Raw genomic sequence first — 72,089 nt, 5'->3', positions numbered from 1 at the left:
CACCACTTCCAAATGGGATCAAATTTGGTGTCGTCTATGGGAACACTACAACTGATTTGTGTTGGTGCGGTTAGCACTAACGGTCTAGCTCAGGTTTTGATGAATGACAAAGTAGGTTAAGTTAGTTTTGTTGTAATCTAACACTTTAACTGAGAGTGCAGGAGAAATCCAGCTAGGTTGACGAGCCGACCAGATAGCTGGTGCGAAGCCCAGCTAGATCGACGGGCCGACCAAATAGCTGGCACGAAGTCCAGCTAGGTCGATGGACCGACCGGATAGTTAGCACGAAGTCTAGCTAGGTCGACGGGTCGACCGGATAGCTGGCACGAAGTCCAACTAGGTCAACGGGCCGACCGGATAATTGGCACGAAGTCCAGACCGGTCAACAGGTTGACCAGATGTCTGGCAAACGATAAGTGAAGGTAAGTCACTAGAGGAGAGTGATTGTAAGAACATGTCTCAATTGAGGGACAGAATGCGTCGGTCCAGTTTAAGTTCATTTGGGATCCCTAAACTGAGACCTTGATTAGTTCATGATCTTGAGAGGATAGAAACTAATTACTCTATTTATTATATTTGTGCTAACACTTGTCTTGCAGGGTATTTAGACTAACACATTTGTTGCAGGGCAAGAAAGCAAACAAGTAAATAAAGCTGTCTTCGAGTGAACAGTACTCGAGAGCGCCCTCTGTGGCTATGGAAGACACCTCGGTACTGTTCATGGAAGCCGCTTTCCATGGCTATGGAAGGCGGCCTCTGCGGATAAAATTTTATCGGTTCACAAAAAAGGAGCAGCAAATAAATTTTAAAATTATTTTAACTTAAAAATTATTTTAACTTAAAAATATTTTAAAATTTGTTTTAACCGAACAATATTTTAAAATTTATTTTAACTTAAAAGTTATTTTAAAAATTATTTTAAATTAAAAATATTTTAAAATTTGTTTTAACTTTAAAATATTTTAAAATTTATTTTAACTTAAAAATAATTTAAAATTAATTTTAACTTAAAAATATTTTAAAATTTATTTTAAATTTTAAAATATTTTAAAAAATTATTTTAACTTAAAAATATTTTTAAAATTATTTTAACTTAAAAATATTTTTAAAATTATTTTAACTTAAAAATTATATTAAAATTTGTTTTAAATAAAAAATATTTTAAAATTTATTTTAACTTAAAAAATATTTTGAAATTTATTTTAACTTTTAAATAAATTTTAAAATATTTTTAATTTAAAATATTTTTAAAAAATAATTTTTAAGTTAAAATATTTTAAAATTTATTTTAACTTAAAGATATTTTAAAATTTATTTTAACTTAAAAAATAGTTTAAAATTTATTTTAACTTAAAAATATTTTAAAATTTATTTTAACTTAAAAATTATTTTAACTTAAAAATTAGTTTAAAAACTATTTTAACTTAAAAATTATCTTAACTTAAAAAATTATATTAAAATTTATTTTAACTTAAAAAATAATTAACTTACAAATTTTTTTTAAAAATTATTTTTTAAAAGAAAAATTAAACTTAAATTTTTTATTTTAAAAATTATTTTAATTTACTTAAATTAAAAAATAATAATTTAATGCCGAAGGCGCCCCAAAGGGCGCCTCCCGAAGGCGACTCCAACATCGATAGAAGACGCCCTCGGGAGTGGCGAAAAAAATCCCGCCAAAGCGATGGAAGACACCTTCCACCGATAAAAGGCGCCTTCCATGAGTTTTGGAAGGCGCCCTCCATATGGATAGAAGGATCCCTCAGGTTGGATTCTTCCAGCGAACATAGAACTCTGTTCATATTTCTTTACGAAACAAGCCACACCAAGGCGCCTTCCAGCCCCGTCTTTTCATCATCATCCCCTCTACAATCTCCAAGATGCCTCCTAGGTATACTTTAGCTTAGTATATTGCTTTAATGCTTAGATTATATGCATTTTTCTTGTATTTTTGTACTTATCTTCTTGTAAAAAAAAAATAGGAAACGATGACATATTGCCCCTACTCTTAGTAATGCCCCATCTACTGACGCTAGATTTCCTACTGAGCGGTATATGATAGATTTTACTAGGCATTCATATGTTCCATTAAAATGTAGATATTTGAGTAGACCCTTCTTTACTCAGTATTGTACCCCCATTACACAAGTGATTGAGCATTACCAGTTAGACAGACTGGTTTACTGCAGTCATGCAAAAAATCATGATTTGTGTGCTTAATTTTATAATAACTTAGAAAAAATAGATGACCTGACTTACTCCACCAGAGTTGGTGAAAAGGATTTTTAGTTTTCTCCTACCCTACTACGTATCACTCTAGGACTCAGGACATCTGCATGTCCATTTTTGTGTTACCCTAGTAGGGATCGGTCATTTTACGAGCCCTACTCCCATATTATATTAGATACCATCTACATGTATTTTTTTTTGGAGGAGATACCACATGTAGTGACTGACTTCAGGTCACTCTCTCTTAGGGTCTAGAACTATATCCTGTATCGAGTTGTGACTACCTGTATTTTACCGATCACATCTCGCAACGTTGCGATGATGCGTCCTTCACACTCTTTCTTTTTGTATGCTCTATGGCAGCATCTAGATATAGACATTGCATTACATATGTTCCATAATATCATTCATGCATCCGGTCTTGTCACTATACTTGAGGTCCACATGCCTTATTGTCATATTTTGACATATCTCTTTTTGACCTTAGAGATAGACACAACCCAGGGGAGGATCACCTCCCTTAGTGCATATGATGAGATCGGTCAATGTCAACTAGCGTTAGTACATATAGACATTACCTCTCAGGGGAGGGGATCCTAGCCTGGAGAGGTGGGGCACAGCCAGCTGCTCCAGTCGAGGATGACTTTTTTGTTCTAGCCAAGGGAGAGGAGTGGCTAGAGTTCACGGCTGAGAAGATCTTTGAACATTCTCTTTCTCCGACACAACCCTCGACTTCGACCCAGCCCTCGACTTCACTGTTCGTCGAGGATCGACTCGCTCATCTCGAGGAGTCTTCCACACAGATTTGACAGTCAGTCTCGGATGGTTTCAGCGCACTCTGGGGGAGATGACCTCTGGATTCACTTCTCTCCGTGATAACATGACCACCATATTTGAGTAGATTCTTCAGGCTCTGCGAGCTCCTGAGCGACCACTACCATCACCTGCTGACGATGATCAGACCTGATTGTGTTACCTACATTCTTATGTATTGTATATGACTTGACTCACTATTTCCAGTTAGCTCTTCCTTTTTAGTCTTATTGTTAAAATTAGGAATATGCTAAATAGACTAGGACCTTTATTTTCAAAATTTTCTTTAAAATTCTAGGGTAATTTTTTTTATATTTATCAAAATTCTCTATATTTAGAATTTTCAAAATCAGTTTTAGCCTTTGTCTAGATCAAATCCTTAGAATGCATGCTCCTATAGGTCTAGAACTTGAGCATCTCACCAATACACTAGGACTACCTTGTTTGTGTATTGCTAAACTTAGAAAGGGGTGAGATGGATAGGCGGGTTGCCTGGACTTAAGATGCTTATCTCAATGCATCAACATAAGTCTGGACATTAAATATCAAACCAATATTAATCAGGTTAAGTTGTTCATCTTAGTCAAATACTAACTGGATAAATTAACTTAACCTGACCAACCAAGTGAAAGTTGTTATCTTCTGATAGTTAGTAAGTAACTAATGGTTAGACAGTTAAGGGCACTTTCTTGTTGTGTTATTTTAAAATACTATCAGGTTCAGGAGGAGTATTAACATTTTATATTTTTGCAAACTGCTTTCATTTTTCTTAAATATTTTTTAAATATGCTTCTTATTTTCTACTAAACTACTATCTTTAAACTTTTTGTTTACTTTCTTCGCCTTAAAAGTTTTAAAGATAGGTTTTAAAAATCAATTTGACAAATGTCTAAATTTTTGAAAACGTCTTGACATAGTCTTCAAAAGGTTTTCTTACTTAAAATTTTATCATTTTTGAAAACCTTAGATTTTTGAAAAGACATTTTTTAAATCTTTTTCAAAACTCAATTTTCAAAAATGTTTTGAAAGTTATATTAAAAATTCAATTTTTAAAATGTCTTCTAAATTTTTTATTTTGAAAATGTTGTTTCTTTAATCTTCTAACTCTGTTCTAGCATTTTTAAATTTCATATATTTTGGAAATCTAATAAAAAGTTAGTAAATTTTGCAAGTTTTGCGAAGTTAGTAGACTTTGAAAACTATTTCAACTTTATTTTTAAAAATTCTGACATGAAGATTTAAAACTTATTTGATTTTTTTTTTAAACTTCTTTATGATTTTTTTTAACTTTGAAAATTTTGCAAATTTTATTTTTTATTGTAAGGTTAATTTCTCCCAGTAAACCTGAAAAGTTTCTATTAAATTTTTCTCTCCTTTACTTAGTCACTTTTCTTAAACTTGTCTATGCTTATTATTTTTGATGAATGTCAAAGGGGGAGGGTTAGGTGGATTAAGTTAGCAAAATATTAGACAAAACACCAATCAAACTAAATCAAAATCATCTCATTGGTTTAGTTATTTTTGCATATTTTTCACTAACTTAACCCAGGTTGTCATTACATCAAAAAGGGAGAGATTGTTGGTACGGTTAGCACTAACGGTCCAACTCAGATTTTAATGAATGACAAAGTAAGTTAAGTTAGTTTTATTGTGATCTAACACTTTGACTGAGAGTACAGGAGAAATCCAGCTAGGTCAACGGGTCGACCGGATAGTTGGTACGAAACTCAGCTAGATCGACGGGCCGACCGGATAGCACGCAAGAAGTCCAGCTAAGTCGACAGACCGATCGGATAGCTGACACGAAGTCCAACTAGGTCGACGGGCCAATCGGATAGCTGACACGAAGTTCATCTTAGTCAACAGGCCGACCGGATAGCTGGCACGAAGTCTAGACTGATTGGCAGGCTGACCGGATGTCTGGTAAACAGTAAGTGAAGGTAAGTCACTGGAGGAGAGTAACTATGAGGGCATACCCCAGTTGAGGGACAGTAGGCGTCGGTCCAGTTTAGGTCCATTTATGATCCCTGCACTGAGACCTTAACTAGTTCCTGGTCGACGGGTTGACCGGATGTCTAGCAAATGATAAGTGAAGGTAAATCACTGGAGGAGAGTAACTGTGAGGACACACCCCAGTTGAGGGACAGTAAGTGTCGGTCCAGTTTAGGTTCATTTGGGATCCCAACATGAGACCTTAACTAGTTACTGGTCCTGGGAGGACAGGAACTAATTACTCTATTTATTATATTTGTGCTAACACTTATCTTGTAGGGTATTTGGACTAACACATTTGTTGCAGGGAAAGAAAGCAAGCAATGAAGCAAAGCTGCCTTCGGGTGAATACTGCCCGAGGGCGCCTTCCATGACTATGAAGGGTGCCTCGATACTGTTCATGAAATGCGCTCTCCGCAGATAAAATTTGACCGACTCATAGATAAGGCAGAGCAAAGTTTGGATAAATTTTATCCCATTGGAGGTGTCTTCCATGCTTATAGGAGGCGCACTCCAAGCCTTTTATAAGGTTGTCTCGAGGAGGCATTGGAAGAACAACGATATACGAGCTACTACGTATCCATTTGAGCTTCCGACTGCTCCAGGCTTCTGCTGCAAAGCTAATGCGCCCGAGGACTATTCCGAGGACTTCCAATCGTGGCCGGTAGATCGACACCGACACACAAACACTTCCACTTAGATCCTTAAGTGTCGGTAACCTTTTTCTTGTAATTAATTGTTGCAAAAGAACAAGTGCAGTATGTTGCATTTGTTCAATCTTCTTGTACTTGACTCTCTCTTCCGGGGGTACTGAAAGAGGTTTTAGTTGATTGCCCATCAATAGGTCCGCGGGACCTGCGTCTTAGAGTAGAAGTCATCGAAGGCTCCGAACCAAGTAAAAATCGTCTGTGTTTTCTTGTGTCTTGGTTCTTACTTTCTTACTTTTCGCTGCGTACTTGAGTTTTAAAAACTGAAAAAGAAGAGTTTTTAAAAACCACGTGATTCCCTCCCTCTCACGTGCGTCACGATCCAATAATTTGGAACGTGAAGATAAATTACATCAAAAAATTTACCACCGTCACTTTGTCACAAGAAAACCTCGACTTACTAGTGAAGGCTAAAGCACAAGCACTGACACGTAAGCAACAAGTTAGAAAAGTTTCTAAAAACTATATACCTCCTAAGTTCTTAATTAATCTAATAGGAAGGAACCTTTACTGGGTTCCAAAATCATTTTTAGACTAAATATTTTTTTTAAGTTAGAGCTTACAGCGAGAATATTAAATAATGAGTTTTTTATGAGGTTTTGTCTAAGGAAGTGGTTGTTGCTCCAATAACCAAGAAGGCCTAGTGCCTCGCCACGACCTTGAAGCCAAAATATTGAAATAAAATATTTAATTAATTTTCTGGGAAAACATTAAAATTGGAATTAAGTAATGCTTTAGAAAGTTTTTCTTTAACATTTTTTTAATTCAACAAAAAAAAGTTTAAACTTAGAAAAATATTTCTTGCATAAAATTTTTATTTAGGAAATTCTTAAATAATATTTTTTGGCTAAGTTAAAATTTCTTCTGAAATTAGAACTAAATTAGATTTTTTTTCTCTTACCGAAGTTTTAACTTAGAAAATTCTTAAATTGTTTTTAACTTAGAAATTCTTTCAAAAGTCTTAAAAATTTGTTTTAAAAGACTTAGAATTTAGTTTGAACATGTTCTATACCCCGTTTTTGCTATGATCAAAGGGGAAGAGATAGGCACAAGTTAAGGGGGGAGTTCGAAATATTTTCACATTCTGTTTAAATTTTTTGTAAAATGATATTCTTTTATGTTGCAATTTATTTTAATTACAAATTTATGCTTAAACTAGTAGTTTAATAATTTCTTTAAATTATTACTTATTTTTTTTACCCTAACTAGAATTTGGGTTGATGCACATCAAAAGGGGGAGATTGTTGGACCCCGTGGGTGTTTTGATGTGATCAATCAAGTTAGGTTAGATCCTGTTAGTTATCTCATCCCTGTGTCTAAGTGTGCAGGAACTTATGAGTGCAGGAAGTCGAGCAGAAGACGCAGATAGCGAGAAGGACGGCATAGGAAGGGAGCCGACGGACTCGATGCATCCGAAGGACGAGAGAGCTGTGGAAGAGTACTCCAGTGGACGAGAAGAACGTGCACGATGTTCGAGGGACGAGAAGCCGGGATGAAAGTTTGCTCGAGGAAAAGGCAGGGAATTGGGTTCAGGTGAGCCCTATTCCGGGTGGCCGCAATCACCCAATCAATCGGAGCTTCGGAAGATGAAAAGGAGCCAAAAGGAGCTGAAGAAGCTAGCTGGAGGCGCCTTCAATGAAGAGCTAACGGCGCCTGCGCTGCCTGCAAGCTTTGAGGCGCCCCCATTCCCTTTGAGGCACCTCAAACAGTCCGAGGCGTCCTCAAGGGCAATGGATGCGCCTCAAACCCAGTCAAGATGAACGTTTGCAATCGGATAAAGTTTTATCCGGTCAAACTCCTTGGAGGCGCTCTCAACCCTCTTGGAGGCGCCTTCAACACTTGAGATAGAATTTCCAGGAGCTATATAAAGACCCCTGGAGCTATGAATCAAGTATTCAACTCTGTATTAAGTTCCTAGCAACCTCTGAGCATTCTAAGTGTGTAAAGAAGGCTTCTCCGCCTACAGTAAAGGAGATATTCTTGTAAAGTTGTTCGACCACCTTGGATTAACAACCATCTTGGTTGTAACAAAGTCAAAATTCTATCTCCTGTTTTTTTTTTGTTTTTTTTTTTATTAGTGTTGCATTTTTTTGTTGAAATACTTGAGAAGGGTATACTTTATTTTTTCAGGCAATTCACCACCTTCTTGTCGGCCCCGCTGCACCAACAGATAATACCTCAAATGGTCATGCTCAATACACTCATAGTGTACTAGTGTAATTTATTAGTCAAAATAAATTAATACCTAATTACACTACAACCACTCCAATAGTTTGTCCCATTCCATCTTGGTTGTGAATAACTATTTATAATTTATAAGGAACTGATGACATGAACTTCTGTGTGTCTCCTCACACCATGTTATCTTCAATATAAATTCAATGGACAACTATACTTCGCATAAATGTAGACATTTGACTAATGTGATTCTTAAATGTTTATACAAAAAACTAGACTTTTAGTATACACTATAACAAATTAGACTTAACCTAAATATGTAGAGAACACCCTCTTGGAGCAGTTTGTGGATGTCTAACTTCAGGCCAGCTAATGCTCCCAACGCTAAAATAAAAGCGGGCTCCCAACGGTAGTCACCTAACTCCAGGATGGGAGGACGATCCATTTGCTAGCCGATCAGCCAAAATACTGGCAAGTTCAAGTGGACAAAAAAAATAATGAAATTACCATCCCTTGTTGAAAAAGACATTTTGTCAAAGAAGACATCCTTTGGTTTGTCTTGAAAAATAAAAACCTGTGCATCTAATTTATTGGGGTAATAGAAGTAGTGAAAAACATGAAAATAAAGGAATGCAATATAATCAAAAAAGGATGACAACTCCATATAGTAGTCGAAAAGAATTTTAGGCTAACTGTTAGAGAGGAATGTGGAAATATTGGAATATTTGAGAAAAGAAACTGGGAATGGGAAAGTGAAGGTCTCATAGAAATTGATCCTTGAAAAAACTAATATAACCTGGGGGAAGATGGGGTTGATCGAGAATGTTGGGGATGATTATGTAATATTCCTTGAGAATCTCGAAGGTGAGCATGATCTGGTCTAGGTCCCCATCGTTGATATCAGAAAGGGTGGAGGTATACCACAAGTGGGAATATGTATAGGGATGTCGAGGGTCATGGTTTAAAAAAATGGAAAGATCATGTAATGTAAGGGAGAAACTTACAGATAAAGAAAGTCAAAACCTAAGGAAAAATCATTGGTGACTATGAATGACAAACATTGGAGAAGAAGAACGCGTGAGTGACGCACCTATGCTAGTGACATTTATTAACCGTAAGGGTTTTGAAGCACAATAGTTCAATCTCAAGGACAAAAAGATGGGCTAATTGCCATAGTCATCTGATCAAATGGTCTAAACAGCCAGATGCCTAACCATCAGTTGTTGCCTTGAAAAAAAATCAAACTAGGCAAAGGTGGGCAACGTGGTAGCATCATGGGAAAATATATTTATGATGAATGTGGCAAGCAAATCATCACCCTGATATACTATCACGCATATTACTGTGTATTACCGTGTGTTTATGACGCCTGCCATGCCTCTTTTTAAGGTGGGTAACACCAACGATAAGCTTAACGGAGTAATATCCTCCTGGGTAAGTGAGCCGATTGGAAAACTAAAACCTATGGAGGTCTAGTCAGTCAGTCTAAAGCCTCCTTCGACTACACATAAAGGGAAGACTTGTGATATGACGGATGATCATGAACCCCCAGGTGGGGACCAAAGGTCAACAGGCCAGAGTATGTGCAGTCAAAGTCCAAGGTAGGTCAGCCCGAGCAACCTAGCTGGTGAACCCTTCCCATGTCGATCGGCTAGAGCCGATCGGACATCTCAGGAGCTAACTCCCCACTCGCATGCAATTAGGGCCTAGCTCCCCACTCAACTACTTACGGAGCTTTACTCCTCATGATACTCTGATCGACTAGAGTCAATCAGACATCCCAGGGGCCTAGCTCCTCACTCGGATGTCATTGGGGCTATCTCCTTACTCAAATACTCATGAGGCTCTGCTCCTCATCACACTCTGATAGGCTAATGTCGATTGGACATCCCAGGGGTCCAACTCTCCACTCGGATAACTATTAAGGCCCAGCTCCCCACTCAACTATTGGATTCGGAGCGCGACGGAATACATAGATTAAAATCATTTTTTTTTTGAATCATGGATCTCTTCATAGTACATATAGTTTTAAATAAAATAACATAAAAACATATCTCGAGTCCTCAATAGGCGTGAATGATATCACAAACAAAGAGCCCCACGTATGACTCCTATAGCGATATCCATGGGCACTAGATCACGAACTTGATACGATATGTTATGTGCTACCCTCTTGGATTGACAAACTTTTTGGAAGCACTATCAATCCTTTTAATGGAAGAAAGAGAGAAGTGAAAAAGAACTCATGCTTCCAACCTTTCTAAGGGTGGGTATTTATAGCCTCCAAGAAAATTGAAGAGTTAAGGTCTCCATTAATTATTCATTTAAGTAGAATTATGTCCTCTATTAATTAGGAAGATAAAGAGTTATGACCTCATTAATTCTTTATTTAAGTAAAATTATGATCTTCATTAATTCTTCAAGGAAGATAAAGAGTTATAACTCTTTAAATTTTCCAAGGATCGTTGTGATTGTGTCTATCCAAATTCTTTACTCACTCTTCTTTGAATCAAATAAAATCATATTTGATCTTGACCCGTATTAGCTTCTAATATTTCAGAATTAATTAATAATTTAATTAATTCTTATTGATTAGTTTTAGTATCCACTAAAATATTCAATCATAGATAATGTTCATGTCTACGTGCTATGTATGCAATCATTTAGGCTTTATACACGAATGCAGTGTAAATCCATACATAGACTAAGGTAACCATCTAGCAATAATTTGTAATCACTCAGCGTGATAAAATTAATTAGTCTTAAACTATAAAGCACCATGAATTGATTACTGTGTAATTCAATTTCTTCATCTAGCCTACATCCTAATTAATTCGGTACATTATGCATCATCATCAAATTAATTGTTTTATTTTCAAGATATAATAAACTTCTCTTGAATGATAAAATCATTCCTCCTATGACCATGGATTTCAAGTACTAATATCTCTATCAAGTATCCAGGAAGTTAACTCCTAATTCAAGCGAGCGATAAATCCTTTATTGACTCAACACTATTCTCTATATACTTTGTCATACATCCAACTACCGCATTAATCACAATATGATTAAAGACTGCTTTTAATGACGTCAAAGTGCATAACTCTATGCATAGAATAAATAAAAGTCTCAAGTCAAAAGATCAGTTACACTAATTCATAAGAGGAATGACCAATGATATTTAATATGTGATTTTCTCTTAAACGGATCATGTCCAATATACCTCTAAACTCAAGGCACCCTTAAATCAACTTGGATATTCATCCATCGGTCTATTTCGACCTAATTATACTTAGCGTTGATCTAAATATCCATGTCCCCTCTAAATATCTATTCGATCAAGGACTGTTTTAAGATTAATATACTCATCAATCCATGGAACTTTATTATTAATCATATATGTACATGCAGAAAAGTAAATGATTAACGACAAATACTTGCCTTTATAAAATAATTATCCATAAAATATTTAAGGAGTATTTTGTCACATAAGTGCACACACTAACATCAACTACTTACAGGGCTCCACTCCCCATCACACTCCGATATTCTAATGTTGATCGGTCATCCCAGGAGCCCAGCTCCCCACTCGGATGTCATCCGGGCCCAACTCCTTACTCAACTACTTACGAGGCTCTGTTCCCTGTCACACTCTGATCGACTAATGCCAATCAGACATCCTGGTGCCCAACTCTCTACTCAACTATTTACGGGGCTCTATGCCCCATAACACTCAGATTGGCTAGAGCCGATCGGACATCTCAAGGGCCCAACTCCCCACTTGAATGTCATTGGAGCCTAACTCCCCACTCAACTACTTACAGGGCTCTGCTCCCCATTATACTCCAATCGTCCAATGTCAATCGGACATCCCGAGGGTCCAGTTCTCCACTCGAATGCCATCGGGTCCAACTCCCCACTTAACTACTTACGGGGATCCTTGTCCTCGACCTATCTCTCTATTAGTGGGATAGACGACAAGTGGCCTATTAGGCTTTCTTGCCCACGAACACACTTAGTCATTAATATTTCACATGAATTTGTCAGAAAGTCAGAGAGACTATATCTTTGCATGGATAAAGGATATTCCTCTCATACCTACTGATACGGTGATAAAGAGGGGTCCCACTAAAGATAGGTCAAAGCAAGGAAGATAGGCTGATGTGGAAGTCAAAGTCAAAGTCGGCTAAGCGGGCCAATTACGGCTGAGCGAACGGCATGCCCGAGTGGACGAGCAAGGCCAAATGGATAACTCGAGGTTAAGAGACAAACATGTAGTGCATCCCCCGACCGACCACCCTATCGAGCGGGAGGCGTGTCCGTCCTGATGAGAGGTAGCCCTTTGACAATGGAAAAGCTACGTGAAGGGAGATTGCTCGGTGCAGTACAATCGAGCGGGCGTGTTTCGACCGAGTGGCTACCAGTCGACCTACAACGAGGCCCACTTGTAAATCTCCTCGTACTCTTTTAGATGTTTGTGTCATTGATAACAGAGCATGTTCCGCAGACAAATCGTATAATAAAAGTTTCTAGATTGTTATACCAGAGATATACATGCTCATTTAAAGAAAGGTATCAGAGACACTTTTTGACTTATCTTTTCATAGGATAATTGGGAAAGCGTGTGCACGCTTTGACATACGTGCACAAACACTATATTAGTACTATAAAAGGGGTTTCCATCTACAAGAAGAGGTATGCGCAACTTATTATTCTACACGTTTTAGCTACAGTTTTTCACTATTCTCTTACTCACCGGAAATTGACTCGAGCATCGGAGGGTCAACGTCAGGAACCCCTTCCCGGTCTGACACACGATTTTGTGCTGCAGAATTACGTGAAGTCTTCATTTCGTCAAACTTCCAGTCACATTCCCAACTTGTCATCTTCTCCATTTTCATACAAGAACAACTACGATGAGACTGTTGGATATACTGGAAGCATACCGATTAGACACGCTGTCTAGCAATAATGTGATGCCCCGTTAATGCGAGGATTATAGATGCTTTATAAAAAGAGTCCCTCTCCGCTATTGCAGGTACACTAATTGATGAATTCACTTTCCATTTCAGTGTTCTTCTTCCCTCCAATATATTAACTTGACTGTTAGAGTAGACGTGTCAAGGATCCCTTTACCTGCTTCCTAACGATCTTTCTACTTGTGGTTGCAAGCATTCCCAGCTCAAAGTCTTTTTCTAATTAATCATCAAACCAGTTCACCTCTCATCGCTTCCCGAGGTAACGATCACGATCACGTTACAAGAAGAAAACCTCTTCCACAATTTCAAAAGCATCATCAACGTCTCTATCCCTCGTCATTATCACTCTTAGATGAGGCAGCAGATTAAATGAGACGGCAGATTCCCGCCGCATCATATACTATTCTTGTTTTTTTTTAAAAAAAAAAAAACAATATTCCTTAAATTTTCTATTCAGTTAATAAAATACACTCATTACTTGGTTTAATTAAGTAGGACAGGTAAATTCAACCCAACTTACAAACCCGCAACTTCCACACTATTCAATTTATATGAATTTTTTTTTTGTTCCACCTTTAAAACAGGTAATTAACTAATATTATCAAAACTGTTACAAAAGGGAGAAAAAAAGAAAAGAAAAAATTAAGACATTTGATACATGCTACTCTCAAGTAAATGATTTACAAACTCTAAATTGGTATGCTCGTTACAATCTTCAGTGAATTGCTGCTTGAAGCTCCTGTATTCACATTTACTTGGGAGAACCCTCATGGTTCCTTCAAGGTAGGTTCCAGGCAGCCACAGAGTAAAGCTAAAGAGAGTAGAGCAACCTTTCCTTGCCGATCGATCGATCGATCTAGCGCCGCCGAGGTAATGTACAAGTGTGCCATGCTGAGAGGTATCAGTCAGACACTGATGTTTGCTTGCAATGTCTGATGGTGGTGCCTCATTCATTCAATCAGTGTACCTAAGTATTGTCCTCTTGGAAAGCTCTGTATACAAAATCTCGAAAACGCCTCGAGTACTGCTTTGGATCGACAGCGGATATCGAGGATGGATCATGCTGAATGGACTTGTACGCGTGCTCGAGCTTTTTACTGATATCGTAGTCTTGTAGTATGTCGATAATGCCGAAGATCAAGACTACGTCGAAGAATTCCCCCGTGGGTTCTCCGATCAGTTGGGGCTCGCCGTCGGTCCTCCTGGCAGTTAATTCAGCCTTCGCGGACATGTTCAGGCCTAGCCGAACGTTTCTCGACCTACGACGTTGACAACAAGAGATGAACAATGGTGACACTTGAGCTACTCATCATTCAACAATGTGATTGGCAGTACAGACATGGTTTTATTACCTATTGGAATCAGAAAGGAATTGATCCTTTTCTAGTTTTGAAAGCTGAATTGTTGCTTCTCTTTTGTTATCACCACCTTTCAACGAAACAAAGTCTAATCAGAGAACAGAGATTGATAGTTTGATGTCGTTGTGAAATTAGATTGAACCTTCAGATGAAGAGGTCTCTCTCGAGTATCGAAAATGGACACCGACCAGGAGACTGTAATCCATGATCCTTTCTTGCTCAAGAAATTCACAATCCCTGTCAATTTGCCTATAGAAAAGATGTAAATGATCTCTTATCTTCATACACAAGAAGGTACTATAAAGTTGATGATACCTTTGGAACTCTTGAAACCAAGAACGGTGTAGTCGGAAAATGAAGTTAAGATCGAGATCTTTTAAGGTGGTGTTTTCGTTGATCTCCGACTCCGGCTTACTGGTCATGCGGCCATGGGATGATCCTTTGAGGTCGAAGCGCCTATGAATGGCAAACTCGGAGCAAAACAAGTTCTCCATGATAACGAAACGGACCTAGATGGCCATTACAGAAGGAACAATAGGCCTTAATTACATGCCATGAAACATAAAATCTTTGTAATGGGGAAGTTGTGGAAGCTACTGACCTTCTTCTGTGCAGCCCCAGTTAACTTCACACAGTGAAGGCCAAAAAACTTGGTCACCAAACTCTTCTCGAATTTCCTCACGTAGCTGTAGTACGCCGGGAGCATTCTCAAAAGGACCTAGAGCAACAATTGTTTGGTAGAAGGCTCGATCAGGAAAAAGAAGAAGAAGAAGATGATGATGAGTTCTCTCACTTTTACTTCAGATTTCTTCATTGTCTTGATCATGTATTTGTCATCGTTAGTCAAGTAGAAGAAACTTCCACTCTTCCCGGGAGATGAGAGTTCTCTGAGTGCATCGTTTCCGCAGAGAGACAACATATAATCAGCTGGATCTACTTTGAACAGCCTGCAAAGTGTCCTGGACATTCAATTTAAGTAATAATGGATCAACAAATCTGAAGTAGGGATGAGTAAAAGGTCCAAAAGATGTATGTATACAATAGAATTCTTGCAGTAACCTGAACACCAAAGGGCAGTAGTCTTTCCACTTGAATTCACAAGATTGATGTGGAGGTGTGTGCTTTGATCCTTCAGATGGAAACTTGGTCCACACTTTCTCTTTCGGATCGAAGGCCGACGATTTCAGCTCGGCTTGAGTGTGGCCTTGTTTGCCTACTGCATGTCTGTAACATCGACACTTGGTTGATGATCATCAATCAAATGAAGGCTAGAAACACAGAGCAAGCATTAGCAAGACACAAGGTTGTACCTGATGCCGAGTTGGAGATTGAGCATGAGCTCGTAGTTCTTGTGGCCTTTGGTGATGGTCTCTCCTTGCTTCTTCGGCGGCCTCGGCGGCGCCCACGACCTGCGCGGCGGCCGGGAAGCTAGTTTGGCCTCTGTCTCATGCAGCCGGGAGCTGGCAATGTCATCCTTCGCGACGTCCAACGGGATCTCCCCGATGACGGTATGGGTCCTCCCGTTGGACCTTCTGGGCGCCCCGCCGTGGCCGCTGATGTCCACTGACGCCCGCCTTTGCGGGCGGTCCGACGACGAGGACGACGGCCGCCACATCTCGACGTCCGACCAGTTGAGGACCTTCTGTGAGGGGAGCACGGACACGCTCTCCCCCGGAGCGATCTTGCACTCGCGGAGGTCGGCCGAGAAGGCTTCCTGTGGGTCCCGGGCGGTGGGGGTGGTCGCCATCGACGATGGGTGGTACACGCCCTGCTGGATTCCGGCGTCGTCCTTGGTCCATACTCCGACGTAGAGGCTGCCATCTGGCCACCGGTAGCTGCCGTTGCCCTTGGGACACCCGTCTTCCCACCCGCCGTCGTACCGGCTGCCATTGGCGGAGATGAGGGTACCGCGGTTGTGGATGAGGCCGGCCACCCACTGCCCTACGTACTCCGCCCCGCTGCTCCACACGTACCGGCCGTGGCCGTCCTGGAGGCCGGAGCGCCACTCGCCGTCGTAGTAGTCCCCATTGGAATAGGATTTCTTGCCGTGTCCGTGCTTGAGGTTCATGGACCAGTTGCCCCAGTAGGTGTCGCTGCTGGCGCCGGTGAAGATGCCGAAGCCGTCCATGAATCCGGCCTTGAACTCCCCCTCGTAGGTCGACCCCGACGGCCAGGAGAACTTCCCGCGGCCGGTGATTTTCCCGCGCCGCCACTCGCCCTCGTACATACACCCGTCGGTCCAGAGGAGCTTGCCAGCGCCGTGGGGGACGCCGCCGGACCACTGGCCGGAGTAGTAGTCGCCGCTGGGGAGGACGAGCTCGGCTCGGTAGAGCTCCTCCTCCTCCGTCTCCGTCGACGCCGCAATCGAGGAGTCATCGCCCCAGCCGCGGGAGGAGGTGGAAGCAGAGTCGTCGTCGGCGGACATGGGGGACACCTGGCAGACCCGGCGCCGGCTGCCGGCGTGGTACACCTGCTGCGCTTTGCGGACCGCTGACTCCCACGACTTGGCGATGTTCTGCTGCCGCCGGTGCTCTTTGTACATTCTACTCCTTTGCCGTCGCCGTCTCTCCCCCTCCCTTCTACTCCTTCCCCGTCGCGACGACCGCCATTGCCGGAATCACTTACAGAAATTATGCAAACGAGTTTTCCACAAATTTACGTAGAAAAAAAATAAAGAAAGATTGCGATAAAAGACCAAGAAAGCCAAAATTGGGCTGTCTGTTATCACAACCAAAAAACTCTTTTCGCTTCATTATTGTTCTTGATTAGCCATTCTTCTAATTTGAGCCATCCAATCCGCCCTAACAAATGGAAGGCGAGCCTAATTGTCGCCCCGAACAAATCTCGTTTTCTTTTTCGGGCACACAAACAAAGTTCGGTAAATTGCCAAATCCCTAGCATCAAATTCAACTTTCTCTTCGATCGTAAAAAAAAAAAAAATTGTTCAACTCAAAAAAATCATGTTAAATTGGATAGAAAATATAAAATACTATACAAATAAAAAACATAAAAAAATATTATAGATTCTAATTTAATTAAGTTAAATTTAAGATAAATTATATCAACTTTTTATTTTATTTTTCTAATGTCAGGACTCAGGAGAAAATTAGTCGAGTTGACTGTTAAAGTGTTTAGGATTATTTATCCACATAAATATCACCAAAAAACAAAGACAAAATTACAATAATGTGGCGAATGGCGGTAGTCTCGTCACAGTCTGTTGACTATTTCAGGTATCCAGTTCAGCGTCCGTAACAATAACGAAGTTGGTCAACGGAATCTATTAATGGATTGATTTGGGTACACGTGCGTGTTTTTTTCGCCGTGTTGCTTTGGGTCGTCCATGCCAGCTTGCTTTTTTTTGACTGCTAGATTTTGTGGCGCCATCTCGCCGACACGTCACTCATATTCAATTAAATGGCAGGGACCCAAAGTGAGAGTCTCTCTTTCCCTCTACTTGTTTACTTGGGAGGTTAAAAATAAAAACTACAGATCTCAATTTACCTTTTTTTTTAAAGTATAAATTATATTCATTTCTCTTATTTACGAGTTATTTTCCCAGAGTCCATTCATTTAGAGGTAATAGCTCAAGAAGAATTCGGAGACTTTGGTAAACAGTGTGCATGACTTGCTTATCTAGAGTAGAATTCAAATCAAGGATATTGAGGACACAATTTTATTATTTATTCTTTTATTCTTCTTGCAACTCTCACAATTTTATTTTTCTCCGTATCCCATTTTTCACGAGTTCTTCATCAAGCCACAGTCCACAGCCCGCTTTATTGAGGACACAAAGATGAATAGTTTGGCCCACTATGCGATCGCCTACCATCGACCAAATAATATCGATATCAATTCTCAAGTAGTCAAGTGAAGAACGGCTTCTTCCATGATTTCCTATTTGCATTATATTAATCACCTACAAGGAGAAAAAGATGTATAGATTTGACCTCCAAATTAAAAACTACAAAATCTCAACATTATTTAATTTCCCAACTCACCTCTTCCCACCATTTTTATTAATATATTTCTTAGAGGAAAAAATAATATTATTAGCCTTAAATCTATCATTTGACTACAACTTAATTATCTCCTTAGGATAGGGGCAAAGGCTCCCTATGCACCGTTACATTAATAATTAATAGTCAATATCCAATATAATTTTTTAAAAGGTTTGTAAAATTGAAAAAACTCAAAAAAAAAAAAAAAAATTGAATGAGTGTGGAGGTGAAGTTTGGGGTTTTTAGTCCAAGAACAAGTTTGATTTTTCAAAATTATTTTTTTGGAGATGAAGCTAATAATCATTGAAAAAAATAATATTACATGTTTAACTTTTTAAATAATTAAAAAAATTCATAAATAGTCAAAGTTGCATATTTTTTTTTTAAAAAAAATAAATATATTTGATATGTTAAAAAATACAAATGAATATAATCAAATTAAAATTCATGTTAATTAAATATTAAATAAAGATTATAAATTAAATTAAATTAGAAATCATAAATTTATTAATTAAAAATTATCAATGAATTAAATTAAAGATCACAATTAATTAAAATATTAAGTAAAAATTATATAAAAATATTAAATGAAAAAATAATACATAAAGTTATGTGATTTAGAATCGAAGTGAGATTTTTCAATTGGGGAAAGAATAGTAATTTTTTTAAATTTTTTATATGATATTAGTATGACGTATTAGAAACTATAATAAAAAAAAATTATAAAGAAATTTAACTATTAAAGATGCTCCTTAGCGTAAGGATAAATTGACGAAACTCTAAAAACAAATAAATCACCATTTTTACCGTTAGACAGGGGCAAAGGCCATTAGACCAGAGTCGCCATCAAAATTATGCTAGCGTAATTGATTTGAAATGAATATTCCAAAACCAACACAGCATTGCTACCCATGATCGTTCTTTCACGCATGTGACTTATTTTGTCCAAAGTTTCAGGTGCCAACCAGACAGTAGGTACACCGCGGAGTACACCTTGATGAAACTGCTTGCCAGAATCCCACGCATGCATTACTCTTCCTTCCCTAATCCGACGTCATTCCAGACGTCTAGCTTTCTAGTCAACTCATAATAAGATATAGGTAGAGCGGTTGCCATTTTTGTCTAATTCTTTATCGGCTTAGCGTTCTCAACTTGAGTTCCCGAGTATTTTATGGCAAAATTTCGTCAACACCCTCGTTGTTTTTTATAAACCTTTTAATTTATCTCCCTCGTCTGGATTCTAGAATCTGAATCGACTGTCCTGAGATTATGATATCACGATAGGACATTTAAATTGTCACTCAGATATTCACGATTCAAACCTTAACTATAACGTATTTGTAGAAATTTTTCCTTCAAATAAGAGGCGTAATCAAAAGATGCTAAGCTTCTGGGTTGATCATCACGTGAGCTTCTCGATTAGGCCGGTAAAAAGCTTTCATAGGACCGAACCGACCACTCCTAGGGATAATTAATGAGACTAACTATCATATTTTATTTTATTTTATTTTTTAGGAATTGAAACCTATCAAAAGTGCATTCAAAATTTAAAGCATACAATAATTATTATGATATAATTTTTAAAAATTAACATCATAATTTAATTATATTAGTTTTTTTTGGTGATTAATCTAGAGACTCCAACTATATTTTAGCTAAATTTTTAATAATATTTTAACATTTTTAGATAGATCGAAATAAATAATAAAATATATCATTGGACTTCTTATTATATCAAAATTCTATAAATTTAAAAATTAATTTAATCATATTTATTTATGTCCATTAATGAATTTTTGATAAAAAACTACTTATGAGTATAAATAAATATGGTCGAATTCTATTAAGACTCTCCATTATTTATTTCAGTCTTTTTAGAGATATTAAAATGTTATTATAAGAATTAGTTAGAATAAGATCCTATTCTCTCAAAAAATCTGGTCCACGTAGTAATACAAACTAGCACGAGTGCTAATGCAATTAAGTTTAAAAATCAGAGCACCATAATAATTATGTATATATGTAAAAAAAAAAAAATAGAGGAGTGCAGAGAGTAAGAGAAATAATCCTATTTGATAAAGGAATAAAATGAAAAAAAATACGCATTTTCAAATTTTGAGGCATTTTTTTGGATAAATCTAAATGTTAGGTGCGTTGTTTAGGCAATTCCCGTTTTAAAATTATTACCAAATGCGGTGTATTTTTGTAAGGGCCGAACCGAAAAGTCGGTCCAGCGCAGCGTGCAAAAAGGAATTTTTAATAATACACTTGTAATTTATGTAAGGGAGTCGGATTCGGGTCGCATCATGGAGGTGGCACGGCCAGCGTGACGATCTCCTTCGCTGCATCTCTTCCCTCCCTCTCTCCTTGCCAGTGGGGCGATTCGAGGTGGCGGTTCGAGGTCAACCAGAGCAAGGGTTTTGTATTTTTGCCTGCGCAGCCACAAGTCTTTATTGGACGCCCCGATTCCTTCCCCGGCCCCGAGCCCATTCCCTGTCGTTTCCTCCTCCATTCGCCACCTCCGCGGAGAGAGACGTGAGGGGGAGCCTTTTTTCCTCTTCTCCGACCTCTCTCTCGCTATCCTCTCCCCTTCCACACACTCGCTCCTCCATCCTCATCTTATTGCCTCCACACGATCCCTCCCTCCCTTGTCTCCCCCTCCTTCCCCTCTCTCTCTCTCTCTCTTCGCCTCGCACCCGGCGAGTGGTTTAGTCGGCGGTGAGTGGAGGGTTTGCGAGATTTCTCGATCGCGAATGGCGATTCCCGCCGGTCACTTGGCCGCGCCGTCCGAGATCCTCCTCCGCTCCTCGCACTCGAACCCGCTCTTTCTCTCCTCCACCCGGAACTTGGTCTTCCGCGGTGACTCGGCTCATCTCGGGCAGCGCCAGCGGCGCCGCCGGGCCGCGGCGCTCCGATCGGGTGCCGGTGGCAGGGGGTGGTCGTCTTCGTACGCGGTTAGGGCGGTGCTCGAGCGCCAAGGAGCTGCGCTCGCGGCGTCGGAGGTGAAGCGTAGCCGGTCGGATGATCGGCCTAAGGTAAATGCTTTCTTTCGTTATGTGGAGGTGAGATTCAATGATTCGTGGTTGACTGGGTGATCCGTGCTTCTCTACTAATAATCTTTTCGTTTTTTTATTTATTGTTGTTGAACTACTGTACATCGACGTTCGAATGACCATGAGTTAGCTCTTATGTGAATGGATTAATGGATTTGATTGCTTAAGGTCTGTTGAGTTTTCCTTCTTTGGTTGATTAGGAAAACTATTTTAGATTAATACACGTACTGATTCTGCTCTGCGGACAGCGAGTGTTTGTGCATAAGCTTTGTGCTTGGCTCACAATGAATTGATGCTGAAGTATTGGCTATCTTGTATGGAGCTTTGCTTTGACTCTGTTAGTTTTTGTTCTCTATAGAATGATGGAGGGTATTTGGTAGACTGCAGCTCAGATAATAATTGACACCCCCTTTTAAGGAAAATCATTTCCAATTTGCACTTGTTTTTGATCATTAAAGGACTTCTCTGAACTTTTTAAGGAATCTGTGGCCATTTACTCATATTCATTTACTAAAAGGGATCTTAATTTATAGATTAAATTGATTACATCAAGGATTAAATCAAATTTTAAATTGCAATTACATTAAATCAGATTTTAGCTTGATTAAATTAATTTAATTCATCAGATTTTTAAATCATAGATTAATTTAATAAATCAAAATTCTTTTAATTAATCTAACTAATTTGAATTAAATTAGTAATTTTTTAAATTGATTAAAATTATTATTTAATTCTTTCCATAATTATTTTTGTGTTTTTAAATTTTGTATATTTTTTTATCTATTTCAATCCTACTGACCCTAGCAATTCAGTTTGGCTGGTTCTTAATTTTTTGAAATTTTTGATACTGATATTGATATCACCAGCCCTGACAGATGGTTATCTAGTTATTGCCTTACCTTACCATAGATTATGACGATACAACACAATACTCATCTACGAACAACTTAACCCACATCATCTCAGAAACTTATGAGTATTGCTTAGTCCTTATCTTTCACACTCATATGATCTATCTCATTTTGCTTTCTAAAAATTTCAAGTAACCCAATGTTCACCAACAAATGCATATTCTGATGTCAATCTGTGGCCATTGACTAAGCTATAATCTGCATCAAGATAGGTCTATATTAGGAAGTTCTTCTCTTCTCATGCTAAATACATTCTCTCAGTTACTTTGCCTGGGGTTCTGCATATTATTAACAAGCCTCTCCCTCATCGATGTAGTCCTTGGAGGACCTTCATCAGTGATTTCCAGGGTGTGAGGCTATCAGAAGAGGAGGTTGTGGAGGATCGGGCTGAATTGTAGAAGTGAGGGGGGAGGGGATGGTAAACAACGAACAACTGTGTGGTTTGGATCTCCAGTGTTGTGGGGGGAGAGAACATGGGTTAAGGAAGGTGGGCTAGGCTGTGGAGAGAATCTGTGGTTGGGTAGGTTAGGTTTTAAGATTAGAAAGTTGTGTGATTGGGAGGAGGTGGCGGGGTGAAGCAGCTAAGTTTTTTTCCTGATGGGAGGATTAAGTGTGCCTACTCAACAAGAATTGTTGCGAACAACAATTTTTTTTTTTCATTTCTATATTTTTTATTTGCTTTTCCTTTTTCCATATAATTCAATGCCTTGACAGCCCGACACTAAGTTTGTTGCCTCCTTTGGTTTCTTTTATCATAAGTTACATCACTTTCTGCTTTTCTTCACGTGGAACTTTAGAAATTTACTTGTAGTGCTAACAGATAGATAAATCTCAAGCATAAAGAATTGATTTAGTTTCCTAGAATATTATCTCCTGAAAATATGCACAGAAGTTTCTTTTTTTCATGAAAGATAACAAATTATATTTTGAATTTTGTATTATGTATGGAGATTGTAGCGGGAATATGTTCAAAAATATGTGTTCTTATATTCTTATATATGATTTTGTAATGAACTTGTAAAATTTTATCTCGAAAAAATCAAATATATATTGTTAAGTAATAGATAACTAGTTTTATTATGAATATTGCATATGACTTGGAAGAATTTTAGACAAAGACATTACAACTTCTGTTGTCTAACCGTTCAGATACAAGAAAGATGAAAAATCATTTTTGAATCTTGTATTACATTTGGAGATTGTAGTGGGCATATGTTGAAAAATATCCATTCTTATAAGATCAAATATCCATTAAATAATAAATAACTAATTCGACATAAATGTGTCATATGACTTGGAAAAATTTTGGACTATGACATTACAACTTCTGTTGTCTAATTTTAAATTGAATCCATTCAAAAACAAGTAATTGTATTAAAAAGTTTTAGCAAGCATTTAAAGCGGCAATTGTTTTAAATAGGTTCATTTAAAATTACAATAACCACATAACGAAGTAATATATCTCCCTGACCAACATAGAAATTCATCAAGTTTTTGAGATTGATATTGCTATAAAAGGAAACTCGTATTTGCATAAAATCTCAGCATCCCAAGATCACCTGGGAGGGTTTTGTACTTCCACAGTTCCACTTATTTCTATGTATAGAATTCGACTATTCTACTGAATAGGTCTACAAAACATTGGGTTTTGGACACTCCCACAAAATCCCGTGCCACAAAAATCAAAATCCACTAACCAAATATTACTTTAAGCATTTTAGTTAGGTCTTCACTTTTCAGGTAGATGAATCATGAGAATAGTGTGTTCGAACCTGTATCGCATTTACTTCTCAAATGTTTATCCTTAGAGAACCATAAGGCATTGCCAATGTTCCACTTCTGATATTCCTTTTGCAATAAACCACTGGTTTGCTATCAGGTTGCGAGTTTGAATGATATCATCTCAGAAAGAGGAGCTTGTGGTGTTGGTTTCATTGCAAACTTGAAAAATGAACCTTCTCATAAGATTGTGAATGATGCCCTTATAGCGCTTGGCTGCATGGAACATCGTGGAGGCTGTGGGGCTGATAATGACTCTGGTGATGGGGCTGGTCTAATGACATCTATTCCCTGGGATTTGTATAACAACTGGGCTGTGAAGCAAGGACTTGCTTCTTTGGATAGGTCAAAAACTGGTGTTGGAATGATTTTTCTCCCAAAAGATGAAAATTTTGAGAAAGGAGCCAAGTCAGGTATTTCTACAGAAAATGTTTTATTTCTTCTTTGTGGCTTATCCTTTTAATGTTGCTTCAAGTATGTAAGTAGAGAAGTTACTGTTATTTCTGTAGCTTATCAGTGTATTATAGCTATATTTTTTTGGCTACCTTACTTGATTTTGTTGCTTATATACATGGATTCTTTAATATAGTGCTGAAATATGTTATGTGATAAATACTGGTAATTTAACTGCATCACAAGTTATATCCACTTCTTCAATTAGGTAATTTGTTGTTTTTTGTCGCCTTTAAGTTAAACCTAGATGAATTTCTTAATTGTTATTTTGATTTTCTCTTCATGCTGTTGAATTTTTTTCCGCTTCTGTTCTCTTCAATTTTCTTTATATGAACTATATTCTTTTAAATTTTGTGATATTTTTTCATTGCAGTTATAACAAAGATATTCTTAGAGGAGGGTTTGGAGGTCATTGGTTGGAGACCTGTTCCTGTAAACACATCAGTGGTTGGCTACTATGCCAAGGAAACAATGCCCAACATACAACAAGTGTTTGTCAAAGTCCTTAAAGAGGAAAAGGTTGATGATATTGAGAGGGAATTGTATATTTGTAGAAAGCTGATTGAAAGGGCTGCAAAATCTGAAGAATGGGAAGATGATCTATACTTTTGCTCTTTGTCAAATCGGACTGTAGTTTATAAGGGGATGCTTCGCTCAGAAGCTCTTGGACAATTTTATTTGGATGTTCAGAATGAACTTTACACATCTTCGTTTGCAATCTACCATCGAAGGTACAGCACTAATACTAGCCCTAGATGGCCTCTTGCACAACCAATGAGGATACTTGGACATAATGGAGAGATCAATACTATACAGGTTATTTTGTCTCTAAATTAGCTGCTGAGTATTTAGCATCCATAACAGTGATTTCCTGATTATTTAAATTTTTCTGGTTGAAGGGAAATTTGAATTGGATGCAATCTCGGGAAGCAACACTCAAGTCCCCTGTTTGGAGAGGCCGTGAGAATGAAATTCGGCCATTTGGGAATCCAAAAGCATCTGATTCAGCAAATCTTGATAGTACAGCTGAAGTATGTCTTCTCATTTAGATTAGCTTCCTTCAACTTTGCAATAAGTGTTATCCATCATAAGCTTGGTTATATTTATTGTAATTTTTTTTGGCTTTGTATGTTTTCTCATTTATATTAGCTTCCTTCAACTTTGCATTAACTGTTATCCATCATAAGCTTGGTTATATTTATTGTTTTTTTTGGCTTTGTATTCTATTGAGTGCTCTAGACAGACATGTTTCCTTCTGAGCTAAATTAGCTACCATTGGTTTCACTTTAAGAACATGGTATCTTGGCATACATAGGCACTGTGATTTTGGATCTTTTCAATATTATTCTTCACTGAATATGTTAACTGATTATCTTTATTGAAATTTTCAAAAAGGTGTTTTTTTTCCCTTCAATCATAAAGAATTGAGCTGGTGCATGTATTTTAAGTTTATATCAATATCATGCTTACAATGCTATGCAGTCACTCTTCACACACATCATAGTTGAAGATGGAATTTTAGATAATATGAAGAATAATTTCAAATTTATGTTGATTAGAAATGTGACAATTTGCAGACTACTCGAATTAATTATGTTGTTTAAGATATTATATATCATGCTTGATGAAGCTGATCTTGATTTTGGAGATTTATGATTTACTGAGCTAATAATAAGGCAGCAAAAACATTTTTTGAGAGGATTTTATTTCAAATATCTGTGGATATATCTCAACTTTTATAAATTAGGTTGGCTTGAATTGAATTCTGTATTTTTCATGTTGATCTTGGTTCTTAACAACATCTTCAAAGTCAAAGCACTTGAACAAATATTTCTGCTCTGATGCCTCATAATATCAAACCCATCCTCAAAAACTGGAACATTAGCTGAATTACTTTTCCAACATATTGATGGCATTAAAATCCCTTATTTTGTTCAACTTGATTTACTTATAAGATGTTTCAGAAATATGTTTTGTAAAGTATTTAAACATTGCAAATTCTAGTTTATTGCCTAATAATGCCAAATTTTTCCTAAAAAAACTGGAACATAAGGTGAATTACTTTTCCAACACAGTGATGACATTCAAATCCCTTAATTTTGTTCAATTTAATTTACTTAGTTTTTTTAGAAATATTTTTTTAAGGATTTAAACTTTTCAAATTTTATTTTGTTGAAACTGATCTTATAATTTGGTCCTTTGGAATGGTTTGTGACAGCATTCAGAATTATTTTGGATAGTTCACAAACAACTTGAACTGGAATCTACCAATCTGTTCTAGTTTATGTTTAGTACAGCTTGATTTATGAGTTGATTTGACTGACTTTATATACATGCTCATGCTCGTCTTTACACGACAATTGGATTGACCTATATTTTAAGTCACTGCTGGAATATCAGATTTATCAGCATGATAATTTTTTATACTGAAATGTTAGTTAAGGCAAATTTACAGTCAAATACGAGTTTTTGTTATGTATTCACTTAAGGCATATTAGTTATCATATATGAGTTTCTATCATGCATCGGCTGGAAGATTATTAACTTTAATAATCATATGCTACCGACATGACTTGGTAGTTGGTACCAGTATTCAAAATTTCGTTTCGTGCTGGGCGGAACAGGCAAAACTTACCCTTTTTCCCGCACACCGAAACCGGCACCGGAAGAACGACGATTTCGTTGTGCGTCATTGAGAGCGTCACGCGACAAAGGAAGGAATCGCGCGCGCTTGTCGTCCCAGACGCCTCGCACGCCTTGTAGGCAGCGCCGGAGGAGTTGTGGGACTCCTTTGGCTCTGCTAGATAGTCTCGGGCTCCTCGCAGGTGTTGCAGGAGTCGCGAGACTCCTCCGGCGTCGCGGAACTCTTCCGACGGCGCGGGATTCCTCCGGTGGCGCCTAGAGGTTTGTCATGCGCGCTCCGTGAAATCACTGTTAGAAATTAAATATTTTAATTTAATTAATTCAAACATTTTGCAACTTAAATGTGATATCTCGAAGAGGATTTTAATAAACCCTATTAAATTATCCTAATAAAATATAAATATATTTAAAATTTTAAAAATAATAACTTTTATTAATTTATATTTTTAAAAATTAATTTTACTGATTTAAATTTTATTTAAAAATTCTAACAAAATTTTAAAAATTAAAAATCTCTAATAAATCAGATTAATAATCTGATTTTTTAAAATTAATTTTACTGTAAATATATTTAAAATTTTAAAAAAATTATTAAATTTTATTAATTAACATTTTAAAAATTAATTTTACTGATTTAAATTTTATTTAAAAATTCTAAACAAAATTTAAAAATTCTAATAAATCAGATTAATAATCTGTTATTTTTTAAATTATTTTATATTTGTTCATGGTAAATATATCTAAATTTTTTTAAAAATTAATATTTTGAAAATTAATTTTACTGATTTAAATTTTAGTTAAAAATTTTAAAAAATTCTAAAATTTTTTTAAAACAATTCTAATAAATCAATAAAAATATATCTTATTTTTAAATTATACATAATAAACATATTTATCTAATAATTACTATATATAAATAAAAAAAATACCGATATCGTATCGGCACGGCACGATACAATACCGAAACTGTATCGTTCCGGTCTAGGACCGAAACCTTGGCACAGGTCGAGATTTTAAACCTTGGTGGTACCATATAAAACATTTGTCTTCCACGTAAATACCCCATTCTTGTACCAAAAGGAACATTTTTCTTTATTCAGAGCTACTTGTTCTTGGAGGCAACACCATCTAGAACCTAGAATAATAGTGTTTCTCCGCATCCATATTTGTAAAAGTCGTGGTTGGTATCAGTTTGATTTACGAGGAACAATGTTCATTGAGTTTTAACATGTATAAGCTACTTGTGGTAACCGTTAACAATTGTCATGTTGGCTGTTAAGAACTAGTATTCTAGCATTCATACTGTCATACCAAATTCCGCCCTTTGACATCCATCCATGTCAGCTATTATTAGAATTTACAAACTCAATTCATTCAAATATAGCTTTGCATAAAACTCAATGGAGGAAAAGATTTATGTACCTATCCCAAATAATTGGTACAAACATGCCTTGATGACTGTTACATGACAATTCATTCAACTAGGTTATATGGATATCTCAGAACATGAGTATCAACAAAACAATTACTTTGCATGCTAAGCAGTATAAGTTGGTGGCAAACCATTCTGTCTTGTAGCAGTGCTGTTGTAACTAGCACACACACGCAGTTGGTGGAATGTGGTTATTGGTAGGATTTTGGGACATTAAAGTTTGACCACCACTTGCAGCCAAACAAATTTTGGATTTCCAGATTCACAACCACGGACATTCTTCAAGCTTTTCTTTTTATTATCATAGGAGAATTTACCTTTTTGACATTTTGCTGCAACATTGCAACTCGTGGGTCTTGGGATCTTGACTATCCTAAGATACTTTTTTCCCTGTCTTTTGGTTGATTATTCAGTGAGAAAGTTCTCTGTATGTTCCACTGCAGCAATTTGTTGCCTATAGCAGCAGGAATACCAATTCCTCATTTTTTTGAACTATATGTGATTTTTTTCCTTGTAATTTGATCCATAACATTCATGTTTTCCTTGATCAGTTATTGTTGAGAAGTGGTCGGACTCCAGCAGAAGCTCTTATGATTCTTGTTCCTGAGGCGTATAAGAATCATCCAACATTGACCATAAAATACCCAGAGGTGATTTTTTGCGCAAACTATATCATCAGGAAACATTCGTGAGTTTGTTCCTTCTTTGGTTTCAGTATGAATGCCTCTCTTTGAATAAAATAGTTTTCTGCTTTTGCCTTCCCTTTTGCATCCTTATCTAAAATAGAATAGTTTATACTCGTGTTAGGTTGTTAATTTTTATGACTACTACAAGGGACAAATGGAAGCTTGGGATGGACCTGCATTGCTTTTATTCAGGTATCATATATCAACTTTATCAGTGTTGTAGGCATATACATTCTAAATGTGGCTTTTTGACTCCATTAGTGGTTTTGAAGTTATTTAATGCTTAGTTAGGGTTCAACTCTTTTTCATATATACATACAATACATGGTGTAATTTTTTATTTCTCGATCAATTTGTTTTCAGAACTTTGTATCCATCTTTCTTAAATATTCCACAACTATGTTTGTCTCTCTCCATCATTAGTTCCTCTATGTTAGCAAGCAAACCTAATGTGAGTTGACATCCTATCAGCTGGCCAAACACTAGTAGTCTTTTAGCATATTAGTATTGCTTAAGTTACATATTGGAATTTTGATTGGCACATCATGGTTGTATCATATTGGTCAATCTAGTAACCACTAGTTTTGGAAGAGTTTGGTGTGTGCACATGTACTGCTATTTAGAGTCTAGGACTGATTTATTATAGGACAAAGTTATTCTTTGAGTAGCAACTGCTTGACAAATTCTTTGGAATTGTTCTTGTTACAGTGCACCCATATGCATTAACCAGGAGTTTTACAGATGAAAATTTGTTTAGTAGTGAATTAGGTAATTTACCTAGAATTTCCAAAACTTTAGCTATAATCATTATGTATTTGTCATGTTCCTCAAGCCTCTTGATTCTTTAGAAAAACAGATAATAAAATGTCACTGATCAAGAATATCTTCCAAGTACTCTTATAGATATTTTCCACTCTAAATTAAGTGCTTATTTTAATTGCCATAGTGATGGAACGACTGTTGGAGCTTGTCTGGATCGAAATGGTCTTCGACCTGCTCGATATTGGAGAACAGTGGATGACATGGTTTATGTTGCATCTGAGGTACCTGATATTTAATTCAAGAAGGATGAGTTTTTATGATACACAGTATTTGTAATTTACATTGTCACCATTAATATATCTATCATTTGGATCTTGAGAAGATAATAAATTGAGTCAGCACAGACAATTATGAAGACCAGAAGCACTATACAATTTGTAATAATTTAGCTATTTGTTCTAGAAATATTTCATTTGATGTAGTGGACTTCAAATAATGGTGTAACACAAGGGAAAATGAGGTTGTCTCTCAGCTTACTTCACGACAATTTCATTTGTCACTTAGGTCTATAGCATAGTTTAAAAAGGTTGTCTGTGTGGAGGGCCTGGAGGCATATGGAACCACGTATATCCTTCAGCATGTCACATCCCTGCATATGTATATATGACAATGTTTTTTTTTTCAGCTTCAGTTGATACATCATTTTATTTTTCTTATTTGGTTCAATTGAATTTTAATCTATTCAAGAATAAACTTGAGGAGACATGATGGATTTAGTATTTCTTTAGTTTACTATATATATAGAGAACCTATGAATGAGAATGGAAGCCCCTTTAAAGGAATTATTATTTGATAGTGGTTATAATTTATGATCACACTAACATAACACTTTGTTGGGTGCAAGTTTTTATTTCCAAAGTCTACATAGAAAATCACATTTTGTTTCAAACGATGGTAGAAAGGAATACTATGATTACAAGCAACATGGTAATGATTTTCTTTTGTTAAAATGGTTTCCAACATTTCCATATCAATTTTAAATTTTTTTCATCATGAGCATTATGCATAAATAGTTTTTTATTTATCATTATGACCTGGATGCAAAATGTTTTCAATGGCTTGTTTATTTTGATAAAGTTCTTAGTAACTGCTATTTATTTATTTAATTTTTTTTTTTGTGTGATCACACTTAAATCTTAAAAAAAAGTTCATGGAAACTACATAAATTTGGTTTGTAATTTGTCCCTGAATGATAACTTCATGGCCTTCAGACTGATCTTGACTAGTAAACAAGCTGCTAAGGTATATATATATATTTTTGTGAGTCGAGGAAGGAATTATTTCAAAATTTCAAAGTATCTAAAAAATCGGCATCAAGAGAAATCCATTATAGAAATATTCAAGTTCTAGTTAAAATCCACAAGCCAATCCATTTTTTAAAAAGAGCAGACTATATCTTATCATTTAGAAATGATATATATTTTAGTTATTTATCTTTATTGTTCAATCTATCAGTTCTTCACTCAGAGTAAATCTGGAAATTATTGAATGCTGTTAACCATTTTCACTTTTCTCACTAAATATTAGACACTGTCTAATAGTAGATACTTTTGGTTCTACATGAGGGGATAACTAATAATGCTTCTTTATCACTTTCTATGACTCTGTATTAACAATGAATAGCATGGATCTTACAATGGAATTGTTTATAACTTTATATGTGAATTTCCTGAGTTATCAGATCTTACATGTCAAATTTAGTTGGTTTTTGCAAATTGAAGGACAACCTGCACATTCTGGGGCAACTTAAGTGAAAGCATAGTATTTCATGTGGGATTTTCTTTGCTGGATGATGGAATTTTGTTTGAGCGTACGCACATTTGAGAATATATAAACAGACATGTCTCATCTTCCATGTTTATGTTGAAGATAGAATTCAAAGAGATTCATAAAATAAGAAAACAAAAGAAGCCAACAAGATAACCTATCCAACCAGGTCCTATTTGATCATGTATCATAGATTCTGATCTTATTAGGAATTTTTAATATTTTCTTAACTTGACATGATTTTAGTAGATGTTTCATCTTTTTTCATGCAGAAATAGGAAGTATCTAATTTGTAAAATGTAAAATAATAAGACAGATGCAGAAAGACCCAAAAAATAAAAGGAAAACTGGAGGCTACAAAAGACAAAATGGTGCATGTATGGAAATTGCAACAGTTATAGATGAAGTCTAGAGTCTATAAGGAATTTAAGTTCGTGATGGGTCCTTTGGCTAGAAGATAGAAGCTGGAAGATAGTGTTGTTTATATCTAGCTAGATCCTCCACATGAATAACTTGACAAAAGAAAGTTGCCATAGCCAGTGGGCTGTGCCGCCTGTTCATAATCTTTCCAGTTGGTGCATGTAGTGGGTGGAATTTGATGTGAGAGTTTAAAACACACAGAATTGTGGCAAGTGTTTAGAATACGAGTCTCATTTCAATCTCAGTGAGTTTTAGGATTGGTACTTACTGGGTACTGGACTAGTCTGACTGTATTGACCATAAACATAGAAATGGATCACAGGCAATTATTTTATAGTATACATCTGTAAGGTGTTGTGCTTGCTTGCAGTAGCAATATAGAAAATATTGTTTACTGTAGTCCACTAACAATCCTTGTCTATTTCATAAATATTGGCCATACTAGTAGGTGGAACCAATATTTCAAACCCTAGTGCTGATTTAACTCCAGAATGGATGTCCTTAGTTTTCTGGCCTGACTTTTCAAAAAGCACATCGAGTAGAAATTTGAAGTCCCATAGCAAGACAAGCGCATCATTGTGGGTAATGGTTGACTTGAGACTATTGGAATTTCTAAATTGAATTAGCCTACAGAACACTAATGCCCTTTCCAAAGGATGAGGGTGAATATGAAGACCCTTGTGGTCATCTGGGTAATTGTTTGCTTGAAAACTTCAAAGTATGTTTTGTTTATCATTGTTGCTGCTAACTGTTTGCAGGTAGGGGTTCTGCCGATGGATGACTCAAAGGTTATATCAAAAGGCCGATTAGGTCCAGGAATGATGATAACTGTAGATCTACAGAGTGGTGAGGTGAGCACGCCTTTTCCTTTCCTTTCCTCATTTCTTATAGCTAGAGTATGTTATAAAAGGAATTAATATCTTTTTATGATTATAGTTGAACACATGCAATATGATTTGTCATCATATGCCTATTTATTTGGGCAAGTCTATTCTGATTTAACATGAAAAACTGATATGTAATTAGAAACTGTATGTACATAGCTAGAACCTAGTTTCACTGAAATTTTGTGACTAACTTTCAAATTGTAAGACTAGTGTCACACAGCATCAACTTGTTCTGATAAGTACCAGTTAATGGTCTCAGTATGATGTTGCTTGATTAGTATTCAATTTTGAGATTAGGTTACTTTAATCTGTCTAGTTGATAACCAAGTTTAATTGTTTTAATAAGTGTTGTTAAGGAATGGAATATAAATGGATTCTTATTTGAAATGGCATGTCAAACAGAACAGTAATACAAACATTGGGTATCTATTTAGAAATTATTGGGAGCTTTGTATACATCATCATTTTCTTCACCATTGTCATGCCGTGTTGGTCTGAAGAACTATTTTGGAACATTTACATAGGTCTTATTTTTCTACAAAATTTGATGTGAGGCTATAGCATTAGTAATATTTGCACAATCAAATTACTTTTTATTTCTCAATTAGAGTTTTCTGTAGTCTTCTTTTACCTCTTCTATTTTCAACTTTAATGATTCACCTTGGCTACCTATAGAATGTATTGGTTCCTTTCAAAATGTAGATATCATCTCAATATTTTTTTTTATATGAGTTGTTTCCTACCTATTCATCAGGTACACCACAATTTCAATAAAATTTCCTGGTCTAAAGGGCTCATGACAATCACATAAGATTTGAAAAGCTTCTCCCATTTCAACCATCCACTTTATCGTGAATGTTTCTTTTTTTTTGAATGGTAGATTCAACTCTATCACTCTTATAGAAATCTCATGTCTATCCATGTTAACTAGTCCTTTGATTCTTTCTTAGTAAAAGTCTGTTTCATTATTATTCAGTTTTTATTATGTCCTGTTTAATCAATCTACCGGCGTGAGATTGCTTGGATGCACTCTTAATTTCGACTCCAATTATTATTGCTAGAGCATACATGTTAAGTGACCATACCTTCGGTTGTAACCACTAATTTGAAAACCTAGGGCAATCAACCAACATTTTTTGCTGAAATAAGAGGTAACGAGGGTCATAGTAAAATACAATGCAAGAAATAAACAAATCTGAATGCATTTGAGGAATCCAATAGTCATGAGTACTAAGAACATTCCTCATATGAGCACTAAGAGCACTCCGACCATGATCTACTATTTTGTCTATCCAATCAGTGTGTGTTTGGATTTTGGTCCAGGTTGGGTTTCCTTGCACATTACGTTGCCAATCAGTGTGTGTTCAACATGGATGCCAATCAACATTACGTTGGTTACTTAGTATGATATAACAGCAGTAATCATTGTTTTCAACATTAATCACACAATTGATATCATCTAGTTATATGATTTCAACTATACAGTGATAATAATAATTTAAATTTGCATGTGTAAAACTAAACATCAGCAATATCTCTAGTATGCCAATGATGACGACTGAAGCATAAAAAAAGCTAAAAACATATAATACGATTGAAGAAAGCATCAGGAGTTTCAGAGGGAGGAGAGTGGTGCAAATCAAGTGGTGTTTGAAACAAGTTGCATGGATCTTTAAATATTAGAGGAAGAGGGATAGGATCCTATGTCCAATTGCAGTACTTTCACTAGAATGGAAGCACATCTTTGATCCAAACATAATTTGTTGTCACTTATCACTCTCATTTGCACAGCTCAATGCAGTTCAGTTTGACAATAGGCCAATCCACAATATAAATGAATCATTTTTAATCACATGAAAAGGGAAAATCTTACTTTAGATATATCAAGTTCAAATTGATTGCCTCAGCATTTTCACCTGTCGTCAGCTAGCATCATTTAGCTTAGAAAAATTCATTAAAACTATGAATTTAAATTTTAGATCAAACTGAAGCTCAATTCATTTCAATTAGACCAGTCTAGTTAAATTCCAAGTCATACTAAATTCCCTATTTTTTTTTTATTTTTTATTTTTTTTTATTATGGGTGATAAAGTTCTATGACCAAATAGTTGAATTGTGTCGCATTTTAGCTTCTTCCAACTTTTAATGCATGTTTTTATTGCTATTCTTGTTTATTACTTTTTTTAGGTTTATGAGAATACTGAAGTTAAGAAGAGAGTTGCTTCAACTCACCCTTATGGTGACTGGTTACGTGAAAAAATGCGCATTATGAAACCAGGGAACTTCCTTTCTTCTGTTATCATGGATAATGAAACAACCTTGAGACATCAGCAGTAAGGCTCTATCACCTTTTACCTAATTTTCTGTTATGTATGGACTTCATAATGTAAGTCTGGGAAGCGTTAGTTATTGAAATTCTGACTTAGTTTAACAAAATCAGAATGTTTGCTCTTTTAACTTTCGCCTTGTGTTGCAGCATTTCTGGCAACCACCCAACTTAGTTGTAGTAACTTGACATTGCCTCTCAGCTGCATATTTTATATTCGTCAAGATGGTTGTCCTTGATGATTTCCAAGGTTTTCCATGTATAAATTACAGATTGTGGAATTATTTTTATTGTGATTTGTGCAAAGTTTAAAATATTTTTCTGGCTCAAAGTTTCGATCATTGACTGAAATATTATAGGTTTAATACCTTGTCATGCCAACACTTAGCACACTGCCATTCTTCAAAGTGTACTGAGATCAACTTAAAGGTGCTGCAAGACTATATTCTTTCCACTTAACTTGTTTTCCTCCAAATATAACCTTATCACAATTAAAAAGTCTATTTAATTAAAATTTTAGAGCATCACGTGCAAACATATAATAAGCGTTTTGACTAATGATATTACCGTATTAATAACTACATGAGTATTGTGTATTGGATGAGGGCATAAGTTTTTTAAAATCCTAGAGATCAATCATAATTTTTTAAGATTTAGATGAGATAATGCTCTTAGAACATTTGATATTAAAATTGGTTTCTCGGCATGTCTATAAATATATCCTGGTTAATTAGTGGTAATGAGACTTGAACTAACACAATTAAAACTAAATATAGACACATACAAAATTTGAACTCATCTCAATTTCTTCTAATTTTAGCATCACTCCTTTGTTGCTATTAGTGCTTCTCCTCTCCCCCGGACCCTTTCCTATTCTTTTTAGTGTACCTAGATCATGTTTGTTGGAATTCCATTATGGTTGGTATGATGGTTTCACTTGTAGCGTTGGACCAGTATACATGGTAATATGGTAAAACATTATCACTGTTAACATTATAACATAATCAAACCAAAACACTGAACATTTATTGAAAGAAATTGTTGAAGCCAGAGTGCTTCATGTCCTTAGTACCACATGATCTGGCATTTTGGTAAATGCATGGTTTTAAATGTCATTTGATGTCAATAAGCATGACTGAAGTGATGTTAATACTAAGACGTGTAAATGCACCTGTGCTACTCATGTTGACATGATTTTCATTGCTCGCAACCAAGACAAGACACGTCTGAACCTGTTTCACAGCAGGTTTTTGATGGTGCTTACCAAGAATGTGCTTTCTTGGTTAGTTTAGTTTGGAACTAGCTGTTACTGCACCCATAACTCATCTTTGATTTGATTCCTTCTGGTGATCCAAGGTTGGAGTACTAGAAGGAGAGTGGATGAGAAGAGAGAGTGGGGAAGAGACAATAAGATTCTACTCATGATTCATGCCTCAATTTCATCTACTGGTCATGAAAAATTGAAGTGGAAGGGACAAGGAGATGCACCAATCGGAGCACTTTTGTTGCAAAGAAATTGAGATGAATCTCCTTCAGTTTTAATTGAGACAATTGAAGTCTTCCTATATCCTATGTTTTAGGACCATTATTTAATATGAATCTACTTATATTGAGAAATGAATTCCTATATCCTGTCTTAGGACCATTATTTAATATGAACCTTAGAAATTATCAAATTGATCCTACTAGGTTACTACAAGAACTAATCCTCCCATGCAATACTCAATACTCATTTTGGTTTTAGGAAGCTATAATCATTACTCAAAATGCTTTTATATTTTTGATAATTTATTGCTTCATAATAATCCAATTAATTTTATAATTAGTATGGCTTAGAGGTATAAGTGATGAGGATTATAGGGTTAAAATTGAGTTGATCACAGAATGCTTTGAGGTGTATCGAGAGTCATCTCAGCACTGTATTGAAGTTGTTTGCAGTTGAAAGACTAAGGGCGTGTTTGGTTCAGGGATATCACTGATAACCAAGGTTGTCCGCTTACGATAATCTAGGATACCCGTGTTTGGTATGAGGTTTTTCTGGATTTCAAAGTTTTTCTCGATTCCAAAACGTTAGCAAACATCATCAATCTCAGCATCGAACCTGGAATAAGAAAACCATGGGTCACCCAAGGTTTTTCTCGATTCCGGAGGTTAAGCAATTTTTTTTTCCTGAAGTTACCCTTGGAAGGATCAGAGCCGTCGAGCGAGCTGGGCGGTGCCGGATCGGCAACAGGATGGTGCGGAGATGGCAACAAGCAGATCGCCGTGAAGCTTCATGTGGCGTGTGGAGGAGCGGTGGCCAAAGGTGGCAGTAGTGGGCTGTGCTGGATCAGCAACGGGGTGGTGTGGAGGTGGCAACATGCAGCGGCAGCAGCGCAACATTCCTTCACGCGTGCAGATTGCCATGAAGCTTCCTATGGTGGCCAGAGGTGGCAGCAGGCAGCAGCAGCAGCGCAACATTCCTTTACGCGTGTAGATTGCCGTGAAGCTTCCTGTGGTGGCCGGAGGTGGCAGCAGCATGCAGCGGTAGGCAGCGGCGGTAGCGCGGCGGCAAGCGGCAATATGTGGCAGGCAGTGGGCGGCGGCAGCGGAGGAATATGACGATGGTTTTTTTTTTTTAACTTAGGTATTTGATTAAAACTTTGGTTAATTAAATCAATCAACTCCTAGCTATAGTTGGAATAAATTAAATAGACAATCTAAAGCCCAATAAAATTATCTAAAAAATTCTAAAATAATAAAAAAAATTATCCAATTTTATTTATTTATATATATATCACTATTAATAATAATATTATCATTATTAAACCAAGGATAATAAGGTAAAGTTATGTTTCATTCCCTATAATCTTGGTTATGTGATTGCTAGCTAAGGTTATGTATGATAACTTAAACCAAACACACCCTAAAAGTTTAGCATGAAACAGTTTTTTAAACTGTGAAATGATGTGTAATAAATTCAAATGAGGATGAATAGCTCCATTGTGAAATCAAATTGGATAAGGATAAAATTGTTAAGATTGGATGGTTAGCATTGATTTTGTTAAACTAGTAACATTTTGTAACTGACTGTACTAGTTAATAACTAGCTTATGTAGATTATAACGTATGTGAGATCCATGATGTCAAATGTGTTTTATAATCTCGTTCCACACTGAGATATGGGTGCTAACAAGATGGCTCCTATACCTATTGATTTACCTCAAAGCTGTGTTGATTCCAGTCATTTATCAGAATGGTTTTCTCCCCGCTTTGAGCAGTATTGAATGATATTTTAAACTATGGTACCAAGTTATTAAAAATCCATTTTCTTGCACAGCAGTTTTTTTTAATTCTTAATTTTTAATTTTGAATATTTTCATCTTTTATTCTAATATAAATATTTCCATAGGAAATTATGGATCTATGCTATAATTCTGATATATGATGATTATGGTAAGAGATGTTTTATTTGTTTTTTTTTTCAAAATGTTGTTCCTTGCTTCTGTTTGGATCAGGGCATTTGGCTATTCAAGTGAAGATGTCCAAATGGTCATTGAAACAATGGCTTCACAAGGAAAGGAGCCAACATTTTGCATGGGAGATGACATTCCATTGGCAGTATTATCTCGGAAGCCACATATGCTTTTTGACTACTTCAAACAACGCTTTGCTCAGGTTGGTTGGTCTAAGTTGTAAGTTTGGTGTAAATGTAATGTGATTATCTTTCTTATTTGGGAAATTAGTTATAAAGTAGCAAGTTACTCATGCATCTGCAACATGGCATTTTATGATTCGTTTATTATATATTTCTATTAAGTGATCACATACCTTTAACTTGATAAATATTTAAAATCTTTAGAAATTTTATTTATTGAAAACTGAATTATTTATCCCTTTAAATCATTTAAAAACCCAAAATTGACACCACAAATCAATTTCTTTCATTTTTGATCCTTTTAGATCATATATATTGTTATGGTTAAATATTTTGTTTCATGAGATTTATGTTATTTTCAGAGATATTATATTGAGGTATTAGATTCTAGATACTGCATTATACTCCTTTCTTAGAAAAATTTAATATCGTTCAATATCATTAATAAAATATTAAGGCTTGCGAACTATTGAACAATATAATTTGGGCTCGAGTTCAGCTCGAAAAAAAGTTTGAACATATTCGAGTTCGGCTCCAATTCGATAAATTCGAATACGAATCAAATATTTTTCGAGCGGGCTCGAAAAGCTCACAAGCCGGCTCAAAAAGCTCGCGAGTGGGCTAGATTCGTTTGCACCCCTAGGATCAACTGTTGGCCAAATACTAAATAATTTACTGATGTAATCCTATGAACCCCTTAATTTCTCCACAATCTACATATGAGCCTAAACTTAAGTGCCATAAGCTATGTGCTTCAACTCAGGCTGCTTCAGCTTATGTATGTCATATCTAGGTATAGGTTCTATTTGGTGCTTTTGTATTAGTTTTAGCCAGTGTCAAATGAATTATTATGTTTAATAAGAAATTAGAAATTTCTGCAGAAAATTCAGACTAATGAGGCTGTGAGTCTTCTCATTCATGTTCTTCTGTTTTACACATTTGTAAATTTTGAGCTACGTAATGCTCATATTGCTGAATTTTGAGATGGATGACATTTGATCCTTGGTTACTAAATTACTTAAGTTTCCAAGTAGACATTTATTCAAATTTAATTAAGCCTGCAAATAATCCTTTTTGATGAACATTTTATATTAGGAATTTCAGCATAGCTCTCAACAAATTGTTTCTGTATTCATCTATAGTTCAATAGTCCTCTGTGTAGAGTGTAAACATTCATCTTGAAGTTCCATCCACTGCATGTTATCTAAACATGATTAGATGCTAGATTATGCTTAACATTCGTTTTTTCTTCAACACCTAAAATATATTAGGCACTCTCACAAACAAGCTTTGTAAACTGTTTTATGCCATCTAAAATGGTGACTATCCTTCTACATTCATTTAGTCTGTAGAATAGTTGCATCATTTCCATTTTCCATATGTTGAATTTCTGTCATCTGAACTCCTATCAACACGAATTCAGATGATTGTTTTGTTTTGACTAGCTCAGTTCGATGTGTCCTCATCCCTGTTTTCTTCTTCATACATTGACTTCAAATTTATGTTGATTCAGTAGCTGTTTTTCCTTCTTTGTATGTTGCTGATCATGGTCGTTTCCACAGGTCACAAATCCTGCAATTGATCCACTTAGAGAAGGCCTAGTGATGTCTCTTGAGGTCAATCTTGGCAAGCGTAGAAACATTTTAGAAGTTGGTCCAGAAAATGCATCTCAGGTCTGTGTTATTGATTCATCTTTTGTAAACTTTGTAAGCTATTTGGAATTTATTAATACCTCTTTTCCCAGGTTATTTTGTCAAATCCTGTTCTGAATGAAGGAGAACTTGATTCACTGATGAAGGACCCAAATTTAAATGCTCAAGTATTGTCCACATATTTTGATATTCGAAAAGGTTTGGATGGTTCAATGGAGAAAACATTGCAGAAGCTCTGTGAAGAAGCTGATGAAGCAGTTCGGGATGGTTGCCAACTTCTTGTTCTTTCTGACCGTTCAGAGGAGCTGGTGAGTATTTGGTTACTGCATCTTTCTTCTTTGTTAACATAAGTCTTAGGTTATTACATTAATTCTTTCAATAAACAAGCATGAAATAAAATGTTTTATTGTATCTTATTGTTTCAATATCTAAAGGTGTTCTATATCTTTGATCTCATGTGTTCCTAATCATACCACAATGAAATGGATAAGTACAGGAATAAATTTGCCAAACCATTCTCTTGAAGATTATTTCAATCTATAAAAGACTTCTTTAATTTGCACACAACAGGAGCAACAAACTTAGGTTACTCCATTTGACCTCCACCTCCAGATTACCATAGAAGAAAACATACTCGATACTTAATTGATGTAGAGTCCACTAAAAGATGTAGAGTCCACTAAAATACAACTGCTATTGTAAGGAAGAAGCAAACTAATGCAAGCTTAGTCACTAGTGACAATGTGGTCCGTCCCATATGCTTTTTCCTTCACCATTTATTGAGCTTCAAATTTGTCAATAGAGCCATCATAAGATATCTTAATTTGAAGCCAATAGTAGACTTACCAAAGGAAGGAGTGCCAAGGTTCTTGTATTCTTAGAATGTAATGTAGTCAGCTGATTGTTATTGTCTGTCTTGACTTTGAATAAATAGAACTTCTGGGATAGTCTGAGGAGTCATTACAGAATCTAAAGCAGAGATAAAAGAATACTGTGGAGACAAGCAAGCATAAAAGATGTAACGATAAAGAGGATGTATAATTGTTGCACTTTCAGCTACTCTTTGGGAAATAGGAAGGTCATTGTCTGAGGTAGTATCCAGATCCAAAGAAGTTTATGGTTGGGCAGTGGAGTCTGCCAAAGCAGCTACAACTTGCTCAGTACGTGGTTGTCTGTTGTTTGTCTATACTAGTTGAGTCTCTGGTATCATTTGCTCTTTAGTAAAGGATGGTTGAATAGATGAAGCACACATAAAAGAAGATGGTGGAATCTACTAAGTAGTAGGCATAAGAAACACCTGAGCTTGTCTCATGTATGGTAGGAGGGATGAAGTATATTAGCAGAAACAAGAGCTTGATGTTAACTTATGATAATAACAAAAATAGTCTTTCCCATATTTAGAACATCCAAGAAAATACACAATAAATTGGGGTGAAATAACATCATCCCAAAATTGCAAGCGAACCAAGCAACAAGGTTCTTGCTGTCTCAATTGAATGCCCACTCTTCCTTTTTACATTACCATCCTATTACGCGTATGGAAACTAGATGACTGATGAAGAATATCCTAACTAGAGAAGAAAGATTGAAAGACACTAAAGAAGTATTCTTTGGCATTGTCATTTCTAAGTACAATAGTAGGGATTCCAAATTAAAGACAATGGGGAAAGCTTCAAAACTTTCTTCTTTTTCAAAAAAGTCATGCATGACTAATCAACAACAAAGGTTCTAAACTACTTAAAAAGCAAGTTTTGAAGGGATGGCTAGGGTCCCAATTATCAATATGGACTAAAGAAAAAGGTGCAAAAGTATGGTCATGGACATCGTAGAAGTGACAATCAGACATGCTCTCCTAAATGACACTGCACACATTCAGGAACATGTTTGATTGAGCAAGTTAAGAACTATCTTTTGGAACTTTTTTTACAGACATAGATGCCTCAGACAACTGTGGGTTTGAAGTGGAGAAATATCGGCCACTAGACTAGATGTATGTATAGTCATTGTCAGTTTATATATTTCTTCAAATTCGTAAATCTTGAATGTTTACAAGTCAACATTAAAGGTTACTGAGAATTTAGCAACTCAGTAAGTTTTTACTTACAGTACATTTGAAGGAAATTTAGGCAATTGAAAACTGATGAAAGTGGTATAGATGCTGTAGGAATGATCTGAGCAACACCCTTGACAGATGAGAGGGGCCTATCTACTAGAGTGACATGAATAGGATGAGATGTTGGTGTAAGGCCGGACAAGAGAGAAAGCTCTTGAATTTGTCATCCAAGTGTTGGACTTAGATACATGTGTCATACAAGAACTAGAGACATTGTCTTCATGGACTAAAAATGTCAAGAGAGTGAGATTATGCACTCTGAAATGCACCACTTAAGGTGATTATACTTCTCAGTTCGTATATCAATAATAGAGAGCTGCCATGAATATCTTCTTGATAATTTTTCTTATAATTCGTTCGACTGTAGTTATTCTTGACACAAATTGAATACACAGCACTCACGCTACTAATATTTTTCTTGTTTTTGCTTTTGGGTGAGGTTAACTCCACCTATGATGAATAAACTCCGCAATGGCCGGTCCTAAGCTTGGAAAAAAGAGGAGGGTTGCGTTATTTTGTCGGTCAATGTCAAACAAAGGCAAATGTTATGTCTGGATCCATCCAACTGTTATTTGTTGTGTGAGGTTCAAATTGATTTGGGTGCACCATCCTCTCCTACTCTTTAACCGAACCTTCCACATGCAATTCTAACAGAAAATTCTGCCATACCCTTGTTCACACACATTAAATAAATAATACCATCAGTGTGAAAATATGGATGATAGATGTGAGAATCTCATTATCAATTACTTTGATACATAGATCAATAAGAGCTAAAATTGACAGTTTAGTTGGGTTGGAATGTCTACTGATAGACTACTACCTGATTTACTTGAAAAGAGTTCAGCACAAGCAAATTACCATCAAGAATATTACCAACTCACAACATGCATATTAACTCATTTCATTTCATCCCATGTTTAGAAGGTCTATGCCAATTTAGGATCATGATGAAAGTACAAGTTAAATCTACAAGTGCCTAGGACCGAATTGTATGACATGACAAAACTTGATAGTTCAAGTTCCTTATTTTTAACTGTCAATTAGATCCAAACTTATTCTTTAACTTTTAGCTGATAGGAATATTTGGACTTGTATGTCATGACAATCACTAACAAGCACAATTTGCCTAAATGAAGCTTGTCGGAGCCCCTTTGAAATTCTAGCAAAGTGTCCAATTCAACTTAGAGTGATTATTTGAGCCACATGTTGAAAATGACATGAGGTTTGGATTGAAATAAAACTTGTTCCCTTGTGATTTAAGGATTAATTGTACATCGTGGATAAAATTTTAAAGACTGGTCATCACTGTCAGAAAATATAGATGCTAGTTTGTGCAATCTACAAATGCATTGTGAGGGTAAGAACCTGCACTTAATCTTATAGATTGGTTAATGTTCATATATATAGAATCAAATGTTTCAAGTTGTTTGCATTTGATTCACTGAAGATGTCTATGGTAAGGTGGTATAGATGGGACAAAATATTTCCAGGTTCTCTACATTCAAGTGCACATTCCCTAAGAATGAAAATAGTCTACCATAGTTTCAAATGTGGTAGACCAATTGACACCGCTGCTCCTGTATTCTTTGTCTAATTAGATGCGAACTCCCATGTTGTCACATAGAATTTAAATAAGTACAGAAATTGCTAACTTTATCCCAACTGAAGGCCATAACATTTGATGTTTTTATTGTTGCAGTGTCTAGTCTTAAAATGTCAACATCGAGTATTAGGCTTGTAGCCATTGAACTCAAACATAGAGATTCTGAGAATCCATAGGGTAAACAAGTGGTTAAACCTTTAAACGAACCACTAGAAGAGGAGGAAGATAAACAAGAAATAATGAGACTTCATGTGGTATGTATTTCATCTACACCGACACTAGATGATATGTGTATGTGTGTGCACACACATGCATGTGTGCATGTTTGTGTGTGTATTATTGAAAAAATAGGTATAAAAATCCATAAGCACTCACATTTTGGTGAAGGTGTTTTTTGAACCCAAGACCTTTGACAATAAACCCTCACCATTCTTGGTAGTTGGCACCCTCAACAGTAGATGATATATGGAAACACAATAATGTTTCTGATAGATTGTGAGGCATAGATATAAAGTATGCAAGATTGTCTTAGATTGTAGAAATTGTTTGAATGTAATCCCCCCAACACAAGAAATAACTCCCATTTAAGTCTATCTTACCCATATAAAGATGCTGGTGCAAATCTCTTCAAACTTCTTCATTAGTCAAAGAGGTGTTTAATCCCCTCCAAATCTGAGACCACAGCATAAATGTAGTTTATTTTGTGTCTAACACAGCATTCTGAAACTGATATTTGCCATTAACCTTTCCTTTTTCTTTTCCTTATAATTTTGAATAGATACCTACTCGTCCTGCCATTCCTATACTGTTAGCTGTTGGTGCTGTCCACCAACATCTGATACAAAATGGGTTGAGGATGTCCGCTTCAATTGTTGCTGATACTGCTCAATGTTTCAGCACCCATCATTTTGCATGTCTAGTTGGATATGGAGCAAGGTATGATTCATCTTGTTAGTCATGCATATGTTCTTGTCTAAAACTTCATACTTACAATCTGTTCTGCTATCCAGATTGTTCAGTTTCTTAAGTTATTTCAATGAGGCTTGCATTCTTTTATTTTATACCACTTGAAGTCTGTGAGCTAGAAATCAATGGACATCATGATGAATATCCATATGTGACCCAATTACATGCTGCCCTACTGTATCTTCCCCTTTGGCCAGTCATACCGACATGTCAGGGTGCACCAATCTGAGGATTTGCTAGCTGTTGATTGTTTTAAGCATGGAGCCACTATTATCATTATAAACCATAGGTTTTTGGATCCATTCATTGAGTACTATATTGATAATTGGACTCGATCAGAATCTTGTGATTGTATTTCCTACTGCCTGCAGTTTGGTAATCTTTGATGGACTCTCACTACTTGTTGATCATAGATTCTAATTTTTTTTACTCCTAAGCATAATTTTTAGTCGATACAATACAAATTTTAGTAAGAAGTGGGGCATGTGCGAGTGTCTCTATTGTTCAATGCATGCATATACAACAATTTTCACATTGAAGTTGCACAAGTCTGACGGGAGTAATATTATATGACTAACAACGCTCTCTTTTTTTCAACTAAGCCTATCACTTCTCCCATATGATGCTGCGGAACCAAACCATTTAGTATTTTACTATTTGATACTCCTTTATATTGGAATGAGTTAAAAATGTTTTGACGTTTTCACCATTTAGTATTTTACTATTTGATACTCATTTATATTGGAATGAGTTAAAAATGTTTTGACGTTTTCTTGTGGGGGATAAAGAAATATAATTTAGCTTTTAAGGTTTATCCTTTGTAGTAATCATATCTCTCAGATTATGATGATAACTTGGGGTATCAACATGATGATCTCTCAAGGTGGTTTTGTATTATTGAACCATAGCAATTTTGTAGCTTGCTATACTGTTGAAAAGATCTGCGATGATGTGATTAAAAATAAAAAATCTATTAATTAAGTTGTGATGTACTGTTATTGTGTCCTACCATCATTATCAAGTTTGTCGTAACTATTTAATGTCTGCTAAATAAACCTTATCCCTCCATTGAGCACTATGCATGGCTATATTGCTAGAAAATTTCAAATTCTAGGTTTTAGCTACAGAAGTTGTACCAACTATATCATTTTTCATTGTTGTCTCATAAAGTTGTAAATTCTGGGTATCAAGTTGATACCATTAAAAATGTGCTTCTCAGTGCGATATGCCCCTATTTGGCACTAGAGACGTGTCGCCAATGGAGACTCAGTACCAAAGTTGTTAACTTGATGCGAACTGGAAAGATGCCTACTGTGACGATAGAGCAAGCACAAAGGAATTTCTGCAAGGTACACATTTATTGCAGCTATCATACTTATTGGGGTAGTGTAAGTTTCATTTTGGACCACATTTAGCTTGGTCAATGGATATAATACGTCTGTGAATTCTCAAGTATCTTTCTTAAGCATCCTGATTATAGCATTTGAAGCAGGTATTGAAATTTGCAAGTTTACATGTTAATTCGAATGATACATTTACGCTCAGGTATATCTATGGCTTGTAATCAAGTTGGTCAAAACTTCCATAAAGCTTAAACTCGTCGTATCCTGTATATAATGTCGTCAAGACAACTCGATATTCACAAGTTTCAAAATCCTTGAATACCTAGACATTGCAAACCTCAAATAACTTTGGGCTGCTCATTTTGGAATATGAAATATAAGCAATAGTTAAATGTTACCACAAGTTCTGCATCAAATTATTTCAATGTTACGCAGTAGGGTGAGTGCTCACCCTTACGTCTGAACTATTATTAAAAGGCTATATCGGTATCAGTATCTTGATTGGGCTTATTGGAGAACTTATTATCGTCTTGTTACATTCATCTAGGGTAAACCTACAGTGCACGTACACACATAACCTTGATCTGCACAATTACTGCCTGTGTCAAATAAGACATAAATTAAATATCTCAGTAACAATTTGTTTTTTTTAAAAAAAAACTTCTATCAAGTGCTCGCAACACGTCTCGAAAATCTAGCATAATGAATTTGATATATACACTTATGACTTTGGAGGATAGTATGTTTAATATTTCACTCTAGAACCAGGCCTAGTTGACTTGTTGGAACAAAATTGTTTTGGTGCTGATCAATGTCCCTTGTGTCACTACGGTAACAGTTGTCAATCAACACTTATTATAAGAATATGATTATGGAGAAGTGGAGAAGGGACAAGAATAAGAATAAGAGGAAAAGGAAAGACAAATAAGAAGATTAGGAAGACTTGGCTGCTACTTAAACAATACACAAACTAGACGCAAACTTCCTGATGCCCTCAAAAAATCTTACGTTTATAAAAACAAATCGATACAATTTAATAAATAGGCATGTAAAATTCAATGACATTTTATTCTTTTTAGCTAACTCAGTATAGTTTTCACGTCCTTTAAAAGACCAGATTATCGTGAGTCTTATAAAAGAGCCTCCTTTCAATAAATATTTTAGCACTACAATACTCTTCTCTCTTGCATGAGATCATAGATCAAGGCACTCAACTGTGTGAGCTGACTAAGACTATCAATACTAGGATTCGACAAAACCCTTTCCTGTACCCATTTTGAAATGACACATCATGGGGGCAATTGAGAAAAATGAGCCTGTTGGTTTCATCAGATGAATTGAGCAGATGAACAATGGAAGTGAGGGATGGAAGTAAACAAGGAAGAGAAAAAATGTGTAAGAAGAAAAGGGGAAGAAGTAGTGAAGGCTTACTCTTGTTTCCATATCTCCAAGGAAGAAGATTCTGGTGATTGCTGCTTGAACTTAAGAATGTGAGGGGATTTGGTGGAGGTCTTTTTCTCATAAAAGAAGGGGAGAACATCTACTGCTCGGAGATGCCAAAGATGGCTAGCTCTCATAGAAAGTAATTAGAAGAGGAGAGTTTGCAACGGGAGGAATTGCAATATTGATAAAAGAATGAGACAAGATCTCGAGTAAAAGCATACTTCTAAGGCAAGTCTGTGAGGACTGAGATCCAACCTAGGAATAGATCAGAGTGTAGGTTTGAATGATTCTAAATTTTTTTGTTAAAACATTTTTGAAGCATGGTTGACAAGTTAAGACATGTATTACTAGCTTTGGATATATAATATTAATATGAAAATTTTAAACAGTTGATTCTAATAGATGAAGTATTATTAAAATTATTGATATACTATGTGTATTCAAAATACAATATAATTCTTAAGGTGTTCCATCTTTATATAGCAAGTCGCAGCTTCTATAAGAAAATTTATAATTAAAATTGATGTCAATGCCAATAGTTAAAACATATTCTTTGGATATATAATATTAAATGAAAATTTTAAACAGTTCATTCTAATAGATGATGTATAATTAAAATTATTGATATACTATGTGTATTCAAAATACAATATAATTCTTAAGGTGTTCTATCTTTATATAGCAAGTAGCAGCTTCTATAAGATAATTTATTATTAAAATTGATGGCAATACCAATAGTTAAAAGTTAAAAAATATTCTAGTCTAGGTAGTGGGGTCTGAGATCCTACCTAGGAACAATTAGGACATGTTGGATCAGGAATGTAACATCCTAACCCAATTGAAATCTTATTTTGGTTTTGGAATCTAGATATTGTCTTATGGAATACTATACTTAGATATCTAAAACTATTACTTTGTATGAATTTCATGGCCATCCATTTGAAATTATTTTCTCAAATCTTTTCTTATTACATGTTTCATATATTCAATATTATTTCTACATGAAACCAGTTTTGTGGAATATGATGCTAAATTTGATTGTTTAACTAGTTATCCTTAATATGGAAGCTTTTAGAAGGGGTCAAAGTACTTTTTTTTTTACTTTGTTGATATTCCTCATTTAATATGCACTGCAATTTATCATTCAATTTTAGATTATGTTGTCTATAACTATGGGATCTTATAAATTGAGAGATTTCATTTGGTACTTTTCCATCTCTTTTTGGGCTAATTGTAATGGTTATCAATTCCAAAATTTCCCAGGCTGTTCAATCTGGACTTCTCAAAATATTGTCAAAGATGGGAATCTCATTGCTCTCTAGGTATGTGCAAAAGATGATGCATATGACAAATATAGATTGGAATCTGAAATGGAAATTTTATATAATGATCTTTTCTTACCCAATTGTCTTTGGTTGGTTCCTCTCAAACCAGTTATTGTGGGGCACAGATATTTGAGATATATGGACTTGATCAGGACGTTGTTGATGTTGCATTTTGTGGAAGTGTGTCAAAGATAGGCGGATTAACTCTTGATGAGGTAAGACACTTCAAAGAAGGCATCTCTATATCTGTTTATGTTAAACAAGTATCAAGTGTCTCTCTCTTAGACATCTTTTCACCAATACTATTTTCATGGAAAGGTTAAAATGTTCTCATGAAAACAGTGAAGTGTCCGGAAAATCACAGAAATTTAGATATGGTAGCTTGGTCTGTCTTGGCAGATAGAAATAATGAGATAGTATACAAGAAGGCTATGAAATGATGATTGTTTGCTTGGTGTATATGTCAATTCCAGTGATGGGTGAAAGATAATTTGGTTAGCATTTTGACATGTAATTTTACCTTGAGTAACTATGCACTTCAAATTTTTAAGCACATCAGACTTAATGGCTTCCTTGTTCATTATTCTAGTATAGCCTTTTGAACTGACGCAATTTTGTTTACATGGATAGCAAAATACACCCTCCAGTCAACTCTGACTTTATGTAGTATGAATACATTATTATAGGATGAATATATGATCATAATAATCATGTTGATGAGTATAGTTTTAGTTCTACGTAGAATATTTGTTGGATATGTTGGTAGATTCCTGTTTGTGTTAGTGTCAATGTAATTATTCTCTTTTGATCATAATCAGTGTTGAGAGAAAAATTAGGATTTCTCCTTCCCAAGAACCTTATGTAGTTCTCCCTACTTTTATATTATTGATGGTGGTATAATAAATAATTCTTAACTCTTACGTATCTGTGCTACTCCTTTACTACAGAGAGTACTAGTTACAAATATATCCAATTGGTGTCCATGGAATGAACACATGGAGAGAAAATAGATCCAACTTGAAATTTCTACTGAATGGTGCACGTAGAGAGAGGACTTATTTGGTTTGAGGTCCACAAAATGAAATTCACAGAGACATGAGGATCAATTTGACTTCATGTGTGAGGAATTTTGCACACGGAGGGAAGAAGATTGATCCAACTTGAGATCTCCATGGAATGGTGCACAAGAAGAGTTGGGAGATCCATGGAATGATGCACGTAAAGAGCGAGAAACGAACGTTGGCTTGGGATCTGTTGAATGACATGCTGAGAAATGGAAACTAATCCAACTTGAGAGCTCCATGGAGTAATTCATGCACAGAGAAGATTTGTTGAATGATGCACACAAATAGAGAACACATGTCGACTTGAGATTCATGGAATGATACATGCAAAGCAATGCTAGGATTAATTTGTTGAACCAAATAGCAAATTGGGTTAAAAAAGGCTGAACCTTAATGGACCAAATTAAGGCACTAGTGAGCTTTTGATTCTTCGGGCACCTGCCGACACAGCATGAAGCATATGTGTCGAATTGGAGGTAGAAAAATCGGGTGACAAAAATACATAGCCATTGGAAAATGAACTGATGATAAACGAAGCAATGATGTGGTGGAATTAGGTAATGAGCCTCGAGGTCATTTGGGACTCGCATGAAGGGCGAAGTGAGTCTAGGAGTCATTTGGTACTCATGCTAAGGATAACATTGTCTGAGAATCATGCAAAGGACCTTGCATGAAGGAGAAAGACGGTGCGTGTTACACGTGGAGGAGGTTGGGCAAGACATGCCATGTGTAGAGGTAGAGGGTTGGCATTAAGGGTTAAAATTTTGTATCGTGTCGGGTGAAATGGACAGAATTTTCCATTCTATTTACAACCTAGCACACACAGTGGGCTTCCGGGGGATTGTGGCGATCTTTACCAGGTCACGGAGGCATCGTGATCCCGTGGCGACCTTCGCGGGGTCGCGGAGGCTATCACTATCCCCCAACGACTTTCGCGGGGTCGCGGAGGTGTCGCAATCCCACAATTATTTTTTAAAAAATATTTTGTTTTTTATTTTTTTTTTAATTTATTTTTTTAAAAAAAATTTAATTAATATATTTTATATTTAAAAAATATCAAAATCATATCGGCTCCGAAATGGGTCAATATTATAAACCATGGTTGGCGCCCACATAAAGATGCATTGCATGTGTGTGAAGGTTGGGGAAAACGTTTTGTGCATGGACACAAATTGTTGACACAAAAGATGCATCACAAAGGACACGGAAGATGCACTATGGTAGCCCATCTGGGAAGATGACTCATGTTCATGGGAAGGGTTGTTATGCGAAAACTTGCTCATCTATGTTATATTATTCTTAATCCTTATCTTATGCTCTCCCATCGAGAAGTTGAAACTTGCTGCATGGGTTACATGGTGGAGATAACCATAGTACAGAATACGCTGCATAAATAGTAACTTTAGTATGTAATTGGGTGAAATTTTGGTTGATTGATTAAAGTTTTATAATATTTTATGTCAACCATTTATTTCCTATTTTCCCATTCTAATTTACATTATATCCCTCCAGTAATAGTACATTTTCTAATCTGGTGGCATTCCCTTTGCACTTACTTGGTACCAATTGTTTTTTCCTTCTTTCTCCCTCGAAATACTAATCTGTTTATTTGGCTTTAAATTTCCATCAGAAGGTTATTCTTAGTTTTTTAAGAATGTGCTGAATTACATATCATGTGCATGCATTATATGGGAGAATAATTGCAACCTCATTTATTCTGGAAGTTTTGTTTCATTCTCTATTTTGTTCCTCATTTCAAGGGAATATTTTTTTGCTTCCTCTGATGGTCTTCTTTTCCATTTTCAAAGTTAGCAAGAGAAACATTGTCCTTCTGGGTGAAAGCATTCTCAGAGGATACAGCTAAGAGACTAGAAAATTTCGGATTCATTCAATTCAGACCCGGAGGTATAATTATATTCTCTTAAATCCAGACACATAATACTTGGAAAAATGTGTAATACAATTACTGATAATTTGATGATTCGATTATTTGGCAGATTGTCTCCATTAGATAATCTGTCACCATATATTTGTGCATCAACAAACACACCTTCATATCTTTTATTCATCTGGTTGTCATATGGCATGCCTCAGAAAATACATCTTTTATTGGCTTTCTAGTTTATTGTGGTTATTTTCTTGTATACTATTGAAAATGACTATTAATTCATTTAGGCTTCGTGGTTATCATTTATTCTATACGAGCACTTTTGGATTTACTGAAAGATGGTCTTGGGCTGCTTCTCCTTTGTGGTGTATATGCCGCTAAATCTTTTAAAGCTGAATGCTATCTTTGCATTTTTCTTTTACTCATCCAACAATTGTTATGCAAGCATAATAGAGATATTCTTTGTTGTTTGACATGCCAGCATATATTTGTCAACATTATAGAGAATCTAATCATTCAATCTACTGGCTGATGGTAAATGTATAATGATCATAACTGCTGATGTATATTCCTCTTGTTCAAAATCAGGTGAATACCATGGAAATAATCCAGAGATGTCAAAATTGCTACACAAAGCAGTTCGTCAAAAGAGTGAAAATGCATATTCTATTTACCAACAGCACCTTGCAAATCGTCCTGTCAATGTGAGTTTGAAATCTGCATTCATTTTTGATGCATGTTTTATCTGTGACTTGAATCAAGAAGCTAATTGGCAAAACCAATAAGTACTTCCTAAGCATCGCTATTGAAAATTAGAACATACACCTATGCACTGCATGCTATACTGCATTTGTTGTTTCCTGAAATAAGATCAAATATTCAGGTGTACATGTCAAAATAATACTTGTTATCTTAATATCATTGTGGTATCATAGGTGGATTAATTGTGATTGGTGTTAATTAAATAGTTGTATCCATGGTTTATCTTCTGGTTCTGGCATTGATTTAGATTAGACTTGCTGTGTGCATTGAGTAGTATACTGATCTATGCCTTCCAAACACAATGGTTCATACTACATAGAAAACCTATATATATCTATTGTTGAGAATTAAAACTGTGTATATAAAAACAAGACATATTTGAAGCTTTATAAAGTTTACCGATCAACTCTTTCTGTGTGCATCAATGATAATGACTTCACTTTCTTAGGTTCTCCGTGATCTTCTTGAGATTAAGGGTGATAGAGAGCCTATACCAATTGGACGAGTCGAATCTGCATCATCCATTGCTCAGCGTTTCTGCACTGGTGGAATGTCTCTCGGAGCTATTTCAAGGGAAACACATGAAGCAATTGCAATTGCAATGAACCGATTAGGAGGGAAGTCAAATTCTGGAGAAGGTGGTGAGGTCAGTTTATGGTGAAGAATCATTCTCCAATTTAATTTAATTTCATTTGAAGAAAATATTTTAATTAAATTATCAACTATTTTCCAGGATCCCATTCGATGGAGTCCTCTAACTGATGTCATTGATGGGTATTCTCCAACACTTCCTCATCTTAAGGGCCTTCAAAATGGAGATACTGCTACTAGTGCAATCAAACAGGTAAGAATATTTATATCCAACCTTGACCTTTTAGTTATGATGATAAATCTCGATTTTTTTTAAAAAAAATATAAGATAGGGATTTTTGAGTCTTTGTTTTCAAAGCAGAATGTTTCTTGTATCATTTGAAGGAAATTTTACTGCCATTTTTAAATTCACTATTTTCTTATGGCATTTATATCAACCCATGCTTTGAAATTTCATGTCATGCTGGGTTGCATGATTGGAATTTCACTTAAATTTTATATTAATCAACGCAAATAATCTCTCATTACTACTGTGTTGATCATGCTAATGAGCATCATGTCATACTGACATTGGACCTACTTTGTTACAATTTGTCATGTGTAAAGATGGAACTCATCTCTCATGTACTACGATAGTGATCATGATAATGAGCATCATGTCATGTCGACATTTTGGACCCACTTTGTTACAATTTGTCATGCATAGAGATGAATTCCAATTTTGCTTATTTGTAGCTTGTTTCTCCAAAAATTCTAATTCAATTGAATATTTAATTGCTAGTCATTTTCAAAAACAAGTGGGAGAAAGAAGATTATAAACATAAAATGTAAATTCATCTCAAGGCATTGAAGTTTAAAAAAAAAAAACTCAACTATCTAAATGATATAGTGCTATTGAAAGTATAAAATGCAAGTGAAAGGGGATTAATTGAGTAAAATTTATTTGATTTATTCTACACACTTGAGCACATGTCAAAGCTTGTCGAGTATGAATATAACATAGTCCACCAAAGATGTAGTTGTTTCTCTATTTTCTAGCTTTTTTTAGTAGATAAATTAAGTGAAAGAAAGTGTTTTAAAAATGTAAAATTCATTTAAATTTATCTCAACATATGCTAGATGCTCAGCACAACACGGTACTAAAACCTTACAATTATGACTGATGACTGAAGCTCCAGAATGGAACTGCTATTTTAAACCTTGCATCTATCCGCAAAATATATACAAATAGAAGGTTACTGAAGTGGTACATAAGAAAAAGAGCTTATGATTTGCAAGTTCGCTTACTTATTGTTCTGCAACATGTTTCATGCTGTTTAATTATTTCCAATGTGTCATTTGCATGGTGGATTAAATATGGAAACACTTACAGGTTGCTTCAGGTAGATTTGGTGTCACTCCAACATTTCTGGTTAATGCCGACCAATTGGAAATTAAAATTGCACAAGGTGCTAAGCCTGGTGAGGGGGGTCAGTTGCCTGGGAAGAAAGTCAGTGCTTATATTGCTCGGTTAAGAAACTCTAAACCAGGAGTTCCACTGATTTCTCCACCTCCACACCATGACATTTATTCAATTGAGGATCTCGCTCAGTTAATTTATGATCTTCATCAGGTAAAATTTTGTTTCTAAAAGGAAATCAGTGTTAGACAAATTGTCTTTGGATTCTTTCATTTTATGTTGACTTATGACTGCATACGGGGACATTTATATATAATCAGGTCAACCCTAGAGCCAAGGTATCTGTCAAACTTGTGGCAGAAGCTGGAATTGGCACTGTTGCTTCTGGTGTAGCTAAGGGCAACGCTGATATCATACAGGTATTTAATATTTACCAAAATGATAGTACCACTGCATATCTTTTCTTCCAATACGGATTTTCCTGTGATGATTGAAAATCAGTATAACTTGCTCTAATAGGACTAAAATTATTTATTCTAATAGGAACTGTGATTGGTGCTGGTCCTGACATTTTAGAACAATGATTAATATGTAATTTTTTTTCAATAAGTTAATAAACTAATTTTCTTTTTCCCCAACTCTTATTTGTTGGCATTCTCATTAATCCTCGTATGCTGGAGAAGAGCGTTTGAAGCACATAACAGCACTCTGCCTCACCCCACTTGTATTTAGTTTATGTGCGCATGAGCATGTATTTGTCATTTTTTGCTAATTTTTACATCTTTTATGAGTGTCAAAACCCTTGCTATTTTGTTGCAATTTTTTTACATCTTTTATTAGTTGCAAAACCTTTGTTATTTTCTCGATTTTTTTACCTCATTTGTTAGTGGCAAAACCTGTCATTTTCTAGCTATGTTTAACATCTTTTATTAGTAGCAAAACCTTCTATAGGTTCGAATGACAGACTAGAGAGGAATAGTTGGTGAATTGAAAATAATTGTGTTTTGTTGTTCATGTGAACGGTGTAAGCACGACAGGAATAAAAGATGTAAACACAATGCTAATTGTAAGAGTTTATGTAGTTTGAAATCCCCCTCATACTCCTCTGTCTAGCAATTCATTCAGCGACTCACTGTCAAAATAAGCATGATTTAAAAAGCAATGATACTTAACAAAGCTTGAAATCTTTGAAAGACATAGAGCCTTGATGATTCCTAAATTTTTTTAAAAGCCAAATAACTTTCAAATTGTATTTAAAAAAGCTCTAATGACTCTTTCCTCCACGCTTCCAGTTGACTGGAAACATCCCCAGTTGACTGATCGTGCAAAAAGTCATTATATAGCCAATAGTTAGTTAGGCAATTGACTAGAAAACTTGTTCAAATGAGTGTTCATGCATCTATTTGACTGGATCTAGAATAGTTTCGATCTCAAGCTGAAACAAAAGCATTATGTTCTATGGATAGAGAGTTTTTAGTCAACTTTCAAGTTGGCCAATCGACTAAGGATGTTCTTTAGTAAACTGAATTTGCTTGGAGCCTGAACAAAAACTTTTGGTTCTCTGAATATAGAGTTTTGAATAGACTACTGAGTCAACTAAACACTCCATTCAATTGAGGTTACCTTCAGTCAAGTGAATTTGATCAGAGATTTCTATTTCAAATTGCTTATGCTTCATAAACCTATGCAACACTCAAGATTGAATTTAACTGCCTTTTACGACCCAGAACAAATTGTTCCATGATCAAAGAGTTTTTATAGTCACTGGATATCATCTCAAAAGCATAAACCCAAAATTACAATCACTCTTACATAATCTCTCATAGCTCACATAGCTTTTACGTCTTCAACCTCACATCATCCTTCAATGATGTTGCCTAAATACTTGCTGCTCTCTAGGTCTTCAACTGCTTCATTCTAGGACACTACTTCACTAGAAATTCTCGATCCCTTAATACCATTTCCCTTCTCTAATCACTCCAAGTTCACCTTGCTACATACCTTTGAGCCATCAATCACAAACCATCCATCTTTACTACGTCAAGTCAATCATAACAACTTGACCGTGTCAAGCTATGAACTTTGTGATCTCCATATGTACTCAATTAAGCCCCTATTTACTTAATTTGACCCTTTTCCAAACACATCAAAACAACTTGGTTGACTCGACCACTTGGGAGCATTGTTGCACCAAACCTTGCCTGCCTAATAAGAAATCAGAGATTTTGCTTTTACTTATCAGAATGCATATCGAGAGAACCACATTTCTTCCATGAGAGAACCACATTTCTTCCATGGTGACTTTAATGCAGTCCATTGAGACTCAAAGAAGATGGTCACTGTGTAGGGTTTACTCATCTCTGAAATCCTCATGTTGGTGTTTGACCACGAGGTGCCTCTCCACACCACATAGCATGTGATATAATCCTCATTTGAAGTGGGAGTGATAAGCTCAAACCCTTCCTAATAATGCCGCTATACAGATTCGAATTCCCAACCTTTAGCTGGAAGCCTTTTGCCTGCTCATTTTGTAAATTTGTGTCAGCTTGTAATTGTTGGATTCAGAGATTGAAATTGTTCTGTGCTGCACGACACATAACACAGAGGAAACATTCATTCCACTGACTAACCTATTCATCCTTTTGCTAACTGATGAGCATGAAGTTGCAAAGTGGAGGTCACCAAGCAGAAGATGGAAGATAGGGGTTTTCTCCTTTTTCCATGGAGGCCCACATCTTGTCCGGCAGGTTTTTTTCTTTTCCCCATGGATCTATTGACCTACACTCTTCTTGTGTTGACCACAAAGTCACAGGATGAGGTCTTTTAGCAGAAATTGGATTACAATGATTTATCTCTTCCTCTTTCGATGGAGGCTTGCAGCTTGTCCATCCATCATTTTCTCTTCTCTTCAGACTTGTAGACAAACTGAAATCAGCAACCTCATATCCGACCAGCAGATGGATGCCCACAGCTTGTTTGGTCCATGTTCCCTTGCCTCACCAGGCCAAGCAACATCATCATCCTAACTGTCGTCGATCTGCACATGGTTTAAGCATTGCATTATTTTATAATGAAAATAATTATTCATCATCAACAGGCAAGCATTTATAATCTTGGTAAACCTCCGTAGCTCTTGCTTGCCAGTGCTATAGAATGCTTACTTTTATGAAAATGATTACTGAATTTAATGCTTGCAAATGCCTGTTTTTGACCTTCAAAAGATAATACCAAATTAATTGGACAAATTTGTGGCTTGAGATCTTTCCTGTGAATACTGTTATCTCATTTTTGTTCCACTGGATTCTTTATGCTTTGATCAGTATAAAAATTTGTCTATGTTCATAGACCACTAGTGCACAAATTAATTGGACAAATTTGTGGCTTGTGATCTTTCCTATGGATATTGTAATCTCATTTTTTTTCCACTGGATTCTTTCATTGAATGTTATGATTATAAAAATTTGTTTATGTGTAAAACCACTAGTGCATAAATTGTATCCAGAAAATGATTAAAGCAAAGTTGTTTTCTTGACAAAGATTTCTGGACATGATGGGGGAACTGGAGCAAGCCCTATAAGTTCAATTAAACATGCCGGAGGACCCTGGGAACTTGGTTTAACTGAAACCCATCAGGTTTTCAAATACTTCTGCACTAGGTTCTTAAAGTGTTTTGTTCTGTTTTCTCCATGTGATCAACAAATGATATTTTCCAGACACTTATTCAAAATGGTCTGCGAGAAAGAGTCATCCTTAGAGTTGATGGTGGATTTAAGAGTGGAATTGATGTTCTCATGGCTGCTGCCATGGGTGCTGATGAGTATGGTTTTGGGTCTGTGGCTATGATTGCTACTGGCTGTGTCATGGCACGTATTTGCCACACTAACAATTGTCCTGTTGGTGTTGCTAGTCAGGTAATAACAATATTCTTATTTTTTGTATTTTTTTCTTGAACATTTCCTTTTAAATTTCATTGTTGCTTGTCTATACATGAAAAATATACTGCTAAACATTTCAGAGAGAAGAGCTTCGGGCTCGTTTTCCTGGGGTTCCGGGAGATCTTGTGAACTACTTCTTGTATGTTGCAGAAGAGGTAAATTTCCTTTTAGTTAAGCTTGAAAATGTATTTCCACATAACTTGTAAGTAATCATTCATTGAGGTACTTGCAAATTTGGTTTCTATAAATTCGTAGTTTTATTTATTTGTTTGTTTTTTCTTGAAATTCCTAGTTCAATTCTTTTTTCCCTAAAATTTTTGGCCAGGTCAGGGGCGTTTTGGCACAACTTGGATATGAGAAGTTAGATGACATTATTGGACGAACAGATTTGTTAAGGCCGAGACATATCTCTTTGACAAAAACACAACATCTTGATCCCAGTTACTTCCTTTCAGTATGTAATGAACTCCAGTGTCAATTAAACTTGTTTTATTTCCTACCAATCCCTAAATTTAATTTTGCAGAATGTTGGTGTACCTAAATGGAGCAGTTCTGAGATAAGAAATCAAGCTGTTCATACAAATGGACCTGTTCTCGATGAAATCATACTTTCTGATCCTGAGGTAAAGAATGAAGTCGTTTAACTTTTTTATTTGCCTAAAAATTCAAATAACATCAATGCTATGGTTCATAAGCTTGCATGCCAAATTTTCATTTGTCTTAAATTCTATAGTATGTTTCACTATACAAAAACACAAATTTTCATTTGCCTTTGACTAATCGTATGTATTTAATCAGCTACTAAAGCACCACGCAAGCCTTAAAAGTATTTTTGTTACAAATAGTTGTCTAATGTTTTTTTTCACAAACATATCTCCCTATTTGTCATTATGCTGCTATCTTATATGATTTGTCCCAATATCTTATCCTTAGCCATATAATCCTCTATTACTTAGACTCAGCATTATTCCCACTCATACCCTTGTATTTTTATTTTTTAAAATATTTAGATTTTTTTTAATTTTAATTAATAATATTTTATATTAAAAAAATATTAAAACAATATCAGCACTGCATGATACGGTATTGAAACCATATGGTTCCTATCATCAATTGAAACTTTGAAACGGGTCGATAATTTAAATCATGTGTATACTTCTTTAGCACCTAGTTGCTATTGCATGTAACATCATGTGTGTGGGCTTGAGTGTGTGTTATGAATCCTTGTTCTCATGTCCCGAGCTTCAAGAACATGTAAATGATGTTGACAAACATAATTTCACTTCTAATTCTAGTTCCTAATGGCATCGAGATACTACCTTGTGCATGAATCTTAAAGCCTTGCAGTGATGGTACATTTGGTGTAGTTCCTTTAGATGCAAAAGTTGTACTAAAAGTACTCTTGCAGATTTCTGATGCCATCGAGCATGAAAAGGTGGTCAACAAAATTTTTAAGATATATAACATTGATCGAGCTGTTTGTGGTCGCATTGCTGGTGTTGTTGCAAAGAAATATGGAGATGTTGGTTTTGCAGGACAGCTTAACATCACGTATGTTGTATGATTTCTATGTATATGTATTGGCATTTAACATTGACTGAAATACAGAGTAATAGGATGTTATTATGCCCAGATTTACTGGAAGTGCTGGACAATCTTTTGCATGTTTCCTTACTCCTGGAATGAATATTCGACTAATTGGAGAATCTAATGACTATGTAGGAAAGGTGCAGCACTCTCTAGCCCCAAATGAACTTGCTTTTTTCCTTTTGTTGATTGAGATGTGTCCATAACTATGCTTTTGTAGAGTATGGCTGGTGGGGAGCTGGTTGTAAAACCTGTTGAAGGTACTGGCTTCATCCCGGAGGATGCTACAATTGTAGGTAACACCTGCCTATATGGTGCAACTGGTGGTCAAGTTTTCATTAGAGGCAAAGCTGGTGAACGGTTTGCAGTTAGAAATTCTCTTGCTGAAGCTGTAGTTGAGGGCACTGGAGATCATTGTTGTGAGTACATGACTGGTGGTTGTGTGGTGGTACTGGGAAAGTGAGTATTTCTTCTCCCTAGTTCCATGTTTCACATAGATGACTTGTCTAATAATAGAAACATGTTAATCCAGAGTGGGTCGAAATGTTGCTGCTGGCATGACTGGTGGTTTAGCATATATACTTGACGAGGATGACACTCTTATTCCCAAGGTTTGTACAAAATTTTCTACTTTCTTGACAAGTTGTCACTTCTCTGCTTTATAAGCACCTTAAAATGTCAAGACTAATAAAAAACTTTATGCATCTGTTGCAACCTAGATCAGGATTAATTAGAATTTGAAATGAAATGGATGTTCAACAGTGATTGCAAGCAATGGAAAATGTATATAACTGGACACTGTGGTATTAAGTTATGCCAAATATTTCTTGATTCTCTCAATGTGCTCAACTCTCAATATCATTCTGTCTTGCTATTGGAAAACATACAATTATTTTACATGGCTATCCTTCTTAGATGCTTCTAATCACACAAACAGAAATTTCACCAGTCTAGTGTCATTAGCAATGCGTGATAGTTTTGCCAGTCTTGCATTTGAATGCATGCATAATTAGTTTTGAGTTTGAACATGACATTACTATACATGGCTATCCTCCTTAGATGCTTCTAATCACACAAACAGAAATTTCACCTTTCTAGTGTCATTAGCAATGCGTGCTAGTTTTTTCCAATCTTGCATTGGAATGCATGCATAATTAGTTTTCTATTTGAACATTACAAATGAGCATTTGGATTCCATTCTCTGTTCCATGTATTACAATCAGGTATGTATATAGTTATCCTTTTGTGACAGGTCAACAAGGAGATAGTAAAGATTCAAAGGGTTAATGCACCTGCTGGACAAATGCAGCTGAAAAGCTTGATTGAAGCTCATGTTGTAAGAATGAACACATTATTGTGCTCTAAAAAAAAAGGAAAATATATATATATATATAGTGAAGTATAATTTTTCAACTTGACTTTCCCAGGAAAAAACTGGTAGCAGTAGAGGTTCTGCAATTTTGAGCGAGTGGGAGGCTTATCTTCCTCTCTTCTGGCAACTTGTACCTCCAAGTGAAGAAGAGACACCAGAGGCATGTACTGAGTTTGAGAAAATAAAAGCAAAAAGAGGCATGTCGCTGCAATCTGCTTGAACAATGTCGTAAAAACAGATGGATATATCGAGTTCAAGGTACTTCAAGTGGCAGAATAAGACTCCTTCGTTGCTACAGTGCTATCAACGGCCTACATTGTCTGTGGTCAATGCAACTAAATCAAGAATGCACAACAAGACAGAAGAAGCAGCACTTGTACAGCTACCGTATGCGCTTTTTCTATCTTCTCATGTATGCTTTTCGACACGGTGAGATATAAGTGGTGTGCAACCCATTGTTTTGTACATCATGTTTGCTTTAACAAGGAGTCATAATTTGGCATAAGTTGATCCCAGTGTACTCCAAACGTCCTATTTAGATGTTCACAATGTGATCCCTATAATTGGCAGGTGTTCGTTCTGTTTAAGATATTGAGTGTGGTTCCTATTCATATCGTGGTTCAACATTGTGGGTGTTAAACAATTGATGTGCACTTGCACAAACCATATTTAGTTTCCTTGTTCAATTTGTTGTACGGTTGTCTATTAGTGGCAAAAGTCATACATTGACTCTCGATGTCTCACACGGATGATTTTATAATCATTTGTAGAGAGGTAAATTAGAAAATTGAAATAGAACCTTATATGAGAGGATGATTTTAAAATCATTTGTAGAGAGATAAATTAGAAAATTGAAATAGATCCTTATATGAGAGGGTATGATTACATAATTTTTATCGGGATTCTACTTTGCTTACAACAGCCATTCGACGATATGGTAATCAGCTTGACTATGGTTCAGACGCATCATCTGCTAACTTCAGTCTGCTATCAACATTCTATATACATGTTTCAAGACTAGCAACTTCTCATGATCTCAAACAAACATTGCTGCTTTGCCATGTTCGACTAATGGCCCAGTGTCTGCATTTAGAGCAGGCCACATCTCAACGTGATATCATTTACAACATTTTTAAATTGAAAAAATCGCTAAAAGATCACTCGTCTGCAAGCGAATAACATTACAACATACAAAAATAAAATTGAAAATAGGAATGAAGACTATGAGGTACAGAGGCAGCACGAGCCGGGCTCTAACTGAACGTGGTGAAACATGGAAAATCACTTTGGCCATTCTCTGATGTGCCTCAGCAAGTAGACACTCATACCAGCTCCAACAAAAGGGGATCCCCTGAAGCCATCACTCTTATTAGTTTGATAAAATCATACTCGTTGCGCACCTTCAGCGGATAGACAGCAGGAGCTTGGGCAGTGTAAGAGCTCATAAATGAATCGTTTGCCTGTGGTTGTGTCTTATAAACAACTGTTGCCAGAGCTTTGGAATCAAAATTTTCTTGTGAATCCATTGCAAGGAAAAACACTGGCATGGCAATCCGGTGATGAATATGGAGATCTCCGACGATGCCCACAAGGTCGGAGAAGTCAGTAACAAATCTTTGGGGAATGTAGAATATCTCACTGCTGCAAATGATTAGCTTCCCCTCGGTCACACTTTCTTTATAACTTGTCTGAAGATGAACTGGGAAATTGTCTGCAATTTTCTTAACTAAATTTGTTTGACTGACATGCCAATCTGTATCATTTCCATCAGTAGAAATTGAAACCCATGATTCAGGAACCTGAATTAAGCAAATGATCAGACTGCTTGATGTATACCGTATGAATAAATCAACAAAAGAAGGAAACTAGGTAATACCTTGTTTGTTATCCATAGCTTCGTCTTGTCGGCTTGAAGCAAGTTCCAATAATTAAGAATCATATCATCTTGAAGGAAGAGAAATCCTTCTGCTTCTTGAAATTTGTTGAAGACCTTCGGCAAATACCTATTCCATGACATTATAGAATAAAATTATGACCAAAAGCAAAGCACAGCACCAAATTAAAACTTCCCCATGCAGAAGAAAATCAGCATCATAAAACAAGCACTTTGGTTGTATTACTAGACAGACTGAAATGCAAGTCAGAAGAGCGGATTCAGCTAAACACCTAACAGAATGGATATTAGTATATATTTATATAATCACTAGTAACAATAGAAATCTAGCAATGGAATTTTTCTGGACATCCAAGAGAATGAGATATCTCATTTTTATGACCAAACTTGTGTGGAATTGGATATCTTTCTAATATATGACTCAATAAGCCATATAGTTTTTGATAAAAAAAAACATCAATTTCATGAAACAATTCATCAATGAAAATAAACCAGGCACAATGGTACTTCTGACAAAACTCAACCTGAGGTAAACTGGTAAACTAGCTTGTTGGCTTGATAGACGTCCATTGACATATGAAACCAAATTAATGGTCATACTCATCAAGCCTTGAAACCATCTTCAAGAACCACTTCCAAAGTAAGACAATTTATTGTGACATAATTTCTCTGCTTAAACCTTGACATCCTCATCAATGTGCACTTCTAACTCACCACAAAACAATTCACACTCGACATCAAATGTGACTCCATATTGGCTTCACCATAATGATCAACCACTAATTACTGGATCACCTCGCCAGGCATGCAACGATCAAATGTGACCAATTATCTTGATAAGGTTGAACGATTGGACCAAATTGCTTAAGCTTAATACTAACAGATCCTTCAGAGTCATATAAATCTTCTTAATTAACACAACTTTAAACGTTGAACTAAGCCTGGAGTATCACGATTAGTTTAGGATTGTAATGAGAGAATTTGATCAAGTTATTCAAACTAAACAACAAAACATAATTCACAATGGTTAGAATTTATGAAACTAGAAGAGGCTTTTGAATATTTGAATCATGGAAAATTCATCAATTATGGACTCATCAAAATTACATATATGATTAGATATCTAAATCCATTGTAAACCCAAAATTTTCAACTGAAACCACAGTTTGTGTTGTAGACCCAAGTAGCCTCAGATGAAGACAAAAGTAAATGATCACCTGAAGCCGAACTGATTGATTACAGTTTGAGGTCAGTTGTAGGTTGCAAAATGATTTAATATCCATGAGTTGATCATCAAATGTTTTGGGTAACATTTGATTCTTTTCTTTTGGCATCCACTTCTTCGTCTTCATCATCATTAAATCCGATTTGTTCCAACTATTTGAAACCAATTATATAAATCTCATTCCTCCATTGACCTCTTTGCAATATTCAGATTAATTTAAACTATATTATATCAATTGTTCCAAAAATTAATATTTTTTTATCCTTTCTAGTAAGTTCATACATACAAACCTAGCATTCTTGTTTTTGCTAGATTTACTTTTTTGTGCACGTTGCCTACAGTCCAATAATTCAACCCATCACCACAGGAAAAAAAGCAGCAGAGCGATAAGTTAGAGTATTATGATAGTGTTGCCAAAGCAATTCCATTATAACTAACCTAATCCTTCAGTTTATATATACATATATAAAATTATCATAGCATCCAATTTTCAGGTATTTCCAACAGTAAACTAAAGCCTAAATAATTCATAAAGACATCAGAAGGAAGATATCAAATTAGGATTCTCTTTGTTCTGTTAGACTTTTCATAAAACTAAAGAGATAAATTGGTTTCTCTCCATGTCAGCTACTCATACACCAGACATAAATATATGATAGATAAAAAATTCTCAATTCTCAAGGAATAATGGTATTAGATTGTATCATAAGCAAACTAAGCTGGTAACCTATATCCCTTCTAAGTTGGCCAATATACAGCTATCAAACATTTCTAAGAATGAATGCTACTACAATTTATATCTGAATAGTTAGGAGCATAAACAAGCCATAAGCATAGAAAAATGTAGGAACTAACAGTCACAACATCCAAATGTAAAGGTAGAAAAGAAACAAATCAAGCCGCAAAAGGCTGCATCCAAAGTAAAGGTTGCCAACAAGAAATTGCATAAGTTTGAAATAACCATTGGTAATAAGAACATAAGAAAACCATTAGTCTAGAAGGACTTACTTGTATGCTTCAGAGATTTGCCCATATTCCACAGCAAGGCCTGGGTCACTCTGTTCTGAAAGAATTACCACTGTTTTGAATATCCTTCCATAGAGCAGTCTCCACTCTAGGGCAATTCGATCCACAGGCACACTGCAATACATGATAAGAACAACATTTCCAAAATATTTTCTCCACCTTATGAGATTGCCAATCTCATAATTAACTGTCCCAACCTCCTCCACTCCAAGGTGCACGGAAGGTAGTTTCTTAGGAATGAACTTCCTGGTATCTCCCTCTCCGATGTTTGCTCGAGGTCGGTCCAATTCCAATGACATAAGCCTTGGCTGCTGATACCCAATGGCAAGCAAGTCCTGCAACCAGGCAGCTGTGAACTGCACATCCTGCAATGTCCAGAACCCTTCTTCTGCCATTGCATAACTCAAATGCAAGATCCTCTCAAACAGTGTGCGCTTGTTTGATCTCCAGGATACCAAAAACTTGATCAGACGATCAACATTAACATGGAGGTCCTTCTCTTCTATGAAAGGATACCCCTCAGCCGTGTCTACCCGGTGGATGGTTGGCGGATAGACAGCCATAAACCCACCAATCTCCCATAGGATTCTTTGTGCCCAATAGCCCCTTAGCACATCCGATGCCATCGAGCTCACAGAGACAGGTAGCATGAGGCCCCAGAATGCTTGTGTGTGGAAGATAGTATTGAATGAGTTGACGGGCGCCATTAGACCCTGAGGCAAAGCTACCTTGGGTGCTTCCTCATCAAAATGAATGTCGAATATCTCCAAGCCCGAAGACTTGCGGGTGAAGTAGAAGACAGAATCCACATCAGGAAGGCCATTGGAGAGGCCCTGTTGGATGAATTGTCGGCCACCAAACACCATTGTGTAGAACTCTTCATGCCCAACGTCTCCAACACTCTCCAATGGTAGTCCTCTCGGCCACACTGATCGCTGCCCAAAGTGAATGTAAGGGTTCACGACAGTCCGGTTAGGGTCAGCATGGCTGTACTGCAGGAGGACAGGGTGCTTGGTTGCTGTCTCCTCGCCCGCAAGGTCCACATCAAAGTGGTGGGCAAGATCGGCGCCAAGGACCTCGGCGCGGTCGTCCGCGTCAAAGATCACTTTGGCACCATGCTGAATGGCGAACAGGTAGCCGATGCTCTTCCGAACATAAGAGTGGTAGGGGAGGAAGTCGACGGTGCGGAAGCCAAGACCGGCCTGCTGATCCAGGGAGAGAAAGATTGCACCTTTGAGGGACCAATCAGCCGGCGTGGCGGAGTTTCCCACGGCGAGGAGCTGCCACCCCTTGATCCTGGTCAGCGCGCGGAAGGAGTCGGTTGGATAGTCGGAAACTGACACAACGATCCACCGATCGGAACGGAATGAAGCGAAGGACGCGGCGGAGAGGTCAAGCGGCTTGATGGGGGGAACGGACGACCAGGAAACCTCTGGGTAAGGGATCCGCGAAGACACCGACGAAGCGGAGCCGGAGGATTTCTCGAAGCAGAGGAGGGCGGCGACGTCGCCGGAGCTTCGGAGGAAGAAGATAGCGACCACGGTAAGGGCCAGGAAGCAGACAAAGAGGATCTTGTAGAGGTTTTCGGAGGCCCAGGTGGAAAAATCAAGGCTTTTCGCCGGGCTAAAGCGGCGACCGTGGGCGACGGCGTAGGGTAGTCCAGAAGCAGGCTTGGAAGAAGGCGGAGACCGATCTTGGACTAACATTGTCTCCCTCAAGAATTCACAGGCAACAATCAGAAATCGAGTAGAAATCGGTGGATTGCTTGCTCACCGGTACGAATCGGAAGGGGAACCGCCCCAGATCTGGGCTGACAGTACAGCCACCGACTGTGTCTGCCTCCCTTTCCTAGTTGTTGATGAAGACGAGGACCAGAGCAATGCAGGGGACGGTTGGTGGTGCCGACACAAGCAAAGGAAGGAAGGAAGAAACAAAAGATTGCAGTTGACGTTTCGCAATCGGCGCAGTGGATCGGAGCATGCCAAAATCGAAGCACGCTTGATCAACTCGCGTTGCGGGTGGTTGGGAACGAAGCTTCTTCCATGGCCAAGCCGTCGCCTTGGGTCGCTTGTGCTTTGCGTTTACCAGAGAGAGTCGACTGCAAAATTTAACTCTGCAATTTCTTTTTTATAGTAATTCGCCGGAAATTTTGAGAAACTTCAACTTCACTCTCATAAGTATATATATTCGTCCAAATACCCTTCAAACTTTCAATCTAATCATCCCCTACCCCTTTATTATTCCTTTAAGTACGGAAAAAATTTATATCCATTCACACAACCTACCCACCTTCATCACAAGTAGCAATAAAATAAAAAAAATATAAATTATATTACAAATTTATTCGGTAGACTAATAGTCTAGTTTCAGAATTAATCGATTATAAAAAAGATAGAAATGGTTCTACGTCATGATTTTCTTAAATTCTTTATATTTACTAGCTATTGTGTATGTAATATAATACATGAATTTATGTAACTTATATAAAATAAATATTTATTATTAAATAAATAAATAATATTATTTAATGTTAGTATGATTTATTTTATAAAAATCTTAATCTAAAAATAAAATAAAAATTAGGTTATTATTCATACTTCAAGTTATGTAGCGAGAATATTTTAAGAAATGTAGAAGAAAGAGGTGGGGAGAGAACGATGAAGAATCAATAATGATTGAGACGATGATGAAAAAAATGATACATATATTTTAAAAATTATGTTTTATATATATATATATATATATATATATATAAAAGGATAAGAAATTAAAATTACTAAATTTTAAATTATTTTAAAAGAAAAAGAATTTAATTTTGAATTTGAAAACAAAATAATTAACCAGCTAAGTAACGGGTGACCGACCTGATCCCATAAAAGTTTTCTATCGGTCATCAGGATAAATCGAGAAGCGTTCATAGCAACCAACCTAAGAGCTTTACATTATTTAATTACATGTCCTATTTAATAATCTGGATGTTCTATCGTTACATCATAAATTCCTCCGAAGCTTAATTTGAATTCGAACGAATCAATTGAGAGTGGTTGTTAAATACTCATATTTTTTTAATTAAATAGTATGATATAATACTTTTATCCAAAATTACTACATAAATTTATATAATTTAAATATCATAAATAAACACCTTTGGAATCTCATCACGTGTGTATACTAATTTGTCACGAGATTATAAATAAATTTTGTAAAATAATAATAATTATTCAATGCTTAAAAACTAATCGGGTCGAGTTATTTTTACTCAATCTAAAGTTCTAAATTATATCATTCCTTTTCACTCATCATGCTATTGCTCATAACTATAAAATTTTAAAATATTATTTATTATCCATAACTTTAATTAATAAATTATATTATAAATGCTTAATGCAAATACAAATAAAAATATTGGAATTAATTTTTCTAAAATAATTTAGATATCTAAACTTCACTCACTCGATTAATCCTAAAGACAAGTACATCAATATTAATAATCTACAATTTAGTGGTAGTGAATTAAAAGGATAGGTGACAAGAACATATCGCCCCACAAGAAAATTAACTTGTCAAGCGAAAATCATGTTCCACCAAAAGAGTTGCAAAGTCCTTTTTGGATTTAAAGTATAGAAGATGGGTGTCACAAATCACAATCTCCTCAATCAATATCCACAATTATTAAGGGGCAATTTCTTTTCTTTTTTTTAGAAAAAACGTCTTTTATTAACAGTCGAACTTAAATTAAATTAAAATTTAAAACTCAATGACATATGTAAATATAAATGAGCTAAGCTAAAATCAAACTCAAATCAAATTGGTCGAGCAACTATTTTACTAATTTGATTAATTTTAGATTTAATTTAATTTGTGTAAAAAAAAAAAAAGGTCCAGATTAGGAGAAAAATTCCATGGACGTCTCTGTTTCTTTAAAAAAAAGATAAATGGGCGCCCTCGTATTTAATTTTGAAAATATCGTTTGATTAAGTATTATTACAGAAGTTATCCAGTGACCAGTAATTTTTACATATTTAAAGTGAATTTAGGATTTAGGATTTAGGATTTAGGATTTAGGATGTAAAAGTTATTCAGTAGTTGGTATAATGTATTTAGAGTTTATGATTTAGGATTGATACGGTGAATAAGGTGAGCCCCCTAGGTCGGGTCAAAGTCAAGAAGGTCGGTCAATGTGGCATTCAAAATCAAGAATGAGTCAATACTCGAGGCCAGCGCGATCATTCATCTCGGTATAATGGTCATCCGATCGGACTCTTGGGTCGGTCAGATACTAAGTCCCTCAGTATCGATGAAACTCCGAGTTGTGTTAGCGTCATTCATAGACGAGTCCTCTTCCTCACTTGGAGATTGCACAATCAACTATTTATTTTGATTGAGTGATCCAACATATTGGACCTAGGGTTCTATCGGACATGATGGACACACGACCCAACCAGACTCTTTTTGGCCAAATGGAAAGGCCAAGCAAAGACTAAGCCCCTGATGACATGCCGGAAATCTGACCTGGCCGCTCCTATAAGTAACATCTTATCGGATTACAAAAGGGACTCAGTCAGTTTACTAGGTTTGCCAACTAAGTATATTAATGGTCTCTCAACTCAATGATTCAACATTCAACATTCCTTTTTAGCGTCTTATACAAAAGGATGTCAAAGAATAAGAGAATATTCCCTATACAAGTTATACACTAAAAACTTCTACTCTATAAAATACAGGGATTGTGGATCCATTTTGAAAAAGGTGTCAAACTATCATTATTATCTATCTTTTTTTGGCAATGCATCAAGATTCGTGTAGAGAAGAAAAGTAACACTATATAAAGGAATCTCAAATGACAGGTGCAGGTACGCGATGCTACAGAAACCTTACACATTCCATTGTTCATTAGGACTATTCGTTGCATTTTGCCTCTCGATCATTCACTGACGTGAGTGTCGAAGTGCCTGTGTTGGGGACCCCTCATTGGCTCGGTTGTTGACATTTTCCCCCCTCCACTTTCTGTTTTTGGCACGTAGGAGCGCTACGTCACTTTGCTTCCACGGTGTTCGCACAGTCAACATCAAAGCCACATTAGAGTCGCGTGCCTAGTACTTCATCTCTTCTAATTTCAGACAGGATCAAATTTGGTGTCATATGTGAGAATCTTCGCCTGAATCTGAAACACAGAAATAGAAGAGATTGGATGACTCATCATTGTTACTTTTTATCGTGAGAAGATTTAGAAGTGCTAATAGCTGCCCAAGAGCATAGGTTGGTACAATAGCAACAAGCAGTAGTCAGTTGTCCTTTGCTGAATGACTCGCCTGTGTCAATGACAAGCCCTCACGTCGAGCGAACGACCCGAGTGAAAGGACCAACCGAGTTCCAGCTAGTTCCTCCTCCTTCGTTTGGCTTCGTACAAGTGCCTGCACAGTCGATTAGCTTGCCGCCCATGTCACCCCCTCCAGTCACCTACCACAGGGCATTACTTCACATGTCATTCAAGGATATGGGCCTAGTGGAAATGCCCTAGGTATCATCTTCGGGAGATGCGCCCGATCGAGATCTCTGAAAGGGGAAAGTATCGATGGCCAGTAGTTCCCCCAAACAGATAAGTTTGTCGTTCTCCCATGAAATTTTAGAGGACAAACTGCTAAGTCACTACCGTTAGTGATTGGAGAGTATAGAGGAGCGACCGACCTGAAAGAACATTTACTTAAATTTGAAAATGCATTCATCTTTCATTAATACATAGATGACATTAATTGTCGAGTGTTCCTTACCATTCTTTCCGGCTCGACATAGAGATGGTTCAACCGGCTTCCTGCTGAGTCCAT

General features: G+C 36.2%; 3 protein-coding genes across 3 annotated transcripts; 1 reads left to right on the top strand and 2 right to left on the bottom strand.

Moving 5' to 3' along the window:
* Positions 1-13,865: 13,865 nt before the first annotated feature.
* LOC121967986 (phosphatidylinositol 4-phosphate 5-kinase 6-like) lies at positions 13,866-16,798 on the bottom strand. The gene is made up of 8 exons (XM_042518513.1): positions 15,567-16,798; positions 15,316-15,480; positions 15,050-15,215; positions 14,858-14,974; positions 14,572-14,765; positions 14,399-14,505; positions 14,251-14,326; positions 13,866-14,157 (listed from the first exon to the last, which is right to left on the bottom strand). The coding sequence occupies exons 1-8, from the start codon at positions 16,796-16,798 to the stop codon at positions 13,866-13,868; spliced, it is 2,349 nt and encodes a 782-aa protein (XP_042374447.1).
* A 3,755-nt stretch (positions 16,799-20,553) lies between these two features.
* LOC122055660 (ferredoxin-dependent glutamate synthase, chloroplastic-like) lies at positions 20,554-62,805 on the top strand. The gene is made up of 33 exons (XM_042617197.1): positions 20,554-21,292; positions 24,101-24,413; positions 24,827-25,269; positions 25,353-25,484; positions 29,080-29,178; positions 29,336-29,406; positions 30,161-30,257; positions 32,982-33,074; positions 35,298-35,443; positions 38,934-39,093; positions 40,636-40,746; positions 40,818-41,033; positions 45,223-45,380; positions 46,630-46,759; positions 49,460-49,518; positions 49,631-49,736; positions 52,394-52,490; positions 53,062-53,177; positions 53,684-53,881; positions 53,969-54,079; positions 55,199-55,438; positions 55,546-55,644; positions 58,763-58,858; positions 58,939-59,136; positions 59,241-59,315; positions 59,486-59,614; positions 59,685-59,783; positions 60,569-60,711; positions 60,794-60,887; positions 60,968-61,206; positions 61,280-61,358; positions 62,000-62,083; positions 62,175-62,805. Exons 1-33 carry the CDS (start codon positions 21,011-21,013, stop codon positions 62,337-62,339), a joined length of 4,878 nt encoding a protein of 1,625 aa, XP_042473131.1. The 5' UTR covers positions 20,554-21,010; the 3' UTR covers positions 62,340-62,805.
* Positions 62,806-63,088: 283 nt separating this feature from the next.
* Positions 63,089-68,377, bottom strand: LOC122055661 (probable glycosyltransferase STELLO1). Its single transcript, XM_042617198.1, has 3 exons — positions 66,247-68,377; positions 63,996-64,122; positions 63,089-63,918 (listed from the first exon to the last, which is right to left on the bottom strand). The coding sequence occupies exons 1-3, from the start codon at positions 67,968-67,970 to the stop codon at positions 63,442-63,444; spliced, it is 2,328 nt and encodes a 775-aa protein (XP_042473132.1). The 5' UTR covers positions 67,971-68,377; the 3' UTR covers positions 63,089-63,441.
* Positions 68,378-72,089: the final 3,712 nt, after the last annotated feature.

This window comes from Zingiber officinale, chromosome 3B (assembly GCF_018446385.1).
Source record: "Zingiber officinale cultivar Zhangliang chromosome 3B, Zo_v1.1, whole genome shotgun sequence".
NCBI classification, from domain to species: domain Eukaryota; kingdom Viridiplantae; phylum Streptophyta; class Magnoliopsida; order Zingiberales; family Zingiberaceae; genus Zingiber; species Zingiber officinale.
Note: the sequence above shows the minus strand (reverse complement) of the source record. Positions and strands in the feature narration are given on the sequence as shown.

Coding starts and splice junctions, on each gene's coding strand:
- LOC121967986 (XM_042518513.1), bottom strand. CDS start 16,798: ATGTACAAAGAGCACCGGCGGCAGCAGAACATCGCCAAGTCGTGGGAG. Junction 15,216..15,315: donor TACTGCCCTTTGGTGTTCAG/GTTACTGCAAGA, acceptor TTGAATGTCCAG/GACACTTTGCAGGCTGTTCA. Junction 14,506..14,571: donor TGGTTTCAAGAGTTCCAAAG/GTATCATCAACT, acceptor TCTTTTCTATAG/GCAAATTGACAGGGATTGTG.
- LOC122055660 (XM_042617197.1), top strand. CDS start 21,011: ATGGCGATTCCCGCCGGTCACTTGGCCGCGCCGTCCGAGATCCTCCTC. Junction 35,444..38,933: donor ACAACCTTGAGACATCAGCA/GTAAGGCTCTAT, acceptor TGTTTGGATCAG/GGCATTTGGCTATTCAAGTG. Junction 58,859..58,938: donor GTTTAACTGAAACCCATCAG/GTTTTCAAATAC, acceptor GATATTTTCCAG/ACACTTATTCAAAATGGTCT.
- LOC122055661 (XM_042617198.1), bottom strand. CDS start 67,970: ATGTTAGTCCAAGATCGGTCTCCGCCTTCTTCCAAGCCTGCTTCTGGA. Junction 64,123..66,246: donor CAAATCTCTGAAGCATACAA/GTAAGTCCTTCT, acceptor GTCATGGAATAG/GTATTTGCCGAAGGTCTTCA. Junction 63,919..63,995: donor AGCTATGGATAACAAACAAG/GTATTACCTAGT, acceptor TGCTTAATTCAG/GTTCCTGAATCATGGGTTTC.